General features: G+C 44.9%; 1 protein-coding gene across 2 annotated transcripts; it reads left to right on the top strand.

The window, feature by feature from the left end:
- The first annotated feature begins 16,537 nt into the window (after positions 1-16,537).
- On the top strand, positions 16,538-41,851 carry TMEM18 (transmembrane protein 18). Of its 2 annotated transcripts, none has more exons than XM_073576437.1 (5): positions 16,538-16,874; positions 17,350-17,500; positions 18,035-18,089; positions 19,284-19,377; positions 40,895-41,851. In XM_073576437.1, exons 1-5 carry the CDS (start codon positions 16,833-16,835, stop codon positions 40,988-40,990), a joined length of 438 nt encoding a protein of 145 aa, XP_073432538.1. In that variant the 5' UTR covers positions 16,538-16,832; the 3' UTR covers positions 40,991-41,851. The 2 variants fall into 2 exon arrangements, with proteins under 2 accessions (XP_073432538.1, XP_073432539.1); XM_073576438.1 differs by having other exon boundaries at positions 16,556-16,874; positions 17,350-17,470.
- The last annotated feature ends 30,238 nt before the right edge of the window (positions 41,852-72,089 follow it).

A 72,089-nucleotide genomic window follows, 5' to 3' on the forward strand; every position in this document is an offset into this window, starting at 1 on the left:
GGCCCTTATACTGTATATTACATGATATTGTGCACAGTTTAGTGCGCCCAGAATTGTTAATTGTGTATACCTATATTTCTGTGGCGAATCAGAGGATCATGAATTGTGGTATCTGTTAAAAGGGCGCACTGACACTCTTTGGCCCAGGGCACAAGAAAACCTGGTGCCAGCCCTACCCTCCACAACTTTAGCCAAATAACCCCCAGTCTTCAATGCCTAACTATTATTATAAAGTAAATTAAGGTTGACAAGTTTAAGTAATAAGAATTGATGTCGTTGGCATTGAAATGGCCACTGTAGGTGTGTTTCCTGTCCTCCACTCCCTGCCGACTTTGCTTCCCCATTGACTTGCATTGGGTTTCGTGTTTCAGTTGGACCCCGACTTTTCCCTATAGTCGGCCGATTTCGTTCGACCCGACTTTTGAGAAAGTCAACCCGAAAAAAGGCAAAGTCGCTCATCTCTACTGAGCAGTATGGATTTCAGCTTCCAGTTCAAAGGAAACCATGGCCACAACAATACCCTGAGGAAGAATGGAGGAAGGAGGTTCTGGAGGAGACACAGAATCAAAAATATGAGACATGGCATCCGCCTTCATGTTCTTAGACCCGGGTCTGAAGGTCTGAACGTAATAGAAAAATTGAATCATGAAAAAAATAGAGCCTGCTAGGTGTCAACCGCATCACAGATTCAATATAAGCTAGATATTTGTGATCCGTCACCACGGTGACTGGATGAACGGCTCCCTCCAAAAAATACCTCCACTCTTCAAAAGCCAACTTGACAGCAAGCAACTTCTGATTACCCACAATTTTTTATTTATTTATTTTATTTTACTCATTTATATAGCACCATTAATTCCACAGTGCTTTACATATATTAGCGGCACTGTTCCCAATGGGGCTCACAATCTAAATTCCCTATCAGTATGTCTTTGGAATGTGGGAGGAAACTGGAGTACCCGGAGGAACCCACGCAAACACGTGGTGAACATACTGTACAAACTCCTTGCAGATATTGCCTTGGTGGGATTTAAACCCAGGATGTCAGCACTGCAAGGCTGCAGTGCTAACTGCTGAGCCACCCACATCAAAGTTTCTTTCAGCAGGAGAAAAATTTTTAGAGAAGAAGGCACATGGTTGCAGGTTAAAGTCTCAGGACCTTGAGACAATACAGCCCCCACCCTGACCTCAGAAGCATCTGCCTCCACAATAAAAGGCCTCTGGAGATCTGGTTGCACAAGAAAAGGAGCAGACATAAAACATTTCTTCAAATTTTCAAAAGCCCCAACCGCTTCCGGCAACCAAACCTTTAGCTCCGCCCCTTTACGAGTGAGGTCCGAAAGAGGCTTGATGATCTGAGAAAATCCTCTAATAAATTTTCTGCAATAATTTGCGAACCCTAAAAAGCGCTGCAGAGCCTTAAGGTCGCTGGGTTGAACCGAATCAATGATGGCCTGAACTTTCCCAGGATCCATCTTAAACCCTGAGGCTGGCACAATGAAACCCAAGAATGATATTTCTTGAACAGAAAAGGTACATTTTTCAATTTTAGCAAACAATTATCCCTCAACCTTTGCAAAACCAAACGGACATGTTTATAATGTGAATCCAGGTCAGGTGAGAAAATTAGAATATCATCCAAATAAACCACAATAAATCTCCCAAAATAATCAGAAAAAATATAATTCATAAAATTTTGAAAAATCGCGGGTTCATTTGTTAGACCAAAAGGCATGATGAGATCTTCAAAGAGACTTTCAGATGTTAAAAATGATGTCTTCCACTCAACACTCTCACAAATTCATATCATGTTATATGCCCCTCTGAGATCCAATTTGGAAAACCATTTGGCCCCGGAAAGCTGATTATATACAGTAGATCGGGGATAAGTGGAAGTGGTTAAGTATTTTCAACCATTAATTTGTTTACTTCTCGGACGGAAATCGAGGCATTGACGGAGACCTCCATCTTTCTTTTAACAAAAAAGAATCTGGCAGCTACCGGCGATGAGTAAGGGTGAATATGAACTTTTCGCAAACTTTTGTTAATATAAACTTTCATGGTTCATCGTTCAGGGCCAGGCAAGTTATTCAAGTGAGACCTGGGTAATTTGGCATTAAGAATGAGATTAATTGCACAGTCATAGGGGCAGTGAGCAGGTAAGATCTCAGACTCTTTTTCTGAAAAAAACACATCTCCGAAGTCTTTCAGGTATTCCAGTATACCCTCCTGACTAACAGAACAAATATGCACAGATTTAAAACATTTTTCAATACAATAAGGACCCCATTTGACAATATCTTTCAGGTTCCTGTCAATAATTGAATTATGCATATGCAACCAAGGAATACCCAACACAATTCCAGATGGTAAATTGTCCAAAACATAACAGGAAATTTATTCCGTATGAAGAGACCATACCTTGAGTGTGAACTCCACCGTAACTAACTGAACCAGATTTTTTGAGCAACGGTGTTCTATCAATGGCCACGATTTGAATAGGGCTTTCTAGCTTAACTAATCCTAACTTCAGAACAAGTCCCACATCAATGAAATTAGCAGCAGATCCGCAGTCAATAAAGGCAAATGCGAACAGACACTGATCTTGAAAAAGAAGTTCAGCATTTAACAACACTTTATCGGAGGAGTAAAAGGGTATCTGTAAGTCTGAATGACCTCCTCGACAAACACCCAGACTTAAGCATTTCCCGACGACTTGTTTGCTGCAGGTCATGCCAAGCAATCCTTTAAGAAATGTCCCGCTTGGCCACAATAAAGGCAAAGTCCAAGTTCCTGACAGCGTCTCCTCTCCTTAATCCTTGAGCTGGCAGCACCAACCTCCATATCTTCCACCTCAGGTGCACAAACTGGGCCAGTTGGACAAAATGGAACCTCTTTTTGCACTTCGGGTCTCTCCCACATCCTCCAATCCATGTGGATAGCCTGAGTCATGGCCTCCACCAAACAACCAGGTGGAGCAAGTAGAGCCACAGCGTTCTTTAGAGACTCCGAAAGACCACTGAGGAATTAGCATCTGAGAGCTGCGTCATTCCACAGGACCTCAGGAGACCACTGACAAAACTCAGTACAATAGTCTTTTGCAGTGCGATTCCCCTGTGTCAGGTTCATGATCCTTGTCTCTGCCACCTTGACCCTGTCAGGTTTGTCATAGATTTGTCCTAAAGCGTCAAAAAAGGCGTCCACCGAAAGACATTCAGGAGCAAGAGAGGGTAGGGAAAGTGCCCAAGTCTGAGGACCCTCCCGAAAAAGTAACATTATAATTCCCACCCACTGTGACTCATTCCCTGATAACCGGGGCGCAAGGTAAACAATAATTTAGAAATTCTGAACTGATGGTACCCTTAACTTAATATTTTGTTTCACAACCTTTTGAGGCAATCACTGCAATCAAATGATTCCAGTAACTGTCAATGAGACTTTTGCACCTCTTGACAGGTATTTTGGCCCACTCCTCAGTAGCAAACTGCTCCAGCTGTCTCGTGTTTGAAGGTTGCCTTGACCAGACAGCATGTTTCAGGTCTTTCCAAAGATGCTCAATAGGATTTAGGTCAGGGCTCATGGAAGGTCACTTCAAAATAGTCTAGTGTTTTCCTCTTAGCCATTCTTGGGTGTTTTTAGCTGTGTGTTTTGGGTCATTATCTTGTTTCAAGACCCATGACCTGCGACTGACACCAAGCTTTCTAAAACTGGGCAGCACATTTCTCTCTAAAATCCCTTGATAGTCTTGAGATTTTATTGTACCCTGCACAGATTCTAAACGCCCTGTGACAGTAGGGACAATGTTCTTTTCTTGATATACTTCATTTTTCCATCTGTGAATATAGAGCTAATGTGCCTTGCCAAAAAGTTCCATTTTTGTCTCATCTGTCAATAGAACTTTCTCCCAGAAGCTTTGTGGCTGGTCAACATGTAGTTTGGCAATTTCCAGTCAGGATTTTTATGATTTTTTTCAACAATAGTGTCCTCCTTGGTCATCTCCCATGAAGTCCACTTTGGCTCATACGACGGATGGTGCAATCTGACACTGATGTATCTTGAGCTTGAAGTTCACCATTAATCTGTTTGGCAGTTTTTCTGTGCTCTTTTGTTGCCATTCCTATTATCCATCTCTTTGATTTGTCATCAATTTTCCTCCTGTGGCCATGTCCAGGTAGGATGACTACAGTCACATAAAAAAGAGGGTGGACAAAAGTATTGGCACTGTTTGAAAAATCATGTGATGCTTCTCTAATTTGTGTAATTAACAGCACCTGTAACTTACCTGTGACACCTAACAGGTGTTGGCAATAACTAAATCACACTTGCAGCCAGTTGACATGGATTAAAGTTGACTTAACCTCTGTCCTGTGTCCTTGTGTGTACCACATTGAGCATGGAGAAAAGAAAGAAGACCAGAGGAGAACTGTCTGAGGACTTGAGAAACCAAATTGTGAGGAAGCATGAGCAATCTCAAGGTTACAAGTCCATCTCCAAAGACCTGAATGTTCCTGTGTCTACCGTGCGCAGTGTCATCAAGAAGTTTAAAGCCCATGGCACTGTGGCTAACCTCCCTAGATGTGGACGGAAAAGAAAAATTGACAAGAGATTTCAGCGCAAGATTGTGTGGATGTTGGATGAAGAACCTCGACTAACATCCAAACAAGTTCAAGCTGCCCTGCAGTCCGAGGGTACAACAGTGTCAACCCATACTATCCGTCGGCATCTGAATGAAAAGGGACTGTATGGTAGGAGACCCAGGAAGACCCCACTTCTTACCCCGAGACATAAAAAAGCCAGGCTGGACTTTGCCAAAACTTACCTGAAAAAGCCTAAAACGTTTTGGAAGAATGTTCTCTGGTCAGATGAGACAAAAGTAGAGCTTTTTTGGCAAAGGCATCAACATAGAGTTTACAGGAGAAAAAAAGAGCATTCAAAGAAAAGAACACGATCCCTACAGTCAAACATGGCGGAAGTTCCCTGATGTTTTGGGGTTGCTTTGCTGCCTCTGGCACTGGACTGCTTGACCGTGTGCATGGCATTATGAAGTCTGAAGACTACCAACACATTTTGCAGCATAATGTAGGGCCCAGTGTGAGAAAGCTGGGTCTCCCTCAGAGGTCATGGGTCTTCCAGCAGGACAATGACCCAAAACACACTTCAAAAGGCACTAGAAAATGGTTTGAGAGAAAGCACTGGAGACTTCTAAGGTGGCCAGCAATGAGTCCAGACCTGAATCCCATAGAACACCTGTGGAGAGATCTAAAAAGGACAGTTTGGAGAAGGCACCCTTCTAATATCAGGGATCTGGAGCAGTTTGCCAAAGAAGAATGGTCTAAAATTCCAGCAGAGCATTGTAAGAAACTCATTGATGGTTACCGGAAGCGGTTGGTCGCAGTTATTTTGGCTAAAGGTTGTGCAACCAAGTATTAGGCTGGGGTGCCAATACTTTTGACTGGCCCATTTTTGGAGTTTTGTGTGAAATGATCAATGTTTTGCTTTTTGCTTCATTCTCTTTTGTGTTTTTTCATTTAAGACAAATTAAATGAAGATAATAATACCAAAGAATTTGTGCTTGCAATCATTTTCAGGAAGAAACTGAGTATTATCTGACAGAATTGCAGCGGTGTCAATACTTTTGGCCACAACTGTATGTACTCCGGTGCCTTCAGCATCAGAAGTAATCTGGGGAACAGGCTGAGCTAGGGTGCCCCTAGTGTTAAGGACAGGGAATAAACCCCTGGTACGAGGACACCCGACCACAGAGTCGTGATAATCATACTGAACATATGATGTGTTTAGCATGATACAGTAGATACACACATGAGTCTGTAATAAACGATAAACCAAAAATGATTAAACGTACATTGGAGGTTAAAACCTTAGAGCCCAATGCTTAAAATAACGCAAGGTGGAAAATTATAAATAATACTTCAAACTCGTTTTTGAATATATTTATATCTGAACCCTCTTTTCCTAAATCTGTGGCTTAGATTCTCCGCCCATTGATGGAATATTTTATCGTCTGAGCAAATTCTCTGGGCTCTCAAAAACTGGACAATAGGTATTGATCGTTTATGTTGTGGCCGGTGCGAGGAACTTGCATGTAGGAGGACATTAGTTGATGTACTCTTATGGAATAGTTTAGTGGCTAACATAGTTATCTTTCTTTGAAATTGATACATGTAGAAAATCCACCTCTTGCTTGCTGCATTTCCAGGTTAATCTAATGTTGCCATCACTATCATAAAGATGATTCAGAAATGCCTCCAGATGTGATGTGGAGGCGTGCCAAATGAAAAACACGTCACCTATGTAACGTGACCACGAGATGTGGTATTCATGGCCAGGTGTGTCAAGTACCGTGTCCCTCTCCCACACCCCAGGAAAAGATTAGCGTATGAGTGAACACAAGTCACCTCCAAATGCACAACAATCCAATTTCCTAAGGATATCAGTAGAGTTGAGCGATACCGTCCGATACTTCAAAGTATCGTATCGGATGGTATCGGCCGATCTTTAAAAAAAGTATCGGTATCGCCGATTCCGATACCGGAAGTCCCATTCAAGTCTATGGGACTTCCGGTATCGGAATAAGAAAAACCCTTTCCTGCCCTTGTACAGCCTCTCTGGGGTCTGTACGGGCCTTTTGGGGGGCTGTGCCGGCCTGCCAGGGGGTCTGTGCAGGCTCCGGTGGGCTGTGCCGGCCTGCCGGGGGGCTGTGCCGGCCTGCCGGGGGGCTGTGCCGGCCTGCCGGGGGGCTGTGCCGGCCTGCCGGTGGTCTGTGCAGGCTCCGGTGGGCTGTGCCGGCCTGCCGGGGGGCTGTGCCGGCCTGCCGGTGGTCTGTGCAGGCTCCGGGGGGCTGTGCCGGCCTGCCGGGGGGCTGTGCCGGCCTGCCGGTGGTCTGTGCAGGCTTCGGGGGTCTGTGCAGGCATCGTCCGATGGGACTACAAGTCCCATCGGGCGATGCCTGCTACCATGACAGTGATTGACACATTAGCCAATGATGGGACAGTAATAGTCCTATCATCCGGCTAATGTGTTGAATGTAAAAAAAAAAAAAAAAAATTACATGCTACATACATACAACATGCATACTACATACATGCTACATTCATACTACATACATGCTACATACATGCTACATTCATACTACATGCAACATACATACTACATATATACTACATACATACTACATATATACTACATGCATGCTACATACATACTGCATGCTACATACATACCACATATATACTGCATACATACTACATACATACTACATGCATGCTACATGCATGCTACATGCTACATACATAACACATATATACTACATGCATGCTACATACATAGTACATGCTACATGCATGCTACATACATACTACATGCTACATACTACATATATACTACATGCATGCTACATACATACTACATGCTACATACTACATATATACTACATGCATGCTACATACATACTACATGCTACATACATACTACATATATACTACATGCATGCTACATACATACTACATGCTACATACATACTACATATATACTACATGCATGCTACATACATACTACATGCTACATACATACTACGTATATACTACATGCATGCTACATACATACTACATGCTACATACATACCACATACATACTACATACATGCTACATGCTACATATATACTACATATATACTACATGCATGCTACATACATACTACATGCTACATACATACTACATACATACTACATACATACTACATGCTACATACATACCACATACATACTACATACATGCTACATGCTACATATATACTACATGCATGCTACATACATACTACATGCTACATACATACTACATATATACTACATACATACTACATGCATGCTACATACATACTACATACATACTACATGCTACATACATACCACATACATACTACATACATACTACATGCTACATACATTCATACATATATACTACATGCATGCTACATACATACTACATATATACTACATGCATGCTACATACATACTGCATGCTACATGCATGCTACATACATACTACATACATACTACATGCTACATACATACCACATATATACCCACACAGCAATGGCATAAAGTGAGACTAGGGACTTTTTTTTTTTTTAAGTGGCGGAGGAATACAGTGCGGAAGGATACCTACCTTCCATCATTGGATTCCTGCAGCCCGTAGAGAACGGCAGCATCATCTGATGCTGCAGTTCTCTACCCAAGATCGTCGTGGGACACACTCGTGGACTGCTTCGGATCGTGGGTGAGTATTTTTGTGGTTTGTTATGTTAATATTTATTCCGGAAAAGACAATGGCTTCGGGGAACAATGTGACAAGTATTGGTAAGTATGTTACTCTATGTTATATGTACTGTATGTCTATGTATGTATTGTATGAATGTATTGTATGTATGTAGTATATATGTGGTATGTAGTATGTATGTAGTATGTATGTAGCATGCATGTAGCATGCAGTATGTATGTAGCATGCATGTAGTATATATGTAGTATGTATGTAGCATGCATGTAGTATATATGTAGTATGTATGTAGCATGTATGTAGTATGTATGTGGTATGTATGTAGCATGTAGTATGTATGTAGCATGCATGTAGTATATATGTAGTATGTATGTAGCATGTAGTATGTATGTAGTATGTATGTAGTATGTATGTGGTATGTATGTAGCATGTAGTATGTATGTAGCATGCATGTAGCATGCATGTAGTATGTATGTAGTATGTATGTGGTATGTATGTAGCATGTAGTATGTATGTAGCATGCATGTAGTATGTATGTAGCATGCATGTAGTATGCATGTAGTATGCATGTAGTATGTATGTAGTATGTATGTAGTATGTATGTAGCATATATGTGGTATGTATGTAGCATGTAGTATGTATGTAGCATGCATGTAGTATATATGTAGTATGTATGTAGTATGTATGTGGTATGTATGTAGCATGTAGTATGTATGTAGCATGCATGTAGTATGTATGTAGCATGCATGTAGTATGTATGTAGCATGCATGTAGTATGTATGTAGCATGCATGTAGTATGTATGTAGTATGTATGTAGCATGCAGCATGTATGTAGCATGTATGTAGCATGTATGTAGTATGTATATAGTATATATGTAGTATGTATGTAGCATGTAGTATGTATGTAGCATGCATGTAGTATGTATGTAGTATTTTTTTTTTTTTAACATTTAACACATTAGCCGGATGATGGGACTACTACTGTCCCATCATTGGCTAATGTGTCAATCACTGTCATGGTAGCAGGCATCGCCAGATGGGACTTGTAGTCCCATCGGACGATGCTTGCACAGACCCCCGGACATCAGCACAGCCCCCCGGCAGGCCGGCACAGCCCCCCGGCAGGCCGGTACAGACCCCCACAGGGTGCACAGACCACCGGCAGGCCGGCACAGCCCCCCGGCAGGCCAGTACAGACCCCCACAGGGTGCACAGACCACCGGCAGGCCGGCACAGCCCCCCGGCAGGCCGGTACAGACCCCCACAGGGTGCACAGACCACCTGCAGGCCGGCACAGCCCCCCGGCAGGCCGGTACAGACCCCCACAGGGTGCACAGACCACCGGCAGGCCGGCACAGCCCCCCGGCAGGCCGGTACAGACCCCGGGCAGTCCACACAGCCCCCCGGCAGGCCGGCACAGCCCCCCGGCAGGCCGGCAGAGACCCCCGGAAGGCCCGAAATGACGGCGCATCATGATGCGCACACACCGCGCATCATGATGACGTCAGGCTGTCAATCAACTGAACTTCCGATTCCGATGCCGAATTCCGATATTGAAAAAATATCGGAAGTCGGTATCGGAATTCCGATACAGCAAGTATCGGCCGATACCCGATACTTGCGGTATCGGAATGCTCAACACTAGATATCAGTAGTGTTCCTAACATATAATGGAATAGTTTCCACATATTTTTTTAAGATAGTGGTCAATATACCTACAAATTGGTTCACAAACACCGCCATACCCGATACTATCAGTCTACCGGGTGGGCTGTGGGGGTCTTTATGAACCTTATATAAAAGGTATGAAGTTGGTGTAATGTTCTTGAATAGGAGATTCTCTCAATTTGTGGGAAATAATTGCTCTCTCTGCACATTCATTAAGAATATCAATGAGTTCTTGTTTATACCTTTGTATAGGGTTGGAGTTTAGGCGCTCATAGCATGTGGAGGAGTTAAGCTGTTTGAATGCCTCCAACTCATACATCCATATTGGCCACAACACAATGTTGCCATCCTTGTCCACCCGTTTTATGACAATGTCTTTGTAAGTTTTAAGTTCTCTGATGGCATGTGCAACAGCCCTGATATGGGGCTATTCCGTTCACTGTTATCCAACCCCACGCAGTGTCCACAGCCAACTGAATAACCACAGGCAACAGGTCATGGGGATAACAGCTGCTTTACTTCAGCAGAACCGGGTGAAATAACATGGAGTTATGGTAACAGTTCATGTGGGGAATCCACGGCCAGTACAGTTCAGGACTGGATTCTGACACAGAATTGAGGTTCTGGAACTTTAAGAAGGCAGAAGAGGGAACATATGGCAATATGTACAGACCTGAAATCCCGTATTCATTTCCTCAGCTGGTCACGGTAAATGCAGAAATATACTTGAAGTAAATAACGGATAATTTGCGCTGAGGCAGGGGCCCCTCAATTTCATCAACACGCGGAGCAATAGGTTCTTCTGTACACACTTAGTGCGACCTAATGGTGGAGAAGCACGCCTTAAACCGGATAGCAGAGACCCAGGGTTAAAAAAAAAGGTTAAAAGTCTTCAGCCATCTTGGCTGTAGAAGTCAGAGGACGATCAAAAGCATTAGGCCTGGATGTAAGTCTTGAGATGAAGAGAAGGATGAACCTCCAGGCTTGGAGGCTGGAGGGGATTAAGAGTCCCCTCACATGAGGTCTGTTTTTGTTTTTTTTTGTTTTTTTTAAAAAACAGTTTACGGGCAAATAATTCTAGATCTTTCACTGCCGTGAAATAATCAAATCTTTCTGTTGGTGAGAATGATAGTCCTTTGGAAATGACTTAATTTTGTGTTTTGTCAGAATATGATCAGCGATTTATTACTTTTAATTTTTCTTTGGTTTCTTGCCTACAGTGGTTCTGGAATGTTGGCCTACAATGGAATTCGCTTGGGAGTCTTCTCCTCCTGACCCTAAACGTTTGCCTAAAAAACTCCCTCCACATTCTCCCTCTGATGCAATAGATGTACTTGATACAGACCGAGCTCTTGATGTAATGGGCTTATTTTACAGTGATAACTTGATTGATAATCACTCAGATCTCGCTGGAATTTTTTTCTTTTAATTTTTGGTATCTCTGTCTCTCACTTTCCAAGGTCGCTTTCTAGAGTGCTGTCAAAGGCTTCACATTCCACCACTGTTAGGGAATGTTGTCGTTTTCCAGCGTTATTTCGATGTACATTACATTTGTCAGCACAATACCAGAACTGGGAGATTTTCTAATTTAGGTATTATACAATAATGGTGTTGTCCATTCCTCAGACAATCTCTTCTGAATCCCTATGTTTCACCCCCCAGTAAAAAAATACCACTCATACTCACCTCTGATGCCAGCAGAGAATGTACAGAGAAATAAAGAGCCTGGGAAACCGTGGGAAATTTGTAAAGAAACTGAATTGTAAAAATAATTTTTAGCCTCAAATAAATGTATTTAAGTAAAAGTAAAAAAATGTCCAGAAAAGTAGCCAACCCCATTGGATGAAGCATGTGAATAAACCAAAGGTTATGTGATGGCTTTGGTAGCGTGACGCCAAGTCACAGACAAGTCATACAATCTGTATAGGGTTGTATTCTGTGCAGCTCCATAACTGAGCAGCTCCAGCCGCCGCCAGCACTGAGAACAGCTGATCGACGAGGGTACCGGGTGTTGCACCATCACTGTTCTGACATTGATGACATGAAGGAGTTAAAACGGTTTAAAGGCACTTTAACATTGATAGCCGATGCTTAGGATAAGGCCGGCATCACACATGCGAGAAACACGGCCGAGTCTCGCATGTTAATACCCGGCACTGCCGCCGGCACTCAGGAGCGGAGCGTGCGGCCGCATAGCAATACATGCAGCCGCAGGCTCCGCTCCCGAGTGCCGGCAGCAGTGACAGGTATTAACATGTGAGACTCGGCCGTGTTTCTCGCATGTGTGATGCCGGCCTTATCCTAAGCATCGGCTATCAATGTTAAAGTGCCTTTAAACCGTTTTAACTCCTTCATGACGCAGCCACTTCGCGTTTGTTTTTCCCTCCCCTTTTTCCCAGAGCCATAACAGTATAATTCTTCTGTCCACATAAACACATGAGCACTTGTTTTTTTGTGAGATGAGTTGTACTTTTGAATGACACTATTCATTTTACCACATAGTGTACTGGAAAATGGGGGGAAAAATCCAATTGGGGTGAAATTGTGATAAAAAACACAATTCTGACATTGTTTTTAAGGTGTACATTTCTTGGGTAAAAATGACCTTGCAATATGATTCTCCTCATCAATATGATTACAGCCATTCCCAACATGTCCAGTTTTTATATTAATTTAGTAGTAAAAAAACAAGAAGTTTGCAAAACATATTTTTTGTCGCTATTATCCAAGACTATGTGGGCATGGCCCCCTTTTGCCTTGTGCGATTTTTTGCCCAGTGGAGCAGTGTGATAATTTATTTTTTTGCAGGGCGAGACAACTGTTTTATTAGTACCATTTTGGGAAAGATGTGACTTTTTGATCGCTTGTTACAGCCTTCTTTTTGGAATTGTGACAACCAAAAAAACTTTATTTTGGCGTCCATGAATATTTTTCGTTCAAGGTGTTTACCGATCGGATTGTTTTCACATTTTGAATATAGGACTCTGAACACGGCGATACCACATGTGTGTATTTTTTATACCTTTATTTTCAATGGGGGGCAGGGGGATGATTTGAACTTTTGCTTTTTTTTATTTTTTTCATATTTTTTTAAACTTTTTTTTCTGTAAGTAAAAAAAGGAGAGAAGCCAGCGCTGCTTGCGGTCAGAGCGCAATACATAAAGTGCATATGCACATAGTAATATCTAACTGTATTCAAAATGAGATATTTGGCAAAAAATTGATCAATCAGTTGAGCCACCCCGCCGCGCCAAGGCAATCTCATGTGGGGCAGTCCTACTCTACGTTTTTTATATTCGCTGTGCCATTGCGGCCTCCTAAATGTATTAAAAGCTAGACCATATTGAATGCAACCTGTACCTGAAACATTTCTGAATCACTCCCATAGCGCCAGAAAGGGCGAGCGCAGATAAAGGCCGACCAGGTCTGGATATAAACATCTCAGGTTTAACCTCCACACCTGCCTGACCAGCAAACACAGATGAAGGGCGATACAGGTGCATAATTAAATAGAGCTTGGGGCAGGGCAGGGCTGCTGTGTGTGCACAGATCAATCACAGTGAATACAGAAAAAATGGCGAACATAACCCAGCGCGCACGGCAAAAGTGGCGGTCAACCACAAACCAACATCAAGTATAAAAACCGTAGAGTAGAACCGCCCCACGTGAGATTGCCTTGTTTGTGTGCCATTTCCTCTGTTGCTGATCTTGTCTCTCTGTGTGGAGCATTTCTTGTATAATAACCTGTTCAGTAAATCCTGTTAACCCCTTCTCTGCCTCCAGCCCTTCCCTTTTCGCCTGCGCACTGCAGTACTTTGCTCTGCTCTCAACAGGGCAGAGGAGTACGCCTGAGCAGAAGTGCGATGCCGGAGAGCGATGAAGTAAGCAGGAGAACGGCATTGCAAGAAGATGGGAGGTGCCGGACCCAGAAATGCGACACCCACCGAACCAGACCGCCCCCCCCCCCCCTTATTTTTCTTATCTTGCACATTGGATCGGGGACTTATCTACAGCATTATAGGATGCTGTATAACAGCCGACGGGTTCCCTTTAACAATCGCAGGCAGAGCGGTTGTTAGTGGCAGGTCCTGGCTGTAGTACACAGCCATCACCTGCAAAGTATCGGGCATGTTCACGCTGTGAACCCTGCTAACTACACCTGCTTCCAACATGCGCCATACATGTACGGTGGATGTCATGAAGGGGTTAAAAGACACTCAAGTGACTGCACATGGGCCCAGCAAGTCGTTTTTACTTAGGAACGCCCATGTTCAGTCTTTTGAGCACTTTCTCATGCAGATTTCAGACATAATCCACCCCAAAAAGTCGCCGTGTGACACGTTCTTATAGTGACACCAATAGAAAATATAAACATTAATAGAAGTATACTCGGCATCGCTGTGACTGGAAAAGTCTAAATTTATCCCATAATGTAGATGCTGTAAGTAAAGAATAATAATAAAAGAAAAACACCAGAATTGCTGTTTTTGGTTGCTGAACCTCTCCTAAAAATAAAAAAGTGATCAAAACATAGTAATTACACCAGGACTGTGGAAATAAAACGACAGCTCGGCAAGAAAAGAACACACCGGAAACCTCCAGTATCAGGGGGGTCAGAGGACGGCCCCACAGATCAACGTGCCACCAAAAAAATCTAAATTGTGAGTGTGATCGCTGTCATTGCGCTGACCACAACCCGCCTGTCAGGACGATTTCATCACAACATGAACGCCGTAAAAACGAAAGACAAAAATGGCTGAAGCGCACTTTTTTATTGTACATGGGGTATTTTTTCCAGATTTTCAGTCCGTTTTACGGTAACGTGAACGGCATCAGTAACCACTACAACTCATCCCGCAAAAACAGGCTCGAATTTTGTCCCGCTGATTGGGTAGGAAAAAATGGCAACATGGTGGCTCAGTGGTTGGCACTGGATGGTGGCTCAGTGGTTGGCACTGCATGGTGGCTCAGTCTTTGGCACTGCATGGTGGCTCAGTGGTTAGCACTGCATGGTGGCTCAGTGGTTGGCACTGGATGGTGGCTCAGTGGTTGGCACTGGATGGTGGCTCAGTGGTTGGCACTGCATGGTGGCTCAGTGGTTGGCACTGCATGGTGGCTCAGTGGTTAGCACTGGATGGTGGCTCAGTGGTTAGCACTGCATGGAGGCTCAGTGGTTAGCACTGCATGGAGGCTCAGTGGTTGGCACTGGATGGTGGCTCAGTGGTTGGCACTGGATGGTGGCTCAGTGGTTGGCACTGCATGGAGGCTCAGTGGTTGGCACTGGATGGTGGCTCAGTGGTTAGCACTGTATGGAGGCTCAGTGGTTGGCACTGCATGGTGGCTCAGTGGTTGGCACTGCATGGTGGCTCAGTGGTTAGCACTGCATGGAGGCTCAGTGGTTGGCACTGCATGGAGGCTCAGTGGCTGGCACTGGATGGTGGCTCAGTGGTCGGCACTGGATGGTGGCTCAGTGGTCAGCACTGCATGGAGGCTCAGTGGCTGGCACTGGATGGTGGCTCAGTGGTCAGCACTGCATGGAGGCTCAGTGGTCAGCACTGCATGGAGGCTCAGTGGCTGGCACTGGATGGTGGCTCAGTGGTCGGCACTGGATGGTGGCTCAGTGGTCGGCACTGGATGGTGGCTCAGTGGTTGGCACTGCATGGTGGCTCAGTGGTTAGCACTGGATGGTGGCTCAGTGGTTGGCACTGGATGGTGGCTCAGTGGTTAGCACTGGATGGTGGCTCAGTGGTTAGCACTGGATGGTGGCTCAGTGGTTGGCACTGGATGGTGGCTCAGTGGTTGGCACTGGATGGTGGCTCAGTGGTTAGCACTGGATGGTGGCTCAGTGGTTGGCACTGGATGGTGGCTCAGTGGTTAGCACTGGATGGTGGCTCAGTGGTTGGCACTGCATGGTGGCTCAGTGGTTAGCACTGGATGGTGGCTCAGTGGTTGGCACTGGATGGTGGCTCAGTGGTTAGCACTGGATGGTGGCTCAGTGGTTAGCACTGGATGGTGGCTCAGTGGTTGGCACTGGATGGTGGCTCAGTGGTTGGCACTGGATGGTGGCTCAGTGGTTAGCACTGGATGGTGGCTCAGTGGTTGGCACTGGATGGTGGCTCAGTGGTTAGCACTGGATGGTGGCTCAGTGGTTAGCACTGGATGGTGGCTCAGTGGTTGGCACTGGATGGTGGCTCAGTGGTTAGCACTGGATGGTGGCTCAGTGGTTGGCACTGGATGGTGGCTCAGTGGTTGGCACTGGATGGTGGCTCAGTGGTTGGCACTGGATGGTGGCTCAGTGGTTGGCACTGGATGGTGGCTCAGTGGTTGGCACTGGATGGTGGCTCAATGGTTAGCACTACACCCCTTGCATCTCTGGGTTCTACTACCAAGAATAACATCTACAAGGAGTTTGTATTGTTTCTCCATGTTGGCATGGGTTTTCTCCAGGTGGCAGGTAAGTTACAGGGTTAAACGCAATGTCATGTGACCAGCGTGTCTCTAGCAGCAATACAAAGCTCAAGTGTGCACATCTGGATCAGACCCACGAATCAGCCAATCAGATTCCAGATATAGTCTAACGCAGATTAGAAATGTGATTGGTTGCTCGGGACAACCTCAGCTCGCTATTGGTTCATACTGTACATAGAAAATACTGAGAAATCTGCCGTATAGACAAAAAATTCGTCCCAGCAACACAGACCCGACACGCTGTATGTACGGAGCTCTGCGCGGCGGCACAGCCGCTTCCTCCTGAGGTGACGGAGTCTCAGCGTATTGTGTGTTTGATGACACTGACACGTGGCCGAGGGGCGGAGCCCACTGACGCCCCGCCCTCCGGTTCAGCGGCTGCTTCCTGAATGTGCCAACTGCCATGGAGACGGAGGCCGGTGTGTGGGCCCTGCTGGAGCGGAGCGTGAGTACTGGGGGGCTGCCCTGTGATGTGGGGTCTGCAGGGACAGCTCATAGTGATGTGAGGAGCGGACAGGTCATTGCTGCTGCGGGACCACCATTACTCCCGGCTACTGGCCATGTACAGCTCCAGGACTAACCCCCCCCCCCCCCCGAGTCCCCGAGCCAGCAGGACCCCCCCCCCCCCCCCAGTGCCACTGCGTGCCAGTCCCAGGATTCCTCCAAACCTGCCAGTCCCAGGGCTCCCCCAAATCCCTCCCCCCCCCCCCTTGCCAGCCCCTGGACTCCTCTGTGCCGCTACGTGCCAGTCCCGGGGCGTCCGTGTTTGGCTATAGTCACTCACCACATGTGGCATCTGGCTAAGGCAGTTGGTGCTGACGGCGGCCTCCACGGTGCAGTCACTGCGGGCACGTGTCCTCGCCCTGTGGCTTGTGTACATGGCCGCCATCACTGTTTGTGACGCTTTCTTTTTCTTTCAGCCCATAGACTGGTCGGAGCCGTGGATCGTTGGGCTGTTGGGTTTCCACCTACTCTGCTTCATACTGACCTGCATTTCCTTCAAATTCTACAAATTTCAGATAGCGCACTTCCTGGTTATGGGTAAGACATCCCAGAAAATGGCATCTAAAAGTGAGTCCAGCAAATGTCCAAATGTGAGGTACACAAAAGGGGAGAAGAAAGGCGGCTGCTCTCCATTGTAATGCGTTACCGTCACAGTGATGGGAGCTGGCGTAGCAATACCTGAGCGCCGGCCTCTGAAGACCCCTGTCGGTAGTAGATTGAGAAGCAGTGGTCCAATACTAGGTCCGAGCCCCAGGGCTCCACACTGTGTAGAAGGGTATTAAATTAATAAAAGAGAAATTAAGGGACCTAGCTCATCAATATCAGATGAGTGACAGCACCAGGAGTCAGCACTACCACCGATCAAGTGATCGGGGGCAAGCTGCAATACCGTTCAGGGCCACCACGCTGTGTGGAGCTATTCTGGCTTCGGTGAACCTTCGCTCCTTCAGTGGGTGATCAGCAGGGATGTGGGGTGATCGGACCCCCACCGATCTGATATTTATGACTTCTAGCGATCGGTCTGCAGTGTCAGAGTCCTGGTAAAACCTTGTTAATACAATGGAAATCTTCAGCGTTCAGCAGTTTTCCTTTTCTCCTTAGTGGGCCTGGTCAGCTGTGCCGAGTACATCAATGAAGTGGCGGCTCTAAACTGGAAGTAAGTGATGAAATATCTGCACTTGAATAATGGCCACTGGGTGAAAACAATATATGAGTCGTATAAAAAGCTAAACGCCTCATTGCTACACGATAAACTGTTCATGTAAGGTCTGTTAACCCCTTCCTGACATCTGCGGCTGCTGCGTCCTGGTGGAGAGTAAATGCAAGTAAGTGATGACTATTAGTTTACTCCTATGGGAGTTACAGCAACAAATGAGCGAGTGTTTTCCGTCACCCCATAAAAGTGAGCAGAGTGCGGTGATGACATTCATGGCCACTTTCCATTCACTCTCTGGAGCTAATTTAAGAGAACACTGGGTGATTTATTTTACTAAATAACTATTGAAAGAATGCCTCCCTAACGGGCCCAAACGTCCAATAAGTCATGGCGTAACATCTGGGTTGTGGGATCCCGGCATACAGAGCAGGAACCCACTGCCCCCTAACAATGAAAGCGTGAGAGCTCACATGTTATGGTGAGATCTCGCTCTTTGATCTAATCCAACACTGAGGCATCCTTTATTCAGCAGCTCCCCATCAGTAACCTCTCTAATGATGTTACCCCGTTCAGTAACCAGTAAGGGACGTACCAGAGCTGGTTTAGATCATAGTGAGAAATCTTGTGTATTTTCACTATTAATGGGCCCCTGAGGGATGTGGGTTCCCACATCCTGGAAGTTTAGCCCTGACTTTGGTTAGAAAGTTGGGTCACTTATGGCAGCAATTTTTGTTTTATACGTGTTTATTAAAAACAAATTTTGTGGCTGCCCATTGTTTTTTTTGTTTTTTTTTAACTGAAAATGGCTACCATGGATTGATGATGGGTAATCGGTAAAAAAATCATTCTAAATGTTGTGTTCTTACAGTAGGCTGTAATATTACCTCCTGGTGATCATGTGAGCACACCAGGCCAGCTGTGCCTGATAGAAGCCTTTGGTCTCTGAGCACTCCTGTACATCCAGTCGGTGCCGATCCCAAAGCTGGAGTCTGCAGCTATCAGGGCCTCTGTCACATATCCTGTATATAGGCCAGGACTACACAGCCGCACATCGTAGTGGGACTGCAGTAATAGGGAGCCCCTGTAATAATCTGAGCTGTGCAGCAGAACAACAGCTATGGGCCATCTACCTACCTTGCATCTCACCGCTGCCTTTTTGCTTTTCCTGGACTAATATATTTATTTTTTCGTCAGGTTGTATTCCAGGCAGCAATACTTTGATTCGTCTGGGATGTTCATTTCCTTAGCCTTCTCAGCCCCTTTGTTGTGTAATACTATCATAATTGTGGTAAGTACAGCGCACGTAGGTGTCCATTAGTTTCAATGATGCTGTCAGCTTGGCAATTAATATTATTATTATTTATCCCCTTAGCCACAGTTATGTGCAAAGTATATGTATTGAAACGCTTAAAGGGGCTGTCCACTCTTCAACTAAAAGTCTGCAGTCACATAGTGTGACTGTGCACTTAGCAGAAAACTGGACAACCCCTTTAATTGCTGCCTTCTCGGTCCTGTTTTTCACCACTTTATCCGCAGTACTGACAGGCTATCTCACGCGGCGTCTTCTGTGTGAACTGGAATTCACTTTGTCAATAGGAGTTTGAGGCTCTCATCATGGCTGCCATAGGGTTACACTGTGAAAACAAACTGAAGCAATCTGAGAGCCGTCTAGTCAGACCTGCGGTCACGTGGGGCCGATTCGGGTCAGCACAGGGAATCGAAGAAGGGAGAAATTGCTAGGATTTTAATACATATGTACACATAGGTACTTGAAAATTTGTGAACCCTTGAGATTTTTACTATATTTTTTGCATAAATTTGGCCTGAAGCTACATCATATTTTTGGGGTGCACACGCTCATTATTTGCTCAGGATTTGACGCAAGTGAAATCTGCACCAAATCTGCTTCTGAGGTCACTGGCAGGTCACCTGTGTTCTTGATGCGTTTTTTCATTGCATGCATTTTTTTTTGTCACTTGAAATAAAGCTAATTGAAAGTTGGCTTCATGGAAGGAAAAAAAGTGAGTTCCTGTTTGCAGATATATTGGGGTATGTTCCCACGGTCAGTAATCTCTGCGGGTTGGATGCTGCATACATCCGCAATGTCAAACCCGCAGCGACCAGCTGTTACAGCATAGTGGACGGGATTTCAAGAAATCACTATGCGTGCACCGATGCCCGCTGCTCACCTGCAGAGACGGACAATGCGGTGCATCTTTCCAGACCGCAGCATGTCAATTTAAGTAGCTGTGTAAATTACCCATTCACTATCATTAGATGCTTTAAAACCGCATAGTCACGTGCGTATTAAGTGCGGGAACACAACTTACTACGCATATGTACTAATTTACATAACGGTGAATCTTGTGACACAGACGGAAGTACATGACACAGGAAGTGAAGGGAAGCACAGAGAGAGATCCCCCTCCTTTTTAATAAGAATTAAAAAAATATAGCGTGTAGCCCCCACCAATATTCGTTAACCAGCCAGAGTAAAGCAGACTACTGGGGCTGGTATTTCAGGCTGGTAAGGATGCAATATCCATGAATCTTACCAGCCTGATAATACCAGGCCGCAGCAGTCTGCTTACCTTGGATGGTTAGCAAAAATTGTGGGATCCCCTCCCAAAAAAAAAAAAAATAGCGTGGGGTCCCCCTATTTTTGTTAACCAGCCAAGGTAAAAGCAGACCGCTGCAGCCTGGTATTCTCAGGCTGGCGAGGCCCATGGATTTACTCGGGCCAGTTTACCCGGCTCTTTCTACTTGCCCTGTAGCGGTGGCAAATGGGGTTCATATTTGTGGAGTTGATGTCACCTTTGTATTGTCAGGTGACCTCAAGCCCACGGCTTAGTAATGGAGAAGTGTCTATAAGACTCCTATCAATTACTAATCCTATATGGTAAATGACGACAAAGCCAGAATAAAGTCCTTTAACCCCTTCACGATCTTTGACGCCACGTAGGCGTCATGAAAAGTCGTGCCAGAACGACCCATGACGCCTATGTGGCGTCATGACTTTAAAGCCCCCCTGCGGGTCGGGTGACCTAGGTCACTGAAAGGTCACCCGACCCGCAGATACAGGGGGCTTTGTTCTTCGCCACAGGGGGTGTGGCTTCGCCCCCACGTGGCTATGATCGCTCTGATTGGCTGTTAAAAGTGAAACAGCCAATCAGAGCGATAGTAATATTTCATCAATGAAAATTGATGAAATATTACAATCCAGCCATGGCCGATGCTGCTGTAGCATCGGACATGGCTGGAGACACCGATTCCACCCCCCCCCCACCGGCGATCGCCCCCCCCCCCCCCGCAACTGAATGACAGCGGCGATCTGCCGCCGCTGTCATCGTCTGCCCCCCTCCCATTCCCTCCTCTCCCCGCCAGCTTCCGATAACCCCCTCACCCCCTCTCACCTCCCCCGGCACCTTCTAAGTCCCCCTGTCGCTCCCGGTGTCCGGCGGGTCCGGTTCATGGGCGCCACCATTTTGAAAAATGGCGGCGCATGCGCAGTGCGCCCGCCCGAATCTGCCGGCTGCAGATTCCATTCTTTCATTTTGATCACTCTCACAGTGATCAAAATGAAAGAAAAAGTAAATAAACCCCCCCGATTATCACCCCCATAGGAAGGCACAACTAATAAAGTAAAGAAAATATTTTTATTTTTATTTTTCCATTAGGGTTAGGGTGTAAAAGAGGGTTAGGGTGTAAAAGAGGGTTAGGGTTGGAAAGAGGGTTAGGGTTGGAAAGAGGGTTAGGGTTGGAAAGAGGGTTAGGGTTGGAAAGAGGGTTAGGGTTGGAAAGAGGGTTAGGGTTGGAAAGAGGGTTAGGGTTGGAAAGAGGGTTAGGGTTGGAAAGAGGGTTAGGGTTGGAAAGAGGGTTAGGGTTGGAATGAGGGTTAGGGTTGGAATGAGGGTTAGGGTTGGAATGAGGGTTAGGGTTGGAATGAGGGTTAGGGTTGGAATGAGGGTTAGGGTTGGAATTAGGGTTAGAATTAGGGTAAGGCCTGTTTCACACTTCCGTTTTTGTGTCCGCCAAACGGATCCGTTTCCGTTTTTTTGACGGAAACTGATGCAAACGGATCCGTTTTTTTAAAAACGGATCCGTTTTTTTGACGGATCCGCGGTAACCGTAATGGAAGTCTATGGGACAAAAAAAACGGATCCTGCAAAAAATGGCGGATCCGTTTTTTTACGGAAAACAACGGATTTTGACGGATTTGAAAAAACGGAAGTGTGAAACAGGCCTTAGGGTTGTGGTTAGGGATGTGTTAGGGTTAGGGCTGTGGTTAGGGGTGTGTTGGGGTTAGGGTTGGAGTTAGAATTGAGGGGTTTCCACTGTTTAGGCACATCAGGGGGTCTCCAAACGCGACATGGTGCAACCATTGATTCCAGCCAATTTTGCGTTCAAAAAGTCAAATGGTGCACCCTCCCTTCCAAGCCCTGACATGTGCCCAAACAGTGGTTTACCCCAACATATGGGGTATCAGCGTACTCAGGAAAAATTGCACAACAACTTTTGGGGACTAATTTCTCGTGTTACCCTTGGGAAAATAAAAAAATTGGGGGCTAAAAAATTATTTTTGTGGAAAAAAAATGATTTTTTCATTTTCACGTCTCTGCATTATAAACTTCTGTGAAGCACTTGGGGGTTCAAAGTGCTGCTCACCACACATCTAGATAATTTCCTTGGTGGTCTAGTTTCCAAAATGGGGTCACTTGTGGGGGGTTTCCACTGTTTAGGCACATCAGGGGCTCTGCAAACGTAATGACGACCGCAGACTATTCCATCAAAGTCTGCATTTCAAAACGTCACTACTTCCATTCCGAGCCCTGACGTGTGCCCAAACAATGGTTCCCCCCCACATATGGGGTACCAGCGTACTCAGGACAAACTGGACAACAACTTTTGGGGTCCAATTTCTCCTGTTACCCTTGTGAAAATAAAAAATTGCGAGCTAAAAAATCATTTTTTGAGTAAAAAAAAATTATTTTTTATTTTCATGGCTCTGCGTTATAATCTTCTGTAAAGCACTTGGGGGTTCAGTGTGCTCACTACACATCTAGGCAACTTCCTTATGGGGTCTAGTTTCCAAAATGGGGTCACTTGTAGGGGTTTCCACAGTTTAGGTACATCAAGGGCTCTGCAAATGTAACATGATGCCCGCAGACCATGCCATCAAAGTCAGCATTTCAAAATGTCACTATTTCACTTCCGAGCCCTGACGTGTGCCCATACAGTGGTTTCCCCCCACATATGGGGTACCAGCGTACTCAGGACAAACTGTACAACAACTTTTGGGGTCCAATTCATCCTGTTACTCTTGTGAAAAAAAATTGCGGGCTAAAAATCTTTTTTTTTTTTGAGGAAAAAAAATGATTTTTTATTTTCACGGCTCTGCGTTATAAACTTCTGTGAAGCACTTGGGGGTTCAAGGTGCTCACCACACATCTAGATAAGTTCCTTGGGGGGTCTAGTTTCCAAAATGAGGTCACATGCGGGGGGTTTCTACTGTTTAGGCACACAGGGGCTCTGCAAATGTAACATGACACCCTCAGACCATGCCATCAAAGTCAGCATTTCAAAATGTCACTACCTCCCTGCTGAGCCCCGACGTGTGCCCAAACAGTGGTCCCCCCCCCCCACATATGGGGTACCAGTGTACTCAGGACTAACTGTACAACAACTTTTGGGGTCCAATTTATCCTGGTACCCCTGTGAAAATAAAAAATTGCGGACTAAAAATATTTTTTTTAAGAAAAAAAAATATTTTTTTATTTTCACGGCTCTACGTTATAAACTTCTGTGAAGCACCTGGGGGTTCAAAGTGCTCACTATGCATCTAGATAAGTTCCTTAGGGGGTCTAGTTTCCATAATGGGGTCATTTGTGGGGGAGCTCCAAAGTTTAGGCACACAGGGGCTCTCCAAACACGACATGGTGTCCGCTAACGATTGGAGCTAATTTTCATTTCAAAAAGTCAAATGGCACTCCTTCCCTTCTGAGCCCTGCCGTGCGCCCAAACAGTGGTTCCCCCCACATATAGGGTACCAGCGTACTCAGGACAAACTGGACAACAACTTTTGGGGTCCAATTTCTCCTGTTACCCTTGTGAAAATAAAAAATAGCATGCTAAAAAATCATTTTTGAGGAAAAAAAATGATTTTTTATTTTCACTGCTCTATGTTATAAACTTTTGTGAAGCACTTGGGGGTTCAAAGTGCTCCCTACACATCTAGATAAGTTCCTTAAGGGGTCTAGTTTCCAAAATGGTGTCACTTGTGGGGGAGCTCCAATGTTTAGGTACACAGGGGCTCTCCAAACGCGACATGGTGTCCGATAATGATTGGAGCGAATTTTCCATTCAAAAAGTCAAATGGTGCTCCTTCCCTTCCGGGCCCTGCCATGCGCCCAAACAGTGGTTTATGACCACATATGAGGTATTGGAGTACTCAGGAGAAATTGTCCAACAAATTTTAGGATCCATTTTATCCTGTTGCCCATGTGAAAATGAAAAAACTGAGGCTAAAAGATAATTTTTGTGAAAAAAAAAAGTATTTTTTTTTTTACGGATCAATTTGTGAAGCACCTGGGGGTTCAAAGTGATCACTATGCATCTAGATAAGTTTCTTGGGGGATCTATTTTCCAAAATGGGGTCACTTGTGGGGAAGCTCCAGTGCTTAGGCGCACAGCGACTCTCCAAACGCGACATGGCAAGCGCTAAATATTCCAGCATATTTTCCATTCAAAAAGTCAAATGTGCTCCTTCCCTTCCGAGCCCTGCCGTGCGCCCAAACAGTGGTTTATGACCACATATGAGGTATCGCTGTACTCAGGAGAAATTGCCCAACAAATTTTAGGATCCATTTTATCCTGTAGCCCGTGTGAAAATGAAAAAAATTAATGATAAAAGAAAATTTGTGGTGCAAAAAATAAAATGTCAATTTTTTCCTTCCACGTTGCTTTAGTTCCTGTGAAGCACCTGAAGGGTTAATAATCTCCTAGAATGTAGTTTTGAGTAGCTTGAGGGGTGCAGTTTTTAGAATGGTGTCACTTTTGGGTATTTTCTGCCATATAGACCCCTCAAAGTGACTTCAAATGTGAGGTGGTCCCTAAAAAAAAAATGGTTTTGTAAATATTGTTGTAAAAATGAGAAATTGCTGGTCAACTTTTAACCCTTATAACTTCCTAACAAAAAAAAAATTGTTTCCAAAATTGTGCTGATGTAAAGTAGCCATGTGGGAAATGTTATTTAGTAACTATTTTGTGTCACATCACTCTCTGGTTTAACAGAATACAAATTCAAAATTTAAAAATTGCGAAATTTTCGCCAAATTTCTGTTTTTTTCACAAACGCAAAAATTATCGACCTAAGTTTACCACTAACATGAAGCCCAATATGTCACGAAAAAACAATCTCAGAATCGCTAAGATGCGTTGAAGCGTTCCAGAGTTATTACCTCATAAAGGGACACTGGTCAGAATTGCAAAAAATGGCCAGGTCATTAAGGTCAAAATAGGCTGGGTCATGAAGGGGTTAATTTAAATAATGACACAGGCTCCTTTAATAATCTTAATTAAACCATACTTACTGCATTGCCTATTCCACCAACACCCTCGTTCTCTTGTAAGAGAAATAAAATGGCAACAATATTCTTACCTGGCCACATACTGTCCCACGATTGAGTTCAGCTGTGCTACACATGGATGCCTTTGGCTGAATGGTGGCATTATGCCACCACTCATCCTGACATCCAGACACAGTGGAGCTTGAAGATGACTGCTGATGACAGTAGATGACTCGGTCCCAGGTGGTCACATGCACTGCAGTTCATGGTTAGCTGACAGTGAGAACTTGGCTAGTGAACGGAGATGTCCCCAGCGGCCACGTGCAGGGCAGTTCTCGTGATGAGCTCAGTCTGAAATGTCAGGGACCAGGTCATTGCTCATAATGGGGACATGGTAATATATACCCAAAGGAGTTTTCCAGTGATAAAACATTTCTTGATGAGATATTAGTGGTTATTGCACAGGCAAATTAGACTCCTCAGATCTCCACTGAACAGGCGAGAGAAGGGTTTGCACCGCCTTCCTACATACCGGTGTCTGCGCTTTGAGTCCAGCCTCCGTCCACGGAGTTACCTGTAGAACTGGATACAGGCACCAATTCTATATTGATCATCTACCCTAAATCAATCTTTGAAAATCTCATCTGAAGTATATTTACATAGACCACAATATTTTAATCAATTATTCAGTTTATCGATTGTGTCTGAGGCCATTCTCTCTATAGCCTAGTAATGAATGCGCTCACCATAGATCAGCTGCTGCAGATCATAGGTCCAATGTACCACGTCAAAAGTGAATCCGGGTATCGTGTGCCACTTAATGCGCTGCTGATTAAGACTGCCGACAAGATACAATTCTTAACTTTATTACTATTATAGCACCATTTATTCCATGGCACTTTACATGTGTCAAAAAGTTATTAAAGTTAATGCGTTTTGAGGTCATGCAAGACCTCTTCCTCAGGACACAACCTAATAGTGACCTGTCAGAACTGTTTCTTTTATGCGTTTTTGGGTTTTTTTTTTAAACTCCAACCTGGACACATGACAATGTCAAGGTTAATCAACACTTGTAAAACAAACATTAATATTGCAATACATAAAACAATTAAAATTGTCTTTAAACCTCTAACATAAAAACCATCTGGAGCAATTGTAGGTCGGTAAAAATATAAAAAGGAAAGAAAAAAAAAAGTAGCAGTGGGAAAAGTTTTAATCATATGCCTAAGAGAGAGTCATATCAGTTGGGATACGAACTAGTGCTCAAATGACCTCTGGAGTTACCAAGTCCAAGGAGTAAGGCTATGAGCCACTGGAGAGGTGCCTGGATGAGGAGATAGTGAACAAGAATAGGGGGGAAATATATGAATGAGCCGCATTTGGCTCAAACAGAAAATGGGACAAGCACTGAATTTAAATGAAAATAATCCTGGAGTAATTTGCTTTTTTAGAATTGGGTTAAACATATGCTAGAAATAAAAAAAAAAAAAAAAGGCTTCCTTCTCACCCTCACTGGGGTGGTCTTTGTTGTCCTTTCTCATTCTTGGGTCCTCTACCAGAGGCCTGAGAGTTTGAGGGTTCTTCGCAGGATCTTAGTTGTTCCCAGCATTGCGCTTTTCTGGACACAGAGTTCAGATGCTGCTCCTAGGATCTGTTGTAGCCATTTTCCCAAATTAGGCTGGTTTCACATTAGCGTTTTTTAGCGCATCGTGCGTGTCCATGCGCCCCTATGTTTAACATGGGGGCGCATGGTCTAGCGTTTGTATGCGTTTTTGTGCGCATGCGGTTTTTGTAGTGTGCGCCTAGGCGCGCCGGACGCAACCTGTTGCATTTTTGGTCCGTCCAACCTGTGTCAAAAAAACGCACGAGCACGGAATGCACCAAAATAACACATTACAGTCTATGGGAACGCAGACGTGCACATGGACATGCGCACGACTGCGTTTAAAATCGCATGCGTTTTAAGAGTTAACATGGCTAGAAATTGGTTAAAACGCATGCGCCTAAAAAAAGCAAACGCATGCAAAACGCATGATGCGTTTTTTGCATGTGTTTCTATTGCGCATGAAGCGCAGTGCTAAAAAATGCTAATGTGAAAGTAGCCTTAGAGGTCACCTCTCCAAATGCTCCTATCACCAGGGCTGTGGAGTCGGTAAGCCACAGTTGCGACTCCGACTCCTGGATTTTATCAGGCTCCGACTCCGACTCCTTCATAAATGGCCAATTCATAACAACAAATTTACTGTTGTAAAATATTAAATATCGTGCTTGTTCAGTTTCTCAACATCATATAAGTAATCAGACCACTTAGAGCAAAAACTACATTTATTAGAATACAATTAGAATATAGCAAATAACTTTTATAAACTTTTCTAAACTGTAAGTAAATATGCAATAAACACTTTTATGCAGTTAATAAGAAGAAATCTATAAATTTGTCCTCAGAAAAAGTATTGCCTCTGTCAGATCCTCCTTCATGGATGCCCTCAAATCTGATCTAATTATTTTGAGAGCAGAGAACAACCTCTCTACACTAACTTGTGTTAGTGGCAAAGCAGTAACCACTCGGGCAACATCTCTGACAATGTCAGGATACAGAGGAATCGCTTGTTGCACTGTTATTTTTGATGAACGGTCAAATTTCTCAATTTCTTTTAGTGCACATGAAAAATTATGCTGAAATGTACTGGCTGTGTTCCTTGATGGGGATGACTCTTCTTCTATGCGGGAACGCTTTGCACGGTCCTTGTGATCCAAATATTTTTCGAAATTAAATTCTTCATCAGTTGATGATGAGGGTGAAGATGTGGCAGGACGACCAAATTCTTCTTGTTCCTCCTGACTGTTCTGCAACCCTTTCATCCTTACTGCTATTTCAAACAGAGCTTCTTTTCCTTTACTTAGCTGTTGATCATCTAGAAGAATCCGATGCATTGGGTCTACATAAACAGCTGCCAAGCCCAAAAGAATGTTATTTTGTAATAGTAGCTCCTCTCTCCGTTTCATTGATGTAGCAATGCCAATTGCAATTAACCCTCCTCTTTGGGACAGGCGAAACATCAGGTTCTTCCACTCCTTTAAGAAAATACCTGGAGTTAATTCCTCTGCTTGTAATTTTTTAGTCACTGTAAATGGGTGCTCTAGCAATTTTTCCAGCTCAGTCACCTGATTCCACTGTCTTTCATTTAGCGTCAGTTGAGGGTTAGCCATGTCTACAAGAAAGGTTTTCAGTTCAACCAAGCGTCAGTTGAGGGTTAGCCATGTCTACAAGAAAGGTTTTCAGTTCAACCAAGCGCTGAATCATTAAGTAAGTACTGCCCCATCGTGTGGCTTGATCAATAATTGCCCCTTTTCCAGCACGTCTCTTCAAAATTGAGTCAACTTTAGGGGTTCTGGCAACAGTAGCCAATTTTCTCACCTTGCCAATCAGTGCAGCAGCATGTCCTTCTTGCAGACTGTCTCTTATAGCCAGCTGTAGCGTATGCACAACACAGCGCATGTGATGAATGAAAGAACATATTGATACAGTTTCAACAAGATCATCTAAACTATCATGTTGCTGTTCATCTGAAGCAACTTCAGTTTGCTCTTCAGTTACAATACTGTGTTCCTCTATTTCAAACATTTCTGTGTCTGTGGACCCAGAATGTTCTTCTAGCTGCTGGTCACCATCATTACTCTCATTCATTAGCTTAATAGTACTTATCATATTTGAAGCATTGTCAGTTACGACAGAAAGAACTTGCTCTTTTTTAAGTTCATAGTCTTGCAGAACCTTTTCCACCAAGACCTGGAGAAACTCACTGGTGTGATGAGCTTTGGTGTCTTTTACTGCCAATGTCTTGGTAACTATTTCATTTTTGTCACAAACAAATCGGACATTGATGGCAAAATAGTTCACTCTGTGACGTGTGCAGGCATCCATTTTAAGAAACAGAAAGCGAAGTTCTTCCTTTTGTTTAAAAGCTTCTTCGATTACTAATTTTCTAATACTCTCTCCAGAGAAACACCAAGCTTGCGGGCCATTTCCCCATTCAGACACACAAAAGCTGGTTGTGAAAATAATGAAATAGGCACACTATCCTTTACAACAAGCTCTATGATCTGTTTTTTAAATGTATCTACTGTCATTGTCACAGTAACTTTGTCACTGACAAAATATCTTGCAACTGATGGCTGCAAAGTTCTCTGCTCCTTTGTTTGGCTGGAAGAGCTGGGCACTGGTTCATTGGTTTGGATGCAGTCTTTCTCATCCACTGCTTTCAGTACTTCTGGATGAAAGCGCTGTAAATGTCTCTTTAGATTAGAAGCTCTGGTAGGAGCATTTTTATCTTTGCCTGAATATGCACTCATCTTGGCTTCACAGCATTTGTTTTCGTCTGGATCATTTGTCATACACTGACAGACATAATGTTTTCTATCTTGAGTGATGGTGAAATGTTCAAATACAGCTGATTTAATGTGATGCTTCTTTGACATTCTCAGGTTTTTAATTCTGCATTCACAATCCAAATGACAATTGTTTTTCCTAAAAACAATTGTACAAAATTATTGCCAGGTCGTACAACTGATATAGTGGTCAGTAATACTGTTATTATTCCTCATGTACTCACAGTTAACTGATGCAAAGTTTGTTGAAAGGATAATACTTCTTACAGTCTTCCTCTTCTGAGTAGCAGGCAGCTGTGAGATGCTTGGAAGACGCACACCTAGTATGATCTAGTCTAGAGGAGAAGCTTTACTACTAAGAATTTGCAACACATTTTCACTTTCAGTTTCATACATTGTAAGTAGGGGGGTTGGGGCAGCATGAGGTTAACCAAGTATAAGATTAGATAAGGGCAGTGGAGAACAGTGACACACAAGAAGTAAGAAATGTCTCTATCTCCAGCAGAACTGCTTATCACTGTTCATAGTTTGATAGAACATATATATTTGAGTAACATTTATAAAATTCATATGAAAGTTCAATTATGAAATAATAATACATTTTTTTTAAAGCTGGAGTCGGTACATTTCTACCGACTCCGACTCCAACCAAAACTAACTCCGACTCCACAGCCCTGCCTATCACCACTGGAATCACTGTTGCCTTCACCTTCCACATCTTCTCCAGTTCTCCTTTGAGGCCCTGGTATTTCTCCAGCTTCTCATATTCCTTCTTTCTGATGTTGCTGTCACTTGGCACTGCCACATCTATTATCATTGTGGTCTTCTGATCCTTGTCTACTATCACAATGTCTGGTTAGCCAGCACCTGCTTATCTGTCTGGATCTTGAAGTCCCACAGGATTTTAACCCTTTCATTCTCCACCACTTTCTCTGGGGTCTCCTACCTGGACTTAGGGGGACTTGGCCCTCATGCTGTGCAGATATTCCTGTATTTAGTTCCCGCTACTGTGGCGTTCAGTATACGCTGTTCCTTCTTGCATTTTGCATCCTGCCACTATGTGTTGGACTGTTTCTGAGGTTTCTTTGCATAGTCTGCACCTCGCGTCTTGTCTTGTGTGGTAGATTCTTGCTTCTATGGATCTGGTACTTAGTGCTTGCTCTAGTGCTGCAATGATTAGTGCCTCTGTGCTGTCTTGGAGTCCAGCTTTCTCCGGCCATTGGTAGGATTTCTCCATATCCTTCACCTCCATTATCTGTCGATGGTACATCTTTGCAGCGACTTGTCTTGCCATGGTGCTTCATGTTCCTCTTCTTCCTTCCAGATCTGTTGTTGTTGCTGCCTTAGGCTTTCTCTCAGCATCTAATCTATTGGTGCCATTTTTCTGATGTATTCATGAATACTCCTTATTTAATCTGTGATCAGGGTGGATAAAAATCAATGTTTTTTTTTTTAAAAAATCAAAACGGATTTTTTTTATTTAAATCGGATTTTTTTTATTTAAATCAGATTTTTTTCAATAAACTGCTTTTTGAAGAAAATATTTTACCATCCAAAGGTTCTTCCATCATGAGATAAAGTTGAGTTGTTTAACTCAGTAGAATAAAGGCTGTATATGTGTAACATTCACAATGCCATGCTCTTCCAGAGGTTTCTGTAGGATTAGTGGGCAGTTTCTCTCCTATATTATCACAGACGCTCGCTTTACTTACGCAGTTCTCAAAACTGAATTTGACTCCGCAGAGGTCCCAGCCTCTTCTTCACGGCAAAAATGTTACAACATGAACAGAGTTGAGAAAAAGACCTTAATCCTATTGTTCTACAAACCTATGAATACAGAATCAACCCCTTCAGTGCCAAGTCCAAGAAGTTAGACAATATGTTTCTGATTGTTTGGAGTGGAATAGATCTGCACAACACAAGAAGAATGTGAATCTAAGTGTGAGGAGGAGGAAGGGCAAGCAGACAAGAAAATGAAAGTGAAACTTTGAGCACAATACTGCAGCATAGCCACAGACAGACAAGTCTGGATCTGTTTGTGTGTACGATCTGAGGTTTATTACATTCTTTCCTTATAATGGCAGCAGGCCGTAAAAGAGACCCAGTTTGGGAATATTTTAATGAAGCTCCTTCGCCTATCGGTAAGGCAGGCATGCGTGCAAAATGCAAACGATGCAAGGCCTGGTGGCGCGAATGAGGCAACATCATGAGAAGTGCGGTGATGAAGATGACCAAAGAAACACTTCTGAACAGGCAGGATCTTCAGGTTGGTAAACATTTTTATTGAATCCTATTTCTAAAGACTGAACTGTCATGTGTGAGAAAAATTATATTTCTTATTATTACTGCATGTTACTGTCATTTGGTACAGTTATGAAGAAAAACAAATATTCCTTTTGGGGCAGGGGCAGTGATGTGTTGTGTACAATAAGCAGAAATTGTATAAACAATAAAATAACAGCATTGACTTTTTTTGTTTAGGGGAATTCATGGATTCTGGAAACTATCCACCTCCAAGATCACCATCATCCTGTTCAACAGTTTCAGAGTTATCCATCCAGGATAGTGCTTCATTAGTAGCAGCAGCATCATCATCAGACACCCACAGCCACATATCACCATCACCCAAAAGGAAGAAAAAACCTTTACCTCCTGGAACCACCATAGATAGGTTTGTGATAAGAACTAGCAGATTAGAAAAAGAGTTGATTGATGAAAAAATTGCCCAGTTTATTTATGCAACGAACTCTTCTTTCCGTCTGACTGAGAACCCACATTTCATTAATATGGTTCAGTCACTGAGATCAGGATACAGTCCACCCAGCAGAGCTGATGTTGCAGGGAAACTGCTGGATCAAGTGTATGACAGAGAAATGGAGCAATGTGCAACAGCTCTGGAGGGTAAAATTGTTAACCTAAGTATTGATGGGTGGAGTAATGTCCATAATGATCCTATTGTATGTGCTTGTATAACAACAGAAGAAGGTAAAGTCTTCCTTGCACAAACAACTGATACGTCAGGAAATGCACACACAGCAGAATACTTACAAGAAGTGGCAGTAAAAGCTATAACGACATGTGAACAAAAATTCAAATGTCTAGTACGCAGTTTGGTCACTGACAATGCTGCAAACGTATCCAAGATGAGAAGAGATTTAGAAGAGCAGGGAGGGAATACAAAGCTGCTAATAACATATGGTTGCAGTGCTCATTTGCTGCACCTATTAGCCAAAGACTTAAGTGTTCCAGAAATAAAGGCTAATGTTGTTGAAATTGCTAAATACTTCCGTAATAATCATTTTGCTGCAGCAGCTCTGAAAAGGATGGGTGGAACCAAGCTAACGCTCCAACAAGATGTTAGATGGAACTCTGTGGTGGACTGTTTTGAGCAGTATATCAAAAACTGGCCTATTCTGATGACACTTTGTGAAGAAAATCGAGATAAAATAGATGGCACTGTCACGGCCAAAATCCTCAACATTGGGCTTAAGAGAAATGTTGAACATATGCTGAGCTTCCTGAAACCCATCTCTCAAGCTTTAAACAAAATACAGAAAAATAGCTGTTTTATTGCGGATGCTGTTGAAATTTGGAAGGAACTGAGTGAACACTTAAAAACAGAACTACACATGGACAGAATTAAATTACAAGCAGTAAACAAACGAATGGGACAAGCACTGACTCCAGCTCATTTTTTGGCAAATATTGTCAATATCCAATATCAGGGTCAAAACCTAAGTGCTGAGGAAGAGGAGTTAGCTATGACATGGGTATCCAGCAATCATCCATCTTTAATGCCAACTATAATAAACTTCAGAGCTAAGGGGGAACCATTCAAGAAATATATGTTTGCTGAAGATATTTTAAGGAAGGTCACACCAGTAAACTGGTGGAAGTCACTTAAGTGCTTGGATTTAGAGACTGTTCAAGTAATGATTTCACTTTTAACAGCAGTAGCTTCTTCTGCAGGCGTTGAAAGAATATTCTCTTCCTTTGGACTCATTCATTCTAAATTGAGAAATCGGTTGGGACCCAATAAAGCAGGAAAGCTTGTTTTTCTTTTCCAGATTATGAATAGGAACAAAGAAGAAGATGATGATGAAGATGACGACAAGTGAGCTACAGAGGACAGCAGGGACAGTAGTATTTAAGTTTTTCATGTGTCGGCTGGGCTGACAGTCTAAGTTTCTTAAAATATATATATATTTTGTTTAGCCAAATTAGTTAACAAACATGGATGTTTGTTTAAGCAAATAACTTATGCTGTAATGTTATTGTTTCAGTTGAATAAATCTATTTAAATTGTTATTAAGGTCAGGATTATTTTTCTCCTTCCGAAGTACAACAGAACAGTGGTGTCCAAATATGAATGATTAACCCATTAAACTGGGGAGAAAAAAGTAATATAAAAAGTGATTCTAAAAATCTTCATCTACTTGCATGTTAAAGTAGCAAGAACTAGTTTAGGTAGAAACTTTGATTTAAATCAAGCCTTACTGACTCGTGATTTAAATCAGTTAGATTTAAGTCAAATCCACCCTGTCTGTGATGGTGGCTTGGATGCTTATCAAGACTCGACCACCCTGCTTTCTGTTGATATACAATCTTTGGGTGCTAGACTTAGGGTGGAGACCTCCATGCATTGTGAGGAGCTTTGGTGTCTTCACATCTGCAGCTTCCATCTCTTCTTTTGGCCAGCACACTATGCCAGCAGGTTATCTGATAACTGGCAGGGCATATGTATTAATGGCGCAGATTTATATTTCCCATTTGAGCTGGCTCTTCAGAACCTGTCTTACCCTTTGATGGTATTTGGATGTTGCTGCTTTCCTTGCCTCCTCATGGTTACCATATCCCTGTAGGATGCTGAGGTACTTGTAGCATGTCTGTACATCTCCTATATGTCCTGCTGGTAATTTCACTCCATCGGTCTTGTCTACCTTGTCTTTCTTCATTACCAACCGGCTGCACTTCTCCAGTCCGAAGGACATCCCGATGTCTTCACTGTAGATCGTTGTCAAGTGGATCAGTGATTTGATGTCTCGTTCATTTTTCGCATACAGCTTGATATTATCCATGTAGAGGAGGTGGCTGATGGTGCTTCCACTCTTGAACATATCCATAGTGAGACTCTGTAATTATCTGACCTTGGTATATGCCGCATTTGAGAGTCACTTGTGTTAGTTGTCTTGAGTTGACTTCCAATATTGTTCTCCATAGCCCCATTGAGTTTCTGAGGAAGGTTCTTAATTTCCTATTGACTTGTAGAGAGCCAAACATTCACAGATCCATGTGTATGGCATTGAGTCATATGCTTTCCTGTAGTTGATCCAGGCTGTGCTGAGATTGGTCTGTCTGGATCTTGAGCGTCTGCTTTATCTACTAGGAGCTGGTGCTTAGAGATTCTGGTGTCGGTCCCAATCCCTGTCTGAGCTAGATTCATGTACTGGTTCATATGGTTCTGAAGCTTGGTGGCTAAGATGCCTGACAGGAGTTTCCATGTTGTTGTAAGGTAGCTTATTTGGCCGTATTTGGATGGAACTATTCCTTTGTGAGGATCCTTCATGATCAGCACTGTTCTGCCTTGTGTTAGCCAAGCTGGGTGGTGGCCTGCTTCTAGCAGATGGTTCATCTGCTTTGCCATGCAATCATATACCGCTGTTTAACTTCTTTAGCCAGTAGGTGTGGATCATTTTTGGGCCAGGTGCTGTCTAGCTCTTCATGTTGTTGACCCGCTGTTGGATATCTGCTTCTGTCATGGTGACTGGTTGTGTGTGACAGGTGTTTGTGTGGTGTTTTTTTTTTTTTTTCCTTCTCCCATATGTTTCTCCAGTATTCAGTCTCTATTGGTGGAGTTAAAGCTTTTGTGCTGTTCTGTAATTGGGAGTACACCTTGGATGGTTCTCTTGAGAACAGGGCATTTGACTTCTTGGCCTCAGTTTCTCTAGTGTATCTCCCTAGTCTTGCAGCAAGTGTTGTGATCCTTTGTTTAGCAGTCTCTAGGTCAGGCTTTTATACTTGTCCAGCTTGGTCTTATTCTTGATCTTTACACCTTTCTGTATTTCTGTTAGTTGGCTGACTTCCCTTCGTGTCGCCTTGATTTTTGTCTCCAGCCTTCTTTTCCAAAGGAAGCACGTACTTATGGTGTTCTTGCAGGTTGTATAGCTAAGCATTTCCATGTTTGCTGAGGCTGTAGCAGAGATCAGTTTATTAGTTTGAGTTATGGTGGTAGGTATTGAAGCGAGTACTCTATTGGCATCTTCTAGCATACTGTCTGGTGATGTTTCTTTGCTGAGCCCTGGCAGTCAATCTCTGGTATTGATGGTATTTAGTTTATCTAAGATCTTCTGTTTCAGATCAGCTCAGTGCTCTCTAATTGTGTCAGGATCTTCAGAGGGTTGCACATGTTGTTCTTCCAGGTCTTCATGTGGGATGGCTCTGCAGTGCAGTTGATCCATCGCAAGTTGTGATAATAGCTTTCTCTTTATGATATTGAAACATTGGGTGACTAGTTGTTTCTCAGTCAGTGGACATGCAGGTCTCATATCCATCCAGGGTTTCCTCAAACGCTTCATATATCCGCTCTCATTTAGTCTGCTGTTATAGTAGCATTTCATCAGATCCAGGTTCTCTAGTGGCCCATTTATTAGGTTGTCCTGGTTCCTCGACAACTGATGCGGACCTTGTTAATCCGGACAACGTCCGAGCCGGCATCACTCTCCTGTTTATTGAGGTAGACCCTATAGTGTTAGTAGTCTTGCCTAAGGACCACTACTGGTATATTGTGTCCAACAGGGCAGAGCTGGGATTTGAACCCCAGTCTCCCATGTCGTAGGCTATGCACTTAGCCATTATACGCACACATATGAAAGTGTGTATATGTACGTATGTGTGTGTATATATATATATATATATATATATATATATATATATATATATACATACATATATACACACACACACTTCTATAGCCCCATCCTGGATCTGCCCCATCCACCTTTCCTACAGCCCCTACCCAACATCCCTACAGTCCCTATTCCCTTCTGTACACTTGCTTTGGCAAAACTAATGTGTATTTAGTCCTGCCAATAAAGCTTCTTTGAATCTTGAATCTATATACATACATACATACATACATACATACATACATACATTCTGATTGAGTCCACCACATCAAATCCCTGTCATGGCCAGCCCAATCTCCAGACCTGAACCCCATTGAAAACCCCTGGAATGTAATCAAGAGGAAGATGGATAGTCACAAGCCATTAAACAAAGAACTGCTTAAATTTTTGTACCAAAAGTGGCATAAGGTCACCCAAAAGAAGTGTGAAAGACTGGTGAAAAGCATGCCAAGACGCAGGAAAGCTGTGACTAAAAATCATGGTTATTCCACAAAATATTGATTTCTGAACTCTTCCTGAGTTAAAACATTAGTATTGTTGCTTCTAAATTATGAACTTGTTTTTTTTGCATTATTTGAGGTCTAAAAGCACTGGTTCTTTTATTTAATTTTGACCATTTCTCATTTTTAGAAAAAATCATTTTATTGCTTGGAAATTCAGAGACATGTCAGTAGTTTATAGAATAAAAATTTACACTTTACTCAAATATACCTATAAAGAGAAAAATCAGACAAACTGAACATTTGAAAGCGGTCTCTTAATTTTTGCCAGAGCTGTATATATAGCGCATCCTTGTGTTTTTACTGGTATTGCCTAGCACGTCTACTGATGATTGCACTCCAGTAGTATCTTGCTCTTTCAATCCTCCGTCTCTAGTTCTTTGTGTGGGGCCATAGCTAAACTCATCCATTGTATACTGGCTACATAAATGATCATTTGTTTTTTAGACTGACGTTATAGAGTAAAAGCTCTTTTTGTGACGAATAACTGCAACTCAACTCCTTTAAGATTACATACTCTTGACCGTCCTGACCTCTCACGGACAGCACTAGGATAAAGTATTATTCACTTGAGCTGTTCACAAGTGTTTTTTCTTCACACAGATCGAGTGTCGATGTTTAAAAAAAAAAAAAAAAATGGTACCAAATATACTTGAGTATAAGCTGAAATTTTTAGCACTTTTTTTTTTTTAGTCTGAAAGTGCCCCTCCTGGCTTGTACTCGAGTCATTGTCCCGGAGGGTTGGAGGGGGAGCGGTAGGAGCTGGCGGCTGTCACATCATACTCACCCCCTCCTGGCTCAGTCTCTGCACTCACCCTGCTTCTCCGATGGTCTCCGGCGCCAGCAGCTTCTTCCTGTGTTCAGCGGTCATGTGGTACCGCTCATTAAAGTAATGAATATGCACGCCACTCCACTCCCATAGGCGTGGAGCGCATATTCATTACTTTAATGAGCGGTACCACGTGACCGCTGAACACAGGAAGAAGCTGCTGATGCCGGAGACCATAGGAGAAGCAAGGTGAGTGAAGAGACTGCGACGGGGGGTGAGTATGACAGGGAGGACATGGGGAGCCATGCGTACAGCAGGGGGAGGATGGGGGAGCCATGCGTACAGCAGGGGGAGGATGGGGGAGCCATGCGTACAGCAGGGGGGAGGATGGGGGAGCCATGCGTACAGCAGGGGGAGGATGGGGGAGCCATGCGTACAGCAGGGGGAGGATGGGGGAGCCATGCGTACAGCAGGGGGAGGATGGGGGAGCCATGCGTACAGCAGGGGGAGGATGGGGGAGCCATGCGTACAGCAGGGGGAGGACGGGGGAGCCATGCGTACCCAGCTTATACTCGAGTATATACGGTATATGGCAGGCATGCCTTATCTCTTCCGTATTTTGGATGTGACTCGCCCAATTCCGTACGGATCACCCATATAGAGTCTGATTCTTGTGAAAATATTGCAATTCTCAACATATCAACATGGGAAACTATGTTTGGTACCGTATTTGTAATTTTATTAACTGTTGATGTCTAAAAATAGGTGAAAGTATAGATGAGAGTTTCTAGCAGGGCTGTGGAATCTGAGTCGTGGAGTCGGTATAAAATGATCCGACTCCTAAAATATATAATAAATTGGGTACAGTAGTTCAATGCAGAATGTGCTGAATATTTTTTCATAGGAATTTGGGAAAGTTATGAAATGTCCTATAAATGGCTGTTCTATTCCTGATCTAAGGCTACATTCACACACAGCGTTTTTGCTGCGTTTTTTGAGGACACGTTTTTCAGCTGCAAAAGCAGATCAGCTTTTAAAAAACCGCATCACCTGAAAGGTTTTTGAGCTCATAGATAATGTTTTCAATGGCAAAAGCAGATAAGAAATGTGCTCTATCTATCCATTTATCCATATCTGTCTATCCATATCTTATCTGTACCACAAAGAATGAAAGCCGGGTAGCACACAGACTAACACTCCTTTTTTTTTTTAGCACCAGTCAGGTACACCTCATAGCTGCCCAAAAGGATGCCCAGGACAGGCATTGCTCGTCTTCAGTAACACATCAACATCAATTGATAGTTGGAACAAATAGACTGCATTCACCACATCTTAAGGTGCAGGCTTTATTTTCAAGAGTAGGGGTGTGCAGTATGAGATTCTGCGGAACAGTATGAGGTTCTGCCCCCCCCCCCCCCCTAGTTTTGATCCTGGCTAAAACTGTTTCTTATAGATATGGCGAACCCTCAGGTAACCCTAAATGAAGGTCAATGGACACAGGTTGCTGAATTGAAGGAATTAATCACCCATTTACCGTGACTAAAAAATTACAAGCTGAGGATTTAACTCCTGGCATTTTCATAGTGGATGAACTTGCTATTTTGCCTGTCCCAAAGAGGAGATTTAATCGCAGATGGCATTTCTGCTTCAATGAAACGGAGAGAGACACAGCTATTGGAAAATAAAATTTTTCTGGCAGCTGTTTATGTGGACCCAAGTCATCCTATACTGCTTGATGATCAACAGCTTACTAAAGGAAAAGAAGCTCTGACTGAGGTAGCAGTTAGGATGAGTGGCCTACAGGAGAACTGCCAGGCGCAAGAGGACTTGGGTCCTGACAGTGCTACTGCTGCCATATCTTCATCCTCATCAGAGGAGGAGTTTGACTTTGACAAGTATTTGGATGACATGGAGCAGGCAAAGCGTTGCTGCAAGGAAAAAGATTTCACTCCGTCTCCTATAGCAAGCAGACTGACCATATTTCAGCAAAATGTTTCACTTGCTCTCAAAAAGAAACCGTTCATCAAAACTGACTGTGCATGAGGCAATTCCTTTATACTTGGAAATTGTTAGAGATGTTGCCCATGTGGTTACGGCTTTGCCTCCAACCCAAGTTACTGTAGAGAGGTTGTTCTCTGGCCTTAAAATTATTAGGTCAGATTTTAGGTCATCTATGAAGGAGGATCTGATGGAGGCAATTCTATTTCTTTGAACAAATTCATAGACAGCACAAATGTTATTTGAAATGTCTTTGTTGAAAACTGTTTTTTGCCACCTACATAGTTTATTACATAGTGTTATATACTGTATATATGTGTGTATGTGTGTAATCGATATTACGTAGTGTATTACATATTTACAATTTATTACAGTTTTTTGTATTCTAAAGTTGTATTCCAATATATATTATGTTCTATCTAAATGTCTTGATTATTGTATCATAAAAATGATTAAATGTCTGATGTTCACATTGTACTACAATAAATTTTTCACTTAAATATAAGCAATATATGTCAGAGTCAGAGGAAGGGAAATTGAGGAGTCGGGGTCGCAGGTTTGGCTTACCGACTCCACAGCCCTGGTTTCTAGATGAAAATATGAGTTTCTAGATGAATTATATTATACAGAATTGTCCATTTCTGAATTACAAGATCCATCTTTTTTGTCTGATTTACAGGTCTATTGGGTGTATAAGACGTTGTCCGTAATGACAGAGCTAAAGACTCTGCAGAATAAAAGGAAAGCCGCCAGAGACCGAAAGAAGGAAAACTGATTGGAGTCATATGATTGTATTTCGCCAGATGCAGGGCATTGTCACAAGTCACACACAAAAAACCTACAAAGGGGTTGTCCTTTACTTGAAACACTCATTTTCAATTACTATGTTCCTAAAATATTAGCACACCTGTTCACCTCCGATACTGATGTCATTCCAGTGGTGTCAGCAAAGACTTTCCCAGGGCTCACGTGACTTTGTCATGCAATCCCTGCGGCCAGTCAGCAGCTGGCTTCACTATTTTTCTATAGACAAATCAGTCATCCAGAGAATTTTATAGCTGCGACTGCTTTTTCACCTCTTCCAGATGTCAATTGTGTATGTAGGCAAGGAGAGCCGGTGCTGACACTGCTGGAATGGCGCCGGAGGTGAGAATAGGTGTTGTTTTACTGGGTGGAAACATAGGAAATGAGAATGGGTTGTCCCGAGTAGAGGACAACCCCCTATAATATCCCTGTACATCTTGCAATCAATATTGGTTTAGTCAGATTCACTTGATTGATAGTAAGGATGTAGCTGCCATAAACATTGACTTTATATGCTTCTATCTTGCGGCAGAGTTGCAGGTAAAATGAATATTTACGCTACAGCTTCTCTGGACATAACTAATTATGAGGCTCCTACCCAGACATCTCTCATAAGAAGATTCTTACCGTGAGAGAGACTACATGTAAGAAGTGAGTCTGCGTCAAATACCATTTACTCCCCTGATGGCCTCCCGGAAACTGCCATACCTGACAAGGGTGTTTTTCTTTGGAAACAAAATACTGAACTCTTTTGTACATAAGATTTTTTTTTTTTCTTGTAAAGTCAATGACTATATTGCATTTTTTAAATAAAACCACTTAATAAGGTGAAGTTCATGATGTGCCTGGTGGAAATACCTTGTCAAAGCATCTATATTTAGGAGAGCGCCACACACTATACCTGGCCTGTGGCCTGGCTATAGTTACTAGTCCTACACCATGTATGCCTTCCTTATTGGAGTAAAGCTAAAAGTGATTTATTTTTAAAATGTGTTCCAGACCATGCTTGAGATCTCGATTTCCGTCCTTGAATATAGTAATATAGTACTACCTGTAAGTTCAAGTTATGAGTTTTTGGTGACTTTTTGATCCTGCGCAAAAAAAACACCGCATATAACACTTCCAGAAAAATGGATAGGATTTATACAAGTCAAATTCCATCTGTGCTTTTTTACATCGTGTAAACTGATCTGCGGTGTATTTGTGGAATTTGCAACATGTCTGTTTTTCTGGCGAGTCCGCCGAATATTGTGCGGATTTCTCCGTCTCATATAACCATAGGATTACATTAGATGTTGATAAAACACTCCCTTAAATCAAATGTAATCCAAAGTGAATGTATCAATAGTTATGTATAAGCCAAATATCCGGAAGTATCCAAAACAAAGCAGGTTTTTTTTTTTTTTTTTTGTTTCTTTTTTTTTTAAAGATCAGGACATGCCGAAAAGATGGGGGAAAAAAAAAAAAATGCTGTAGAAAATCTGCAACTTCCAAAACTCACCAAAAACTCATTGGGATGATTTATACTTATAGGGGTTGTTCAACAATCAAAGTACATTTTCATTTAATAGATCTTGGAATAATAATTTCTACAATTGGATCTGGTGAAACAAAATGTTTCTGTGCTGAGATAATCTTATAAATGTGCCCCTGCTGTGTACTGTGTAATGGACGTGTCTGACCGTACAGGAACATGGTCTGATCATGCCACAGCTCCTGGGCAGGGGCAGGACACAAAGGAGAGTATACAGACAGGACAGTATGGGATTGCAGATGCTGCTTTCTGTGAGGCAAAACATCTCCCTGCCTGTATAAAAACATGTTTTGCCTCACAGAAAGCAGTAGCTGCAATCTCATGCTGTCCTGTCTGTATGCTCTCTTTTGCTTCCCAAGATATAAAATTAAACTGATCGGTAAATAATGTAACGAGAAGGAAAGACTCAAATCTGCACCATGTCCTCACCAATCACACATTAATAGTTCCCATCACCACATACATAGCAGGCAGCTTTTGTTTTGACCAAAAACAGTTTTTAATCCGCCACCACGACAAAGTAGACTCTTTTGGCCGGGCCCTACTCTACTGTAACTTACTAAACATTTGCTAAGATATCCAATACAATTTTGGTATATCTTTATAAATTTTAAAATTTTTAAAATTACCAATAATGCCACATACAAGGGACAAATACCACCGCACCATGACCAGACACCATATTACCACCACATGGTGAACTAAAATCCCACATACAGTACAAGGAACAAATACCATCACGCCATGACCAGACCACATTTTACCACCACATGGTGACTGGGGCCCCCTCTGCTCATCAGGCCCCATCCAGTAAGGGCAGTAATGCCCTGATAGCGGCCCTGCTTAGGTTAGTGAGTTTGGGAAGAAGGATTCTTACCGTATTTTTCGGACCATAAGACGCACCCCAATTTTCAGTAGGAAAATAGGGGGAAAAAAAATGTGTTAAATAGGGGTCCGTCTTACAGTCCGAATTCAGCTTACCTGGGAAAGGATCCGGCACAGGTGGAGAAGTAGTCACAGGGGTCATTCAGTGGTCCAGGCTCGTGCGGTGGCGGCTCTGTGCTGGGGCAGCTGTGCTGGGGCAGGGGCAGCTGTGCTGGGGCAGGTGGGCTCTGCGGTGGTGGCAGCTGTGCTGGGGCAGGGGCAGCTGTGCTGGGGCAGGTGGGCTCTGCGTTGGTGGCAGCTGTGCTGGGGCAGGGGCAGCTGTGCTGGGGCAGGTGGGCTCTGCGGTGGTGGCAGCGGCAGGTGGGCTCTGCGGTGGTGGCAGAGGGCGGCGCTCTGCGGTGCGATGGTGGCAGCGGGCTGTGCTACGGTGCAGGGGCCGCGGCTCCGCCGGCATTTCTTCGCAGCCCGGAGGCCCCCGCAGTTCCCTTGCTGGCCGCCGCCATGTTCCGGCGTCCCGAGATCTCGGGGGGACGAGATTCAAATCTCGGCAACGAGATCTCGTCCCCCGAGATTTCGGGACGAGATCTGAAGCTGCGCATGCGCCGTCCCCGGACCGGCGGCCATCTTCCCGGCATCCATGCTCCCGGAGGCCACTGCAACATGGCGGCGGCCAGCAAGGGAACTGCGGGGGCCTCCGGGCTGCGAAGAAATGCCGGCGGAGCACAGCCTGCTGCCACCACCGCACCGCAGAGCCCCGCCCGCTGCCACCAGCCACCAGGTTATTACCGTGTATTGCGACCATAAGACGCACCCCCCCACTTTCCCCCAAAATTTTGGGGGAAAAAAGTGCGTCTTATGGTCGGAAAAATACGGTATATTATAAAGTCTTCGGGAATATTAGGAATAATTAAGGTATATAAAAGAATTGTCCAGCTGAAAAAAGTGTAAGGCCGGGGTCACACGGGTGATGATTCTCTCGTGAGAGAATCGGCTCAATGATGCTACTGACACTCGGCTCAAACTCTCATCCAAGTGTCATCTGATTCTCTTGCATTAGATAATCGGAACACATTGAGAAGACAGGGAACTTAATTTCTCCATCTTCTCCATTGTCTGAGGTCGTGGATTCGGACTGCACTCAGCTGATAGCTGAGTGCAGCCTGATGTTTCACACGCATCCATAGATTTCAATGGGTCCGTGTGATCTGAATTCCAGAGCAGTGGCGTGTTCCAGATTATTTTTCCACAGACTAATTCGTTTTGTAGAAAAAAATCACAGATCTGTGCCGAGTGTTATGCAATAAAACAACACATAGCACTCAGCCGTGTTATACGCTCGTGCGAGCGAGGACTAAGACCCTTCATTCCCCCTGCAGGTCTTCTCTCATTAGCCTCTCATGCTGGAGTCTGGCCTTAGTTACTTTTCTGTAATACTGTGGAATTTTTGCATACTTTTAGGATGTGTGCACACGTTGAGGATTCTGCTGCGGATTCTTCCACGCGTATTTGACTAAATCCACAGGTAAATCTGCAGGTCAAATGACGTGCAGATTTCCCCTGCGTTCTGACACCTGCGGATTCCTATAAAGGAGCAGGTCTGAAAACGCGGATCCGCACAAAGAATTGACATGGTGCAGATTTAAATCCGCAGAAAATCTGCGTGGAAAAATCAGTAGCATGTGCACAGCATTTTTGGTTTTAGACAGACTTTAATGGTACTGTACAACGCAGCAGAATCTGCTGCGGATCCGCAGCAGAATTCGCAACTTGTGCACATACCCTAATATATACTGTTTGTGATATATATATATATATATATATATATATATATATATATATATATATATATATATATATATATATAGTTAGTGTGTGTGTATATGTATTGTGAGGTAGCGCTGTCATTCACATAGGGAATTCTCGCTTGGCAGCCAAATAATCACAACAGGCACAGGTTTTCCATAAAACAACCTCAGTCCGTGTGGTTTATTCAGGCATCATAAACCATAACCCGCAACATAAAGTTCATATGCACAGCATAGCGTCCTTGACAGAGCTTCACTCTGTCCTCCCTGTGATCACACAGGTTATACCATGTTCCATACGCAGGCTCTTCAGCCTCATAGCTTCTCACCCACATCAGGGTTTCCTCATGGCTGGTTCTCCATGCTGCAGACATCCATTCCCTCCAGGGAATCATTAGGTACGTCCAGCCCCTACACACAGCCACTTCACATGCTGTTAGCCAGGAGCCACATCTCTCAGCGGGACCTTCCACAATGAACCAACCAGGTCCCTGCATTCACATGTGACCTACCCTGGCCACCTTATATGGTCTGTAGCCACGCCCACTGGGTCACATGGCTATGACCTCATCACAGGTCCTTTGAACCATTCACACACACTTTGCACTAGCGTCCTTAAACACACCCCCTGGGTGGGTTTGTAGGTAACTGGGCTCACCCAGCTACCTGGAGACTTCTCCCTGACACATTGACACAGCACCTCCGCAGTATCACTGCTGATCAACACACATCAGTCTCCATCTCAAGGCCACCCACCTTGAGATACATAACGGTGCTTCCATATTCTGCCACTCATCCTCTCTCTTGGGACATCCACACAGCGCCCCCTAGCGGACACAGTGGTCACTACACTATGTGTTTGTGTGTGTATATATATATATATATATATATTAGTGTGGGGTTGTTGCATAACATCTCTCGAAGGTGAGGCTATTCATCAGCTATAAATCGTGATGAGCAGTGTCCTGGCCCCCTGCTCCCTCCAGAGAACAGAGAAGGATAAGGCTGCTGTCCCCCCTCTGCCCCGTGACAGGACACCACAGCTCTATTCTGAAGACAAGTTTTTTTAGACAAGTTTGGAGAGTAAGTGCAGGGAATCTGGAGAGGGGGCTGCTGTGTCCTGTCGGGGCAGGTTGGGCTCAGTGGTCTTCTGCTTCTCTGCAGGAGGTGAAGGGGGCACTCAGCTCTGCTCTTTTCATGATCTATAGCTGATACAGATAGGGGTCAGACTCAGGACATAGCAGTGTCCTCGGTGAGCGGCTGGTGTGCTGATAGTATGACTGACGCTGTCACTGAGCATACAGCCGGCTCACTGAGGATGCTGGGCTGCAGGGACTGGACTAGAGCCTGTCAGGACACCGGCCATACATTAAACACAGGCACAGACACTCACCGGGGGGCTACGATGCTCCTGCTGCTCAGTGACTCACTCCTGGCTGACTGTGACGGGAGAATACTGTAACTGCACTAAGCCCGCGCTCAGCCAGGATTGGATGCTGGAAAGTCCCGCCCTCCTGTTTGCTCAGCACTGGCTGCCTCTCCCACCTGTCTGTCACAATGACTCCTCCACACACACAGCGCTCCGGTTTATGAAAATTCTGACCGCTTGCCCCTCCAGCTCCCGGGCCCCTTACACCAGTAAGGCTAATGCCCTGATGGCAGGGCTGGTAGCAGATGAGCTGAAGTGAGGGGCTCGCTTGGGGCCCCTCTGCCCACCGGGCCCCATACGCCAGTAAGGGCTGTAATGCCCTGATGGCGGCCCTGGACACGGGATGTACTGACACTGGGAGTAACTGACGGGACGGACTTAAAAGAATGAAGAAAAAGAATGAACATAGTAACTTATAGGTTCAAAGATATGGAGAAGTATTATAGATTTCTTATGTATCTTGGATATGAAATGAGCATGAATTATATGTAGACAATTAGGAAATCAACACATCCCATATAAACAGGAGTGTATTATATTCCCTGTGCTTTATAGGTGGGGAATGAACATGAAATATATGTAGATAATAGGGGAATGTACACATACCCTTGTAGATTGTGAGTCCTCGCGGGCAGGGTCCTCTCTCCTCCTGTACCAGTCGTGACTTGTATTGTTTAAGATTACTGTACTTGTATTTATTATTTTATTATGTATACCGCTCCTCACATGTAAAGCCCCATGGAATGAATGGCACTATAATAAATAATAATAATAATACCCCCATATATACAGGTGTATATTATATTCCCTGAGCTTTATAGGTGGGGAATGAACATGAAATATACAGTATGTAGATAATAGGAGTATGAACACATATCCCATATAATCGGTCATGATCCAGGACGGGGTTGTTCCCTTTCCGTCTTGGTCAGGTCAGAGATAATTTAATTCGCCTAGAGTGCGTTGCAAAAGTATTCGGCCCCCTGGAACTTTTCAACCTTTTCCCACATATCATGCTTCAAACATAAAGATACCAAATGTAAATTTTTGGTGAAGAATCAACAACAAGTGGGACACAGTTGTGAAGTTGAACGAAATTTATTGGTTATTTTAACTTTTTGTGGAAATTCAAAAACTGAAAAGTGGGGCGTGCAATATTATTCGGCCCCTTTACTTTCAGTGCAGCAAACTCACTCCAGAAGTTCATTGTGGATCTCTGAATGATCCAATATTGTCCTAAATGACTAATGATGATAAATATAATCCACCTGTGTGTAATCAAGTCTCCGTATAAATGCACCTGCTCTGTGATAGTCTCAGGGTTCTTTTAGTGTCTTTTCCAATTCGCCTAGTCTAACTTCATGGTTATCTAACCGAGAAGTGAAAAACTCATGATTCTCCTGAAATATTTTCATCTGGTTGTCCATATCAAGACGCAATCTGGCGCTAAGTTTATCAACCAGACTATTCATACATGCCTGAAGTCATGGAAGGTACAAGAAGACAGGGAAGACACAGATGATTCCTCGGTCCTTGGTTTGGACTTTTTTGAACCAGGATTGGGGGAGTAATTAGTAGAGTCCTCTTCTGATGAATTGCTATTGGAGGGCCGTGTCCCCCCCCCAACCCGAGGGACCCATCCTCTTCGAAGAAGAAGAGAGATCCATGATCTCAGTAGGAATGAGTGAAGAAGGATGCTCCACACCGAGCTCTGCTAAGCAAGCTTTATGCGTGGACGAGGAAGGAGTGAGGGCCTTGATGGAAGATTGTGAGAGCTCTCTCTCAATAGGAGAACGAGACTTGGCTGGACTCACTAAACTGACCGAGTCCCTTGAAGAACCAAGATTAGCCCTCAGCTCCTTATTTTGTTTCTGAGCTCTAGAAGCACCAGAAGATTTAGTCGTAGGCAATTTAGAGTTGAGATGACTCATTGTGTCAAGCGATATTATAAAGAAATGAGTGAAGTGAAGATATGAAGCGGTGAATATGTAAAACAAAATCCCTTCAAAGATGCGCCCGGATGAATACCAATTGGCTTACCCCCAAAAATAGTGCCAAGGGAGCAAATAGCAACCAAAACAAGACAATATAGGTACAAAATCAAACCCTAAAATGCAGCAATATATTAATGGAAAATAAATTTACCAAACTATTAAAAATTGGATATTTTTTGCACAGGTCTAATTTTTCATAGAAATGATACATACAATAAGTAGTTTTTACCATTTCCTCGAGACAAAAAGGGGGTCAATGGCTAATGGTATGAACCCGGTGTTTTATTCCTTCTATATTAAGGTAAGTTCTACTTGTAAATACAGGATCCAAGTTAATCCAGGATCCGCGTCTAAAAATGGGGTGGCAGGACTGGGGATGGGGAGGGGGGTATGACAAGCCATCCAGAAAAACCCATCCACCGTCCCATGACCCAGCATATCGAAAATTAGAAAAAAAAATAGATTAAAGGGGGGATCCGAAGCCAACCAGAACTGGGGAAGCCAGCTATTGTAAAGGTGAATTTCCCACATATCTGATGTATGTTCCTATTCATTATTCCTCATGTTGTTAAGGTAGATGTTGAAGGACTAACACGTCACATCCAGTCAAAGAGGACTGGATAAAAATACAGAAGACAGAGCCTCGAAAAGACGGAACATACGGACCAGTATCCCATGGCACATAAGGGGAACCAATCACAACTTGGTAAAGTACTAGAAAGAATTAACTAATAGCGAAAACAATTAAAATAATTCAAAAACGGATTTAAATGAATACAGTCACAGGATACATCATAGAAACGCACCAAAGCCTAAACTCAGTCCTTGTGGTGCTAAAGTGCCCAATCTGTAAATCCATTTGTTTTCTATCCAGGCTAGCGCCTTTCCCAAGTTACTTCCCCTTACCCCCAAATTGAGCTGATCTCTGGCTTTGATCTTAAAGCGAAGCTGTAGCCAGGTTTGGCCGATACAAGTTACGGCCACCGCCTTTCAGGGCTTATCTACAGCATTCTATAATGCTGTAGATAAGCCCCGATCCGACCTGTAAGAGAAGAAAAATAACCTTTATTATACTCACCTGCAGGGCGGTCCCGTGTGATGGGTGTCGCAGGTCTTGGTCCGGCACCTCCCATCTCCTTGCGATGCTGCCCTCCTGCTTGCTTCATGGCTCCCCAGCATACTTTTCTGCCCATTTGAGGGCAGAGCAAAGTACTGCAGTGCGCAGGTGCGGGACCTCTCTGTATAATACAGGTCCCATACAGTATAATGCATTCCCCATGGTCCTTGATGGAGTATAATGGAGCCCCCCTCATAGAGAATACTGCAGTCCCACACACATACAATATAATACCCCCTCAGAGTAAACTGCAGCTCTTTCAGAGTATAGTGCAGCCCCCTACACACAGTATAGCACAGGCATATACTGTATAGTGCAGCCCCCAACACATACACAGCATAATGCAGCCCCCACAGTACACACATACACATATATACACATACATACACGCACAGTACACATATACTATACTCACCCCTCCCCGTTCCCCATGCAGCTCCAGGCTCTGCTTCGGTCTCATCAGCTCCACTGCTGGCACAGCTTGGCACACGATGTAACATCATTGTGCGCCCTCTGAGTCAGAAGCACAGGGGCCCCTGAAGGAGCGGGGGCCCTAGGCAGCTGCCTGGTCTGCCTGCCCCTAACACCGGCCCTGTATACAGGTATTCACAATGTGGCTACCCCCTTTATTATGGTTTACTTTCCACATTCCCCATTATGGGATCCTCATTGCAGGATGTTTAGCGATTGTTATTTCGCCTTAGTTTCCATATTATCAATCACAATTTGGTAGAGTTTCATTGATTAAATTGATCTATCGTAGCTCTGGACTTTTGTTACTTGTATGCAGAGTCTTTCTATAGCATGGAGGACTGGGTGATGGATTTATTTGGCATGGTTGATGGCGGTCGAGTCCATTTAAGCTGTCAAATGGCCTCTTTGGTGGTGGTTTAGGAGTCAGGTGGAGGCTGCAGACAAGTTAAGGTGGAATCATTTTAACTAATAGAGGATGTAAAACCTCATAGTGGTAAACAGGCTCGGCTTTGGTGGCCAGCCTCAAGGATGTTGTAATGGTAACGTCAATCAGGGGTGGGCACGGTGGTAAAACACAGGAGTGAGGATAATAGGGGCATTGGTGCCCTGAAAGTTTGCTGGCTCTGCTTGAATGGCCCCCAGTGCGTGCCGCCCCTTTATGACTATCTGTCCTGCTGCTGTATGTCAGACAGCTGGGGTATCACAGTACTCGTGAATCCCAATGTACTAGCACGTCACCTGACTCCTGTCATTGTTTAATCCTGTGATTTAAATAAAACTGTGGCCATTTTGACAACCAAAATAAAGTGTTTTGTGTATTTATTCCAGTGTCTAGGTTTACTGTAGTTATGGTTGTTTTAAGATGGAGTGGGGGTCCGTCCCATATCCAAAAGTCAAGCATTTTCAGGAAGAGGTTAAGAAAAAATAACTGCAGTCATTTAACAGCATTAGTTCAGAAGAATATAGAAAATGTTTTGAATAGTGGAAAAATCATTGGGACAAGTGCGTATCATCTAACGGACAGGATTTTGAAGGGAATTAATGTATTCACGATGTTATCCTTGTTTATAAAATAACAAGTTCCTTTGAATGAGTGTCACTAATTATCCCATGAGGCTGTGAGTTATTTGCAATCTGTGATTGATGATTTTCTTTATTAATCTATATAACTATTTCTGATGTTGTAAACTTGATATATAAAACCACATTGGCAGTTATGATGACGTCACAGGACGCTTGTTATCATAGACCTCACATGATATCACAGTTGCTTTAGAACATACAAGGTTCTAATCCGGAACCATCTTGTCTTCCAGCTTGCAGAGGACGAGTCCAGTTACGAAACTCTCCAATAAACGCCCAGACCTGGTCACATCAGAGAGGGATGAGGAGTAAATCGCTGTACAGCGTTAGGCACAGCACAGCAGGGCCTGCAAATGATCTGCAGTGTCCTGTTGGGTGATCTGCAGTTATCAAGAGAGAAAACTTTCCAAGGTCCAGCCCAGAAGGTGGGTGTGCGTGCATGTGCCTATGTATGTGGGTATACATACGTGTGTGTCCCCAAAACACGCAGTATTAGTGTATATCCCCAGCAATAAAGGGGTGGGAGTGTGACTAGAGCACTAATGGGGTGTGTGTTTGTTGGTTTGTGTGATGACCCCAGCAATAAAAAGGATGTCTGTGGATGTGTGTGTCAGTGTGTGTTTTAGCTCCTCAGGCAGTGAAGTTCCAGTATTATCTTCTTTACTTAAATATTAGATTTTATTGCACTCTTACAGAATAGAATATAAATAAATGAAAATAAACATGAATAAAAATATTTACTAAAAAGTCACAAGGACATACATCATCACATGATTAATGACCGTGAATAATTCATTTTCAACTATCAATTCATTTCTGTCAGTGTGCCTGAACTGTCAATCACACTGATCTATAGCTCTACACGTAGCAATTCAATCCTTGGTCTATTTTTTATCACAAGATGGTATCTCAAGGAGCACATCTCCTGACATTAACATATTTTTACACTATTTATTTACCTATTTGAGATTTGTCACAATTCAGTATATGTTGAATGTCTTTATCTGGTAGAAAATAAATGTAATTGTACAACTTCAGATAAATTCTTTTAGACATGTGACTGTGTACGCTCCTCAACCCTTTTTAGATTTTGTTTTATATATATACCATGTGTTTAGGTGGGTGTTTTGAGGTGAGTGTGTGTTGAGGTGAGTGCGTGTGTGTGTGTTGAGGTAAGTGTGCTTTGAGATGAATGTGTGCTGAGGTGAGTGTGTGTTTTAGGCCGGGATCACACATGCGAGAAATACGGCCGAGTTTCACATGTTAATACCTGGCACTGGCACTCGGGATCGGAGTGTGCGGCTGCATGTATTGCTATGCGGCCGCACGCTCCAATCCGAGTGCCGGCGGCAGTGCCGGGTATTAACATGCGAGATTCGGCCGTACTTCTTGCATATGTGATCCCGGCCTTAAGGTGTGTGTGTGTGTTGAGTGTAGGTGTGTTGAGATGAGGTGAGTGTGTGTGTGAGTTGTGTGTTGAGAGTGTCTGTGTTGAGGTGACTTTGTGTCTTGAGGTGTGTGTCTGTGTTGAGGTGACTGTGTGTCTTGAGGTGTGTGTGTGTGTTGAGGTGACTGTGTGTCTTGAGGTGTGTGTGTGTGTTGAGGTGACTGTGTGTCTTGAGGTGAGTGTGTGTGTTTGTTGAGGTGAGTGTGTGTGTTTGTTGAGGTGAGTGTGTGTGTGTTGATGCGAGTGTGTGCGTGCGTTGAGGTGACACTGTGTGTCTTGAGGTGACTGTGTGTTGATGTGTGTGTGCGTTGAGGTGTGTTGAGATGAGGTGAGTGTGTGTGTTGTGTGTTGAGATGAGTGTATGTTGAAGTGAATGTGTGTTGAGGTGAGGGTGTGTTTTTGTGTGTTTTAGGGCTCATACTCACTTGTGAGAGACTCGCATGATTCTCGTGCGAGTCTCTCGCAGGAAAACCTGGCACTGGGACCGGAGCGTGCGGCTACATATATTTCAGTGCATCTGCACGCTCCAGTCCCAGTGTCGGCGGCTGTGCCGGGTTTCATGCGAGAGACTCTCACGAGAATCATGCGAGTCTCTCGCAAGTGAGTATGAGCCCTTAAGGTGAGTGTGTTATGGTTTTTTTATGATGGAGTGGGGGTTAGTCCCATATCCAAAAGTAAAAAGCAAAAGCAAAAGAAAAAATAACTGCAGACATTTAACAGCATCAGTTAAGAAGAATATAAAAAAAGTTTCGAACAGTGGAAAATTTTGAAGGGAATTAATTTATTTAACCCCTCAACAACATGGGTATTTTTGATTTTGCATTTTCATTTTTCGCTCCCCTTCTTCCCAATGCTATAACTTTTTAATTTTTTCGTCAAAATGGCCATATGAGGGCTTTTTTTTTTTGCGGGACGAGTTGTACTTTTCAACGACACCATTGGTTTTACCATGTCGTGTAACAGAAAACAGGAAAAAAATTTCAGGTGTGGTGAAATTGCCAAAAAAGAGCAATCCCACATTTGTTATTTGCGTGGCTTTTTTACTAGGTTCACTAAATGCTAAAACTGACCTGCTATTATGATTCTCCAGGTCATTACAAGTTCATAGACGCCAAACTTGTCCAGGTTCTTTTTTTATCTAAGTGGTGAAAAAAAATTCCAAAGTGGTAAAAAAAAAAAAAAAAAAAAAGATCTGGGGCCGGGTGAGGGCTTGTTTTTTTTAATGCCGATTTGATGTTTTTATTGATACCATTTTGGTGCAGAAACGTTCTTTTAGTCGCCCGTTATTGCATTTTATTGCAATGTTGCAGCAACCAAAAAAAACGTAATTCTGGCGTTTCGATTTTTTTCTTGCTACATTGTTTACCGATTCGATTAATTCTTTTATGTATTGATAGATCGGGCGATTCTGAATGTGTCGATACCAAATATCTGTATATTTGTTTTTGTTTTTTTTCATTTTGAATGGGGTGAAAGGGGGTGATTTTAATTTTCATATCTTTTTCTTTTTTTTATTTTTTTTTTTTTTTACTTTTTACTGCAGCTGTCCGATCGCCTCAGACTTATAGAGAAGGGCTGCAGCCCTGCTCTATGTATCAGATATGCTCACTTGCTATGAGCACCGACCAGTGGCGCTCATAGCGATGCAGCAATGACAGCCACAGGGGTCTTCTCCTGTGACACGGGCACTGATTGGAGCAGGAAGCAACGCGCTTCTTGCGCGTCCATGTTGAATGCCGCTGTCAGAGTTTGACAGCAGCATTTAACATGTTAACAGCCACGGCTGAATCGTAATTTCACCCGTGGCTGTTTCGGGCACTTGTCAGCTGATCAGATCAGCTGTCATGTCCCGGGAAAGGTGCGGGCTCCGGCACTGAGGGGGAACAGGGGGAGGCGTCCAATGATGGACTGTGTCTGTCATTGGACCTTAAGGGGTTTAAGATGTTATTCTGTATAAAAAAATGTAGATAATTATTACTTGTTTTTTTGGTACCCCATCGTTATATATGTGTGGCGCCCCTGTGGGTCCAGACGCCACAGAGGTACTGCACCTTAACCAGAGGTGTGGTACCCCACGACCGGGTAGGGTGGATGCACCTAACCAGACTTCAACATCCCACATTTCACACACTAGTAGTGTAGCAGAGCACCCTTCATGGCTCCCTGCTTGGAACACGAAGTGTGCTGGGAGGTGGGCGGAGCGTAGCAAGGCGGGAGAATCTAGGCTGAGGACAGAAAGATCCCCTGAGAGGGAGGGAAGGAGAAGGACGTAGTCTGCGCAGCTCCCGTCTGCACGAGGAGTGCCAGATGGATTGGACGAAAGAGTAGATTCTTCACAAGGAAGAGCGGTTCTTCCAGGGCCACAGTTGGAAAGAGATCCAGTGAGTCTGATTCCATGCTGACCATCGTCAGGTGGAGGAAGGGACCGGATTGGTCGCAGAAGGGATTCGGCCCCTTAGCCTAGTAGAGTGGAACTAAGAACTTGCAGCGCTAGTCAAACTGACCGGAAACCACAGGTGGCGTCACGAATCATCTCATAAACTTTGTCCCCATCATTCTATCCCTTACACATGACCGCCTGAGGCCACGGACCGGGTCATAGCCACTGTGGCACATCCCATTGAAGTCAACGGGCTCGGCGCCGATTACCCCACGGCCTCCGGGGTGAGTCATTTTTGGCGTCACGAACAGGATGCCGAAGCCCGGTATCACCGGGTCCTGTGTGCCAAAGATTTATTGCCTTTAAACAAATGGAAAATTGCTTCCCTCTCAAATATCATTTGCTTTTTTATGCATATCACCCTTGCTGGACTTCTGCTTCATACTACTTGCAGCACTGCATGATCCACGCGGTGGGACTGGAGAGGAGGTGAGCTGATCTTTGTTGCTTCTTTTTTGATATTTAGAGTGATCTTGCTCCCCTTTCAAATATCATTTGTTTTTTTTTATGGATATCACCCACGCTGGACTTCTGCTTCACCTTCATATTTCGTGCAGCACTGCATGATCCGCGTGGTGGGACTGGAGAGGAGGTGAGATTATCTTTGTTGCTGCTTTTTTTATTTTTAGTGTGATCTTGCTCCCTTCTCAAATAAAATGTTTTTTTTCATGGATATCGTCCTCGCTGGACTTCTGCTTCACCTCCATACTACTTGTTGCACTACATGATCCGCGCGGTGGGACTGGAGAGGAGGTGAGCTGATCTTTGTTGCTTCTCTTTTGATATTTAGTGCGATCTTGCTCCCCTCTCAAATATCATTTGGTTTTTTATGGATTTCACCCTCGCTGGACTTCTGCTTCACCTTCATACCACTTGCAGCATTGAATGAACTGTGCGGTGGGACTGGAGATGAGGTGAGCTGATCTTTTTTGCTTCTCTTTTGATATTTAGTGCGATCTTGCTCCCCTCTCAAATATCATTTGGTTTTTTATGGATATCACTCTCGCTGGCCTTCTGCTTCACCTTCATACTACTCGCAGAACTGCATGATCCACACGGTGGTACTGGAGAGGAGGTGAGCTGATCTTTGTTGCTTCTTTTTTGATATTTAGTGCGATCTTCCTCCCCTCTCAAATATCATTTGTTTTTTTATGGATATCACCCTCGCTGGACGTCTGCTTCACGTTCATACTACCTGCAGCACTGCATGATCTGTGCGGTGGGACTGGAGCTGAGGTGAGCTGATATTTGATGCTTCTTTTTTGATCTTTAGTGCGTTCTTGCTCCCCTCTCAAATCTCATTTGTTTTTTTATGGATTTCACCCTCACTGGCCTTCTGCTTCACCTTCATACCACTTGCAGCACTGCATGATCCGTGCGGTGGGACTGGAGATGAGGTAATCCGATCTTTGTTGCTTCTTTTTTTGACATTTAGTGCGATCTTGCTTCCCTCTCAAATATCATTTGTTTTTTCCTCTTCGCCACGACAGCACCCACTGAGAGAGGGGATCCGCCCCAGGAACAGGAAACCTACAGAGAGATAAATGGGGCGGTCCCCCTCGCTCCCTCAGTTTGGTATCCTGTTCCTAGGAAGGAACCCGCAGAAGAGGATACCTGGTCTGGTAGCCGCCTGCCTGCATAATATGAGCAGCAGGGGCCCCAGGTCCGGAGGCAGCGTCGGGCGGAGAGGGGTATCCCCCCCCCCAGAGCTGGCGTAATGCAGGTGAGGCTGGAGGCGAAAGTGGTGCCAAAGCTCACTGGGGTGATGGCTATACCCCCCCTCCCCCCCCCCGGGGTTGGACGCATTACGAACGCCATCGGGCGTACTGAGGCCGGCGCCCCCCCCCCCCCCGTGGCAGAAGGGCTTGTGCGGCGTGTGCTGAGCGGCGCTGCTGGAGTCATACCCGGACAGGAGAGGAGTCCGTGCGTGGAGAGGGGGCGCAGACGCGCGATGCGCCGGCCGCATCACTATTTGCGGTGACCCAGTGCAGGAGAGGCAACCCGGAAGTGGAGGAGGACTTCCGGGTTCAGGCTGAAGGCAGAGACCGCGGGACAACGCCCGCGCATGCGCAGTAGGGGCTGAAAAAAAAAAAAAAAAAAAGAGGAGCAGCTATAGCAAAGGCTTTAAAAGGAAGCCACAGACACAGCGCCAGTGCGCAGTCATGTCGTCCTTAGATGACTCAGCTTCACTCCCATTAGGTCAGCCAGTGGTATCCCCACTTGGTAGTCGACAGAGCAGTGCTACGAGAAGATCCAATAGCACCAGAAGAAGTGGCAGCTCTAGGAAGGAATCCATTGGGCCTTCCAGACAAGATGAGCCGGTAGAGAAGAAACGTAAGGAAAGGAAGTCGTCCCATGCCTCGCCTCAGCCTGGGTCCCGGACACCGCAGCCGGCTAAAAGAACAGAGAAGGCGAAACATAGAGAGTGTGCCTTATGTTCGCAGCCCCTCCCGGATGGCCACCCAAAGAGATTATGCCAATCATGCGTTGAGGAGGCCTTGCAGGAGGAATCCTCACGAAAGAAGGAGGATATCCGGGCAATGATAAGATAGGAACTACGGGCCTTAGGCGGTTCCAGTAGTCTAGGGGGTCATTCCTCCATGAGAGAAATATGTTCACCTAAAGGAGGAGTCTCGCTGGCGTCCAGGTCACCGTCAGATACCGGAGAACTAGATTCCGATAAGTCCCAGGAATACCTTTCCTCAGAGGACGAGGATCAGACATGTTTCCCCACGGACAGTGTCAGTAATCTTGTAAAGTCTGTCCGAAATACCATGGGGTTGCCGGAGAGTAAGTACCCCAAGACCCCTCTGGACATTATGTTTGCGGGTATTTCTCGTAAAAAGATCCGAGCATTCCCAGTGGTCTCAGCTGTAAAAGACCTAGTTAAGAGGGAATGGGAGAAACAAGGTCAGAGGACCTTCCTCCCCTTAACGTCAAAGCGTAAGTATCCCTTTGACGATGAGGAGTTAACGGCCTGGTCGAGAGCCCCCAAGGTGGATGCGGCAGTGGCCTCTACCTCCCGTAGATCCTCCTTGCCGGTGGAGGATTCGGGAACTTTGGCTGATTCTTCGGATCGTAAGACCGATACATTCCTCAAAAGATCTTGGGAAGCTTGTACGGCAGCCTTTAAGCCCGCAATAGCAGCCACATGTACGGCAAGATCTATGTTGGTGTGGCTGAACGACTTGGAGGACAATATTAAAAATGGAGTAGCTAGGAGTAGGCTTCTTTCCTCTATGCCCCTCATTAAAGGAGCAGCGGCTTTCCTCTCCGACTCCTCCGCGGATTCTCTCCGGTTGTCGGCTAGAGCGGCAGGACTGACCAATGCAGGCAGGCGGGCCTTATGGTTGAAGGGGTGGAAAGGAGACACACAAACAAAAACTAGATTGTGTGCTATACCCTGCCAGGGTAAGTACCTGTTTGGTACAGAGCTGGATGAGATTTTGACAAAAGCGGGGGAGAGGAAAAAGGGGTTCCCTAACCCGTATGTTCCGTTCAACAGGAGGGCCTACAGGAAGCCGCCGTTCGGTAAAAAGAAAGACTTTAGACCTCAGGACCGCTGGGGAAATAAGGACCCCAAGCAAAGAGGCAACCTATTCGGGAAACGTCCCTTCAGAGGAGACAGATCCCGATAAAACCGTTATACCGGTAGGTGGCAGGCTATTAAGATTCAGCCGCCAATGGATGAAGGTGACATCAAACCCGTGGGCCCTAAGTATTGTATCATCAGGCCTAAAATTAGAATTCGTTCGGTATCCACCGAACTCCTTCTTATTGACTTCTATGAAGTCCCGTTCTCAGCAGGAAGCACTGGAGATGGAGATTGCGATACTGCTATCTAAACAGGTCCTAGTGGAGGTCCCAGACGACGAAACAGGGATGGGCTTTTATTCTCCTCTATTCTTAGTCCCAAAACCAGATGGTTCTTACAGGACTATAATAAATTTAAAGAAACTTAATACCTTCCTAAGACTGAGGTCGTTTAAAATGGAGTCGATTAAGTCTGCAATAAAGCTTTTGTTTCCCAGGTGTTATATGGCGGTCTTGGACCTAAAGGACGCCTACTACCATCTCCCCATATATCGAGGGCACCAAAGGTTCCTGCGGGTAGCAGTCTGGTTCAGAGGTCGGATTCGGCATTTCCAGTTTGCGGCAATGCCTTTCGGGCTATCCATGGCTCCTCGGGTATTTACCAAGTTAATGCTGGAAGTAATGTCATATGTAAGGCTGAATGACACCCTAGTTGTCCCTTATTTAGACGACCTACTCATAGTGGGGAATTCTGTTTCACAGTGTGAAGCAAGAATAGCTAGGATTATTTCATCCCTACAAACACTGGGTTGGCTAATTAACTGGGAGAAATCCAGACTGGAGCCAGTGACCTGTCAAAGGTTTTTGGGCCTGCAGGTAGACTCCGTAACTGAGGAGTGCTTTCTGCCAAACGCCAAAGTAATGGCCATGATTGACAAAGTACAGAATGCTACAGGAAGACCCGTAATATCATTGAGACAGGGCATGTCCTTGCTGGGGTCACTAATATGCATTCCAGCGGTGCAATGGGCTCAGTTCCACTCTAGAGGACTACAGTGGGCTATTCTGCAGGAGACAGACTGCAGGGGCGGCTGGAAGGGAAGATATCCCTATCGCCCGAGGTGGTTGAATCCCTAAAATGGTGGTTAATTCCTTCCAATCTATCGAAGGGAGTACAGTGGTGGGTGACTCCCTCCAAGATACTCACCACAGATGCCAGCCCCTTAGGTTGGGGAGCCCACCTAGAGGAGCACATGGTACAAGGCTGGTGGCGGGAGAATGAAATAGAGGCCTCCTCTAATGTAAAGGAGCTAACAGCGATTTTTTATGCGATATCTCGCTTCCTTCCGCAGTTGAGAGGCGCCCACGTAAGGATCCAGACAGACAATACCACCGCAGTGGCCTATATAAACCGGCAAGGAGGCACGCGGTCAATGCCACTGATGTCTATCGCGGGAAAGATTCTGGAGATGGCCGAGGTCCATCTTCTCTCCTTGTCAGCGCTCCATATAAGAGGAGTGGACAACTCCCGAGCAGACTATCTCAGTCGCCAGGCCCTATACCAGGGAGAGTGGGTCCTCAGCAGAGACGTGTTCGAAATGATAGCGTCAGAATGGGGCAGACCGGAGATAGACCTATTCGCAACCAGAGCCAACAGGCGCGTAAAAAGGTTCGCTTCTCTCTACAGGTCGGACAACCCAGATATTCTAGATGCCCTCCAAACACCCTGGGCATTCCAACTAGCCTATGCCTTTCCTCCGATGGTGCTACTACCAACAGTAGTCAGGAAAATAAGACAGGAGAGGGCGAGGGTCATCTTGATAGCCCCGTTTTGGCCAAAAAGACCGTGGTTTTCATGGCTGAGAGCCATGTCTGTAACCGACCCGTGGATCCTGCCGCTGCACCAGAATCTTCTCTCGCAGGGACCCTGCTACCATCCACAGGCCAAAGCCCTGCACCTAGCGGCCTGGAATTTGAAAGGGAGCTACTGAGGCAGAAGGGTTTCTCAAGGAACCTAATCAATACCCTGCTACAAAGCAGGAAGGAGTCCACGACAAAAATTTATGCTAAGGTGTGGAGGAAGTTCCTGGCCTTTCACCCAACAAAACTAGCTGGTGAAGTACCCATTACGGCCATTCTAGAGTTTCTACAAAGAGGCCGAGAACTTAGACTCTCAGTAAGCACTCTTAAGGTCCACGTGTCAGCCCTAGGAGCCCTGTTTAACTATAACGTGGCAGCAAATAGATGGGTGACTCGGTTTATCTCGGCCTGTCAACGAGCAGAACCGGTGCATGTGCCTCGACTTCCAGCGTGGAACCTTACTTTAGTTTTGGATGCCTTCACTCAGGCACCATTCGAGCCCATAAGCTCAGCATCAGTAAAGTGCCTCTCATTGAAAACGGCTATGCTGGTGGCCTTAGTATCGGCCAGGAGAGTGAGTGATCTTCATGCTCTGTCAGTAGACCCACCGTTCCTGTCAACAACACGAGACAGTCTCATTTTAAAGACGGACCCGTCCTATCTGCCCAAACGGGCAACTAAATTTCATAGGTCTCAAGAGATATGCCTACCTTCATTCTATGAGAACCCGTCAACACAGGACGAGGAGAAATATCACACCTTAGATGTGAAGAGAGCTGTGCTAGACTACCTTGATAGGACCAGTCCCTGGAGGCAGAGTAGGTCTCTTTTTGTCTCATTCCAGGGCAGCAGGAAGGGGTCTGCAGTTACATCAGGCACGATATCCAGATGGATTAGAGATGCGATCACAATGGCGTATCTGACAAAAGGAGAAGACCCTCCACTGGGGATTAAGGCGCACTCTACTAGAGCCATATCATCCTCCTGGGCCGAGAGGGCGAACGTCCCAATTGAACAAATATGTAAGGCTGCAACCTGGTCTTCTCCATCTACCTTTTATAGTCACTATAGACTAGATTTGTCCTCTACCGAGGATCTAACTTTTGGTAGATCAGTCCTTAACACGGTGTGCCCGCCCAAGTGATTATCTCTGAAAATCTCTCAGTGGGTGCTGTCGTGGCGAAGAGGAAAAACCGGATTACTTACCGGTAATACTCTTTTGTAGAGTCCACGACAGCACCCGCTCACTTCCCTCCCGTAAGAATTTTTTCACACATGGGTCTCCTTGGTGGTGGAGATTATGATTTAAGTTAGATATGTGATTAAACTTAGTAAGCTTAAAACTGCATAGGGGTAAGATAAATGAATCGCCCAAGCAAAATGACTAAAACATGTATGGCGGTTCCTCCGTTGTTCTCGGTAATACAAACTGAGGGAGCGAGGGGGACCGCCCCATTTATCTCTCTGTAGGTTTCCTGTTCCTGGGGCGGATCCCCTCTCTCAGTGGGTGCTGTCGTGGACTCTACAAAAGAGTATTACCGGTAAGTAATCCGGTTTTTTATGGATATCACTCTCGCTGGACTTATGCTTCACCTGCATGATCCGCACGGTGGGACTGGAGAGGAGGTGTGCTGATCTTTGTTGCTTCTTTTTTTGATATTTAGTGCGATCTTGCTCCCCTCTCAAATATCATTTTTTTTTATGGATATCACTCTCGCTGGACTTCAGCTTCACCTTCATACTACTTGCAGCACTACATGATCCACACGGTGGGACTGGAAATGTGGTGAGCTGATCTTTGTTGCTTCTTTTTTGATATTTAGTGCGATCTTGCTCCACTCTCAAATATCATTTGATTTTTTTTGTGGATATCACCCTCGCGGGACTTCTGCTTCACATTCATAGTACCAGCAGCACTGCATGATTCGCGTGGTGGGACTGGAGAGGAGGTGAGTTGATCTTTGTTGCTGCTTTTTTGATTTTTAGTGTGATCTTCCTCCCTTCTCAAATAAAATATATTTTTTTTCATGGATATCGTCCTCGCTGGACTTCTGCTTCACCTCCATACTACTTGTTGCACTACATGATCCGCGCTGTGGGACTGGAGAGGAGGTGAGCTGATCTTTGTTGCTTCTTTTTTGATATTTAGTGCGATCTTCCTCCCCTCTCAAATATCATTTGTTTTTTTATGGATATCACCCTCGCTGGACGTCTGCTTCACGTTCATACTACCTGCAGCACTGCATGATCTGTGCGGTGGGACTGGAGCTGAGGTGAGCTGATCTTTGATGCTTCTTTTTTGATATTTAGTGCGTTCTTGCTCCCCTCTCAAATCTCATTTGTTTTTTTATGGATTTCACCCTCACTGGCCTTCTGCTTCACCTTCATACCACTTGCAGCACTGCATGATCCGTGCGGTGGGACTGGAGATGAGGTGAGCCGATCTTTGTTGCTTCTTTTTTTGACATTTAGTGCGATCTTGCTTCCCTCTCAAATATCATTTGTTTTTTTATGGATATCACTCTCGCTGGACTTATGCTTCACCTGCATGATCCGCGCGGTGGGACTGGAGAGGAGGTGTGCTGATCTTTGTTGCTTCTTTTTTTGATATTTAGTGCGATCTTGCTCCCCTCTCAAATATCATTTTTTTTTATGGATATCACTCTCGCTGGACTTCAGCTTCACCTTCATACTACTTGCAGCACTACATGATACACACGGTGGGACTGGAAATGTGGTGAGCGGATCTTTGTTGCTTCTTTTTTGATATTTAGTGCGATCTTGCTCCACTCTCAAATATCATTTGATTTTTTTTGTGGATATCACCCTCGCGGGACTTCTGCTTCACATTCATAGTACCAGCAGCACTGCATGATTCGCGTGGTGGGACTGGAGAGGAGGTGAGTTGATCTTTGTTGCTGCTTTTTTGATTTTTAGTGTGATCTTCCTCCCTTCTCAAATAAAATATATTTTTTTTCATGGATATCGTCCTCGCTGGACTTCTGCTTCACCTCCATACTACTTGTTGCACTACATGATCCGCGCGGTGGGACTGGAGAGGAGGTGAGCTGATCTTTGTTGCTTCTTTTTTGATATTTAGTGCGATCTTGCTGCCAACTCAAATATCATTTCTTTTATTTTATGGATATCACTCTCGCTGGACTTCTGCTTCACATTCATACTACCTGCAGCACTGCATGATTCGAGCGGTGGGACTGGAGTGGAGGTGAGCTAATCTTTGTTGCTTCTTTTTTGATACTTAGTGCGATCTTGCTGCCAACTCAAATATCATTTTTTTTTATGGATATCACCCTTGCTGGACTTCTGCTTCACCTTCATACTACTTACAGCACTGCATGATCCACGTGGTGGGACTGGAGAGGAGATGAGCTGATCTTTGTTGCTTCTTTTTTGATATTTATAGTGATCTTGCTCCCCTTTCAAATATCATTTGTTTTTTTATGGATATCACCCTCGCTGGACTTCTGCTTCACCTTCATACTACTTACAGCACTGCATGATCCACGTGGTGGGACTGGAGAGGAGATGAGCTGATCTTTGTTGCTTCTTTTTTGATATTTATAGTGATCTTGCTCCCCTTTCAAATATCATTTGTTTTTTTATGGATATCACCCTCGCTGGACTTCTGCTTCACCTTCATATTTCATGCAGCACTGCATGATCCGCGTGGTGGAACTGGAGAGGAGGTGAGTTTATCTTTGTTGCTGCTTTTTGATTTTTAGTGTAATGTTGCTCCCTTCTCAAATAAAATGTTTTTTTCATGGATATCGTCCTTGCTGGACTTCTGCTTCACCTCCATACTACTTGTTGCACTACATGATCCGCGCGGTGGGACTGGAGAGGAGGTGAGCTGATCTTTGTTGCTACTTTTTTGATATTTAGTGTGATCTTGCTTCCCTCTCAAATATCATTTGTTTTTTTATGGATATCACTCTCGCTGGACTTCTGCTTCACCTTCATGCTACTTGCAGCACTGCATGATCCGACCGGTGGGACTGGAGAGGAGGTGAGCTGATCTTTAATCATAGAATCGTAGAGTTGGAAGGGACCTCCTGGGCCATCTGGTCCAACCCCCTGCTCAAAGCAGGATTCGCTAAATCATCCCAGTCAGATGTCTGTCCAGCCTCTGTTTGAAGACTTCCATTGAAGGAGAACTCACCACTTCTCGTGGCAGCTTGTTCCATTCATTGATCACTCTAACTGTCAAAAAGTTTTTTTTAATATCTAATCTGTGTCTCCTCCCATTCAGTTTCATCCCATTGCTTCTAGTCTTGTGCAAATGAGAATAAAGTTGATCCTTCTACAATGTGACAGCCCTTTAGATATTTGTAGACAGCTATTAAGTCTCCTCTCAGTCTTCTCTTTTGCAAACTAAACAATTCCAAATCCTGCAACCTTTCCTCATAAGACAGGGTTTGCAGACCGGTCACCATTCTGGTTGCTCTTTTCTGAACTTGCTCCAGTTTGTTGATGTCTTTTTTAAAATGTGGTGCCCAAAACTGGACACAATATTCCAGAAGAGGTCTGACCAAAGAGGAGTAGAGGGAAATAATGACTTCACGTGATCTAGACTGTATGCTTCTGTTAATACATCCTAGAATTGCATTTGCCTTTTTTGCTGCTGCATCACACTGTTGACTCATATTCAGTCTGATCTATTAGTATACCCAAATCTTTTTCACATGTGCTGTTGCTTAGGCCTATTCCTCCCATTCTGTATATGCTTTTTTCATTTTTATTGCCCAGATGTAGTACTTTGCATTTTCCCTGTTAAAAACCATTCTGTTAGTTGCTGCCCACTTCTCCAGTTTATTTATATCTTTTTGAATCCTCTCTCTCTTCTCTAGTATTAGCTATCCCTCCTAGCTTTGTGTCATCAGCAAATTTAATCAGTTTACCCTCAATTCCTTCATCTAAATCGTAGATAAAAATGTTGAACAATGCAGGGCCCAGGACAGAGCCCTGTGGTACCCCACTTGAGACATTCTTCCAACTGGATGTGCAGCCATTTACGACCACTCTTTGGGTCCGATCACTAAGCCAGTTATGAATTCACCTAACAGTTGCCTTGTCCATTCCATACTTAGTCATTTTTTCAATAAGGATTGTTGCTACTTTTTTGATATTTAGTGCGATCTTCCTCCCCTCTCAAATATAATTTTTTTTTTATGGATATCACTCTCTCTGGACTTCTGCTTCACCTTCATACTACTTGCAACACTACATGATCCACACGGTGGGACTGGAAAGGAGGTGAGCTGATCTTTGTTGCTTCTATTTTGATATTTAATGCGATCTTGCTGCCCACTCAAATACTATATATTTTTTATGGATATCACCCTTGCTGGACTTGTGCTTCACCTTCATACTACTTGCAGCACTGCATGATCCGCACGGTGGGACTGGAGAGGAGGTGAGCTGATCTTTGTTGCTTCTTTTTTGATATTTAGAGTGAACTTGCTCCCCTCTCAAATATCATTTTTTTTTCATGGATTTCACCCTCGCTGGACTTTTGCTGACCTTCATACCACTTGCAGCACTGCATGAACTGTGGACTGGAGATGAGGTGAGCTGATCTTTGTTGCTTCTCTTTTGAAATTTAGTGCAATCTTGCTCCCCTCTCAAATATCATTTGCTTTTTTTATGGATATCACCCTCGCTGAACTTCTGCTTCAAATTCAGACTACTTGCAGCACTTCATGATCCGTGCGGTGGGACTGGCGATGAGGTGAGCTGATCTTTGTTGCTTCTATTTTGATATTTAATGCGATCTTGCTCCCCTCTCAAATAACATTTGTTTTTTATTGTAATATCACTCTCGATGGACTTCTGCTTCACGTTCATACTACCTGCAGCACTGCATGATTCGCTCGGTGGGACTAGAGTGGAAGTGAGCTGATCTTTGTTGCTTCTTTTTTGATATTTAGCGCGATCTTGCTCCACTCTCAAATATCATTTGTTTTTTTATGGATTTCACCCTCGCTGGACTTCTTCACCTTCATACCACTTGCAGCACTGCATAATCCGCGCAGTGGGACTGGAGAGGAGGTGAGCTAATCTTTGTTGCTTTTCTTATATTTAGAGTGAACTTGCTCCCCTCTCAAATATCATTTGTTTTTTATGAATATTACCCTCGCTGGACTTCTGCTTCACCTTCATATTTCGTGCAGCAGTGCATAATCCGTGCGGTGGGACTGGAGAGGAGGTGAGCTGATCTTTGTTGCTTCTCTTTTGATATTTAGTGCGATCTTGCTCCCCTCTCAAATATCATTTGTTTTTTATGAATATCACTCGCTGGACTTCTGCTTCACCTACATACTACTTGCAGAGATACATGATCCACACGGTGGTACTGGAAAGGAGGTGAGCTGATCTTTGTTGCTTCTTTTTTGATATTTAGTGCCATCTTTCTCCCCTCTCAAATATCATTTGTTTTTTTATGGATATCACCCTCGCTGGACTTCTGCTTCACGTTCATACTACCTGCAGCACTGCATGATCTGTGCGGTGGGACTGGAGATGAGGTGAGCTAATCTTTGTTGCTTCTTTTTTGATATTTAGTGCGATCTTGCTTCCCTCTCAAATATCATTTGTTTTTTTATGGATTTCACCTTCGCTGGACTTCTGCTTACCTTCATACCACTGGCAGCACTGAATGAACTGTGCTGTGGGACAGGAGATGAGGTGAGCTGATCTTTGTTACTTCTCTTTTGATATTTAGTGCGATCTTGCTCCCCTCTCAAATATCATTTGTTTTTTATGGATATCTCTCTCGCTAGACTTCTGCTTCACCTTCATACTACTCGCAGAACTGCATGATCCACATGGTGATACTGGAAAGGAGGTGAGCTGATCTTTGTTGCTTCTTTTTTGATATTTAGTGCGATCTTGCTCCCCTCTCAAATATTTTTTTTTATGGATATCACCCTCGCTGGACTTCTGCTTCATGTTCATACTACCTGCAGCACTGCATGATCTGTGCGGTGGGACTGGAGATGAGGTGAGCTGATCTTTAATGCTTCTTTTTTTATATTTAGTGCGAACTTGCTCCCTTCTCAAGTATCATTTTTTTTATGGATATCACTCTCGCTGGACTTGTGCTTCACCTTCATACTGCTTGCAGCACTGCATAATCCGTGCGGTGGGACTGGAAATGAGTTGAGCTGATCTTTGTTGCTTCTCTTATGATATTTAGTGCGATCTTGCTCCACTCTCAAATATCATTTGTTTTTTATGGATATCACTCTCGCTGGACTTCTGCTTCACCTTCATACTACTCGCAGGACTGCATGATCCACACGGTGGTACTGGAAAAGGAGGTGAGCTGATCTTTGTTGCTTCTTTTTTGATATTTAGTGCGATCTTGCTCCCCTCTCAAATATCATTTGTTTTTTTTATGGATATCACCCTCGCTGGACTTCTGCTTCACCTTCATATTTCGTGCAGCACTGCATAAACCGCGCGGTGGGACTGGAGAGGAGAGGAGGTGAGCTGATCTTTGTTGCTTCTCTTTTGATATTTAGTGTGATTTTGCTCCCCTCTCAAATATCATTTGTTTTTTTATGGATATCACTCTCGCTGAACTTCTGCTTCAATTTCATACTACTTGCAGCACTTCATGATCCGTGCGGTGGGACTGGTGAGGAGGTGAGCTGATCTTTGTTGCTTCTATTTTGATATTTAATGCGATCTTGCTGCCCACTCAAATACCATTTATTTTTTATGGATATCTCCCTCGCTGGACTTCTGCTTCACCTTCATATTTCGAGCAGCACTGCATAATCCGGGCGGTGGGACTGGAGAGGAGGTGAGCTGATCTTTGTTGCTTCTCTTTTGATATTTAGTGCGATCTTTCTCCCCTCTCATATCTGATTTGTGTTTTTATGGATTTCACCCTCGCTGGACTTCTGCTGACCTTCATACCACTTGCAGCATTGCATGAACTGTGCGGTGGGACTGGAGATCAGGTGAGCTGATCTTTGTTGCTTCTCTTTTGATATTTAGTGCGATCTTGCTCCCCTCACAAATATCATTTGTTTTTCTCCTTCGTCTCATTGGGGGATACAGAGACTGTGGGTGTGTGCTACTGCCGTCTGGAGGCTGACACTAGGCATACGAAAAACAAGTTAGCTCCTCCTCCGCCACATACACCCTCGCCCCGATAGCGGGCGGAAACCAGTTTTTTGCTTAGTGTCTTATGGAGGCACACGCAGTCTGGATCTCTCCAGAGTAATTTTTTTCTAGTTTACCACGAAGATGAGACAGGGGCGACGGATCCTATAGAAAGGGTCCGATCTCCTCAAACCAACAACGGGCGAGCACGCGTTGAGTATCGCCTCCGCGTATCCTTTCCCGCACCGAGGGACATATCTGGGACTTTTCCCCAGACATCTATTTTTTTCTTTGTTTTTTGTTTTATGAAGATAAGAGGGGCAACACATCCTATTGAAAGGATCCGATTTCCCCAAACCAACAACATGCGAGTGTCCCTCCACGTTTCCTCTCCCGCGACGTGGGACATTATGCCAGACTTAGCCCTGTCCACCCCTAGGTATTGAAACCATGGGCTTGCACAGAGGCACAAGACTAGTCTGTGCGGCCCCCATGACTCCACCAACGCTTGACGGCGGTGCTGCATGGTGGCAGACGGTCCCTCTCCTCGCCCCTACAAAGCGGTCGGAGCTAGGGTGCCTCCACCGTCTTAAACAGAGTACCTCAGTTACGTGCTGGAGCGAGTGGAGGGCCCTGGGCAGCGTTTTCGGAGAAGTCTGGGGCACGCTTCCCCCCTTCCCTCACCCCCCCTTCCTCTCCTCTAACCTGGTTCGCCTTCCTCCGGGTATTGGCGCGGTCTGGGAGAAGTGGGGGGAGCTGCAGCCGGATGGCTGAGGTAGCGGTCTGCCAGCGTGCCAAGCGGGCGGACCGGCTCTAGTTTAGCCAGTGGCTTCGGCCTGGGCCGCGGGCAGAAGTGCCTCACTGGGCGCATGTCATTTCCGGCGCCGCCCCCCGTCACCAGCTGGGCATGGGGAGGCTTTGGCCGGGGTAGCGGTCGGGCGGACCGTTTCTAAATTTAGCCTGCGGCTTCGGCCTGGGCCTCGGGCGGAAGCGCCGCCCTGGGCGCACGTAATTTCCAGCGCCGCCCCCGTCGCCAGCTGGGCATGGGGAGGCGGGCGGCCAGGGTAGCGGTCGGGCGGACCGTTTCTAAATTTAGCCCGCGGCTTCGGCCTGGGCCGCGGGCGGAAGCGCCGCCCTGCGCGTGACGTCATTTCCGGCGTCACCCTCCATCTCCAGGGCGGGCGCCGGATTAAATTGAAGCCCCAGCGGCAAGGCAGGGTTGGCCGCAATAACAGAAGAATCGCAGCCTACCAGGAGTGAGGCAGGCGAACTGAAGCACGGGGAGAGACGCGCAGGAGCGGGTAAGTGCGACCCCGTCCCGGAGCCACACTAGGGCACTACAGGGTACCCTCCTCCTACCCCCCCAAATCTTTAAGGGATTTTTTGTGTGTGGGCCGACGCCAGCAGTATGTCTGGAAAAGGAAAAACGCACACGTTCCTTTATGCCGCATGCGTTTCCTGTGGGGTTATGTGATGCCTGCAACTCCGAACGCGCCCAGGAGCCCTCCCCTGCGACAGAGCCCAGGGGTCTGGATCCCCCAGAATGGGCGTTATCACTCTCTCAGTCCATGGTTTCGTTCACGAAGGCGATTGAGACCCTTCAGGCCCCGGATAGGGGTAGAGACGACGGCTTGCCTGTTTGGGAGGGGTCATCCACCTCACAAGAGCCTCCGGCCTGCAGGGGCCGCACACTCTCTAGGCAGACGCACAGGAAAAGAGCCCGTACTGCGTCTCCAGGCCCCTCCGGTACCTCGGCATCCGTGAGTGCGGTATCTCGCTCACCGTCACCATTTTCTGGGAGCGAGCAGAGTTCAGGTGATGACTGGGAAGAATCCTTGGACCTGGATACCCCGGGGTACCGGGAGACGGTAGACAGTCTTATTGAAGCAGTCAATCAGACTCTGGGTATTGACGATGATGTCTCCCTAACCGCAGGTCATAAGGTATCCTTTAAGAAGACCAGGAGACCACATAGAGTATTTAGCACTCATCCTGAGTTCGAGGATGTAGTGCAGCGGCATAGGGAACGTCCAGACAAACGTTTTTCAGGACAGAAAACGCTGGAAATGAGATATCCGTTCACATCGGAACTTTGTAAAAAATGGGCAGAATCTCCGTTAGTGGATCCCCCAGTGTCACGCCTGGCTTCAAGGTCCTTGTTGTCAGTACCTAGCGGTTCTTTCATTAAGGACCCCACGGATCGACTCATAGAAGGTTTAGCTCGCTCGGTGTATAAGGCATCGGGATCAGCGCTCTTTCCTTCTTTTGCGGCAACGTGGGTAGCCAAAGCCATGATGTCATGGTCAGATTCTTTAAACAAGGTCCTACAGGATAGAGATTTGCCGACGGAAGTGGCTGAGATAGCAAGTCAGATCGCGATGGCGTGTGACTATTTAATTAATGCATCCTTGGATGCGGCTAATGGCGCGGCTCTAGCGGCAGCAAATGCAATCGCCATTAGGAGAGCCTTGTGGTTAAGGATATGGCGGGCTGATTCTATTTCTAAGAAGTCGTTGACTTCCCTGCCTTTTCAGGGTAATCGGCTATTTGGGGAGAAATTAGACAAGCTCATTTCAGATGCTACAGGGGGAAAAAGCAGCTTCCTTCCACAGCAAAAGATTAGGCCGCCTTTTCGTCATCCTCAGGCGCGCTTTCGAGCATTTCGCACCCCCGGGTGGATGGCAGCGGCCAGTACCTCCGCTCCAGCTCGTTATAGCCAAGACAAGGAGCGTCAGGTCACGTATAGAACCAACCCGCTGGGTAGGATGCGGGGCCGCCCAGATCAAGGGGGGCCAGGTCCCAGAAGCCCTCAGCGAAATGACTTGAGGCATCTAGTACCCGAGGACAGCAGAGTAGGCGGACGTCTGCGCAGGTTCTGCCGCGTCTGGGTCGCGGTGGCGCGCGACGCATGGGTGGCAGAATTAGTGTGTTCCGGGTACAAAATAGAGTTTGTCAAAGATCCGCCAAGACAATTTTTTCTTTCCCGGCTTCCCAAAACGGAATCCCGGGCAGAGACATTGCTAGGGGCCATCGAGGTGTTGCGGCGCAACGGGGTCATTGTCCCTGTACCAGAGTGCGAGAAGACCCAAGGATTTTATTCCAATCTGTTCGCAGTGCCCAAGAAGGACGGAACAGTAAGGCCGGTTCTTGACTTAAAGCTCCTGAACAGGTTCATCAGGGTCAGGCGTTTTCGCATGGAATCTCTCCGGTCGGTCATATCGCCCATGGAACACGGAGAATATTTAGCCTCGATCGATATCCAGGATGCCTACCTGCACATCCCTATTTTTCCCCCGCATCAAAGGTTCCTTCGGTTTGCAATCGATGGCCGGCAT

The sequence above is a fragment of the Dendrobates tinctorius genome, unplaced genomic scaffold (assembly GCF_039654945.1).
Source record: "Dendrobates tinctorius isolate UK_male_01 unplaced genomic scaffold, ASM3965494v1 ptg000049l, whole genome shotgun sequence".
NCBI lineage: Eukaryota > Metazoa > Chordata > Amphibia > Anura > Dendrobatidae > Dendrobates > Dendrobates tinctorius.

Excerpts from the sequence above, each read along its gene's own strand:
- TMEM18 (XM_073576437.1), top strand. The coding sequence starts at position 16,833 with ATGGAGACGGAGGCCGGTGTGTGGGCCCTGCTGGAGCGGAGC. Across the intron at positions 17,501-18,034 it reads CCAGAAAATGGCATCTAAAA|TGGGCCTGGTCAGCTGTGCC; the intron begins GTGAGTCCAGCA and ends TTTTCTCCTTAG. Across the intron at positions 19,378-40,894 it reads GTAATACTATCATAATTGTG|GTCTATTGGGTGTATAAGAC; the intron begins GTAAGTACAGCG and ends TCTGATTTACAG.